Source organism: Monodelphis domestica, chromosome 3 (genome assembly GCF_027887165.1).
Source record: "Monodelphis domestica isolate mMonDom1 chromosome 3, mMonDom1.pri, whole genome shotgun sequence".
In the NCBI taxonomy this organism is placed as follows: domain Eukaryota; kingdom Metazoa; phylum Chordata; class Mammalia; order Didelphimorphia; family Didelphidae; genus Monodelphis; species Monodelphis domestica.
In genome coordinates, this window is record NC_077229.1 from 347,931,328 (window position 1) to 348,003,416 (window position 72,089).

Genomic DNA, 72,089 nt, shown 5'->3' on the forward strand with positions numbered 1-72,089 from the left:
CAAATGCTAAGCATGGTGAGTAGCATATTGTACCAATGCCCTAGTACCACGTGTAATAATCACTGAAAATATTTTAGTTTAATAATCCACCCAAGAAAAACCAACTGGACAACTAATGCTTAATGTCCAGATGATAATATACAGTTGGAATGAGAACCAACAAAATTATTCTGTAATTTCATATATCTTGGATAGTTATTGTACAAGGTTGGTGAATGTAACCTACAATTGACCAGGAGGATAAGAGTGATTTTATCTGTCTTTAAGTCATGTAGTACTGCAATCTGAAAAAAAAAAATTGGACATGAATATGCTGCAATGCATTATCCATGGGTGTTTGTCTAGAAAAGCTGCAAAGGATGTCATCATAAAGATGTCTTATGAGAGTTGGCAGTGGGAAATACTGATTTAAAATCTTAGAAAGGCTTTGAAATCGTTTTTATTTCTTTAATAGTGCTTTTAGATCTTATGCTTGTTACTAGTTGTTATAAATTATGAGACTCAAACTCAGTGGTTTCCCTGTGCCCTTCTCCTACTTGCTGAGCCTGAAGGGAGGGATTGCCCCTGGGATGTGACAACTTTACATCTTTTGATAAGAGTTTGCAAGGCTGGGAAAAGACACTCCAAGCATCCAAAACAACCTTGAATGTCTGACAGACAAGATGTCACCCAGGGTGTACTCAGAATCTTTGCACTCTTTCCCTGTCCCTTTTCCTGGAATGCCCATGAGAAGAATAATCTGAAGGGTGACAGAGAATTCCCAGGATGGGAAGAGGGCAGTACCCCAGACCCATAATGAAATCTAAAAATCTGAAATCCTTGTTATGGCTTTTTCCATTACCCTGGGATTTTCCATTGCCCTATTCCATTGCTACTATTTGTAACATCCTTGAATAAACACTTTCATGCCTTAAGATGAAAGGGTCTGAGATGTAATTCTTTAGGTAAGAACCACAAGCATTCACTCTACCACCACAAAGTTTGCTCACCTACAACACTTCAGTCAAATGTCAGTTCCTTGAGGGAAGGGGCTATTTTTCTTTTCTTTTTTCTTTGAATTCCTAGCAAGAAGAAGTGACATACATATGCTAGGTGATAGATAAGTGATTATTTCATTAATTTCTTTGCAGTAGAGATTGGTTATTTTTTTACCTTGTGCCCTCCACACAGTTCTGAAGGGAAAAATGTCTGTTGCTTGTTTTCTTGGGCATATAACTAGAAAAAGCAATTGGACTATGATTGTGTAGTGAGAATGAGAGAGAAGGGTTGTGAGCTAATGTGTGTTCCATCTGCATGCATATAATACAAAGGGTCTAGAAGCATGCCCCCTGAATTATTATTAGAATATCCATTGAGAATTTATGGGACCACATAGATAAAAGTTGAATAGTGTGAGAAGTCATGGATAGGGAGAATGTGCAGAGATTATCTCATGAACCCTTTGGATCATCAAAGTAAGAGCTAGACAGAACCTCTGGTATCTTCTAGTTTCCATTTTCATCTAATTCTAGTTTCCTTCTTTAATATTTATTTTAGTCCAGTTAGCACCAAGCTAGCTAGCATTCTTAAATATCATAATATTTAAAAAATTGAGATATTTCTTTTATGGACATGCTCCTATGCAGATAGCTCCCCATCTACCCCAAAACACCTTTACCAGAATAAATTCAACAGAAGAGAAAGCTAGAAAACGTATTGTCCATACAAACAGATATAGGTATACAAAAAAGACAGGAAAGTCACCCTCCCATCCCAACCCCAAACAAGCAGCAAAGTATCCATACTAACACAAGGAACAATGCCAAGAAAACAAGGTCAATCGGCATCATAATAAATCACGAAAGGCCTTTACTGTGCTTTAGTCAGTCAGCCCTTCAGGAGACAAGCTGTGATTTGAATAATCACCAAACATCTTGAATCTGTGGAATAATTGCCTTCCCTTCCCTCCTGTGATGAAACAAAGATGTCTTCTACAGCCCTCCTTTGATTTTAGTTCCTACTTCAGTCCTAGCACTGCTGAGATTTAGGTGAGACTTGACCCACTGCTTGTGTAGTTGAAACTGATTTGACTCAAAGACCCCTAAGAACCAATGTATTTACTTCCTTGCTTTATTTCTTCTGGAAGAAAACAGAATAACATATGTTAGCTCTTGTTCTCTGATTTAAATGGTCAAATGCATCTTTTATGTTGACCTGTTCATTCCACTGCTTAGGTATTCCCTTATTGCTTCAGTAAAGTGGTGATAGGGACCATAAAAGGTGATCCAACAGCATAGCTGTGACTCTCGAGATTCCATCACCTAAGTAAGTTTTAACCGACCAGAAGTACCGAACAGATTCTTTCCAGCTTCAGTAGTAAGGTTTTATGTAGAATCATGACAGATGTTTGAGGAGATTATCCTTTTCCATCCCCCTCTCCTCCCCAACTATCACATGTCTGACTCGCTGCTCTAAATGAGTCTCTCTTGTATAAATAGTTTGCAGCTTGGGGCCTTCTACTGCAGAGTCAACATTCTCTTCGTTGAGCATTTTGTTTTCCCAACAGATGGAAGTTCCTTTGTTCTGGACCAGAAATAGGCTGCCCAGGATGTTTCCTACTCCTGCTCACTTGCTAGTGCCAGAAAACTACCTGCAGTTTAACACAATGGCTACTGCCACCAAGGGGTTGTGACTTTGTTGTCTAAGAATGTGACCTGTACAGCATGTTATCTGTAACAATTGTTTATTTAGGAGTATTGAACTTTTTACTATTTATTTAGATTCCTGAAAATCTTGGATGGGGAGCAATTAGAGAGAACATATATTCTTATTTTGAGACTTCTATGGATCATATAATCTTATTTTGGTATTCTCTGCCACCTATAATCATCCAAGTCCATCCTTACCTTCCAGTTTTTTGTAATTCTTGTCTAAGATTTCTAAAAATCCTTTACAGAGGATCTAACTCTCTGGGATGGAGGTTTTCCTTTGATTTTCTTAGGATTATGTAGGGTAGACTTGAGTTACTTTTATTTATTTTTACTTATTGTTTTAATTCTACTTTTAGAATATGATTCTTTACATTTACATTTATTATTTTATTCCTATTTTAAGTACATAATTATCCCATCTCTTTTTTTTGGCCCTGGTCATATTTATTCTTGGGTATTGTTTACGCCCATGACAACTTAAAAAAATCTATTTAGCTACACATGAATAATGAAATTAATGAAAAATGCAAATTATCTAGATTATGACATATCAAATCTATAGCTTGTTTAATTGGTCAATACCTCTACATAAATTTGAGCAGTTACATGGTGGTGGCAGTAGATATAGCACTAGATCTGAAATCAGGAACACCTGAATTCAAATCTGGCCTTAGACCTTTATTAGCTGTGTGACCCTAGGAAATTCATTTAACTCTGTTTGCTCAGTTTCCTACTCTATAAAATGAGGTGGACAAGGAAAAGACAAACTACTCTAGTACCTTTGCCATGAAAACTCCAAATAGGCTCATGATTAGTTGGATATTATGGAAATAACCAAATACCTGTCTGTCTATCTATCTATCTATCTATCTATCTATCTATCTATCTATCTATCTATCTGTCTGTCTGTCTGTCTGTCTGTCTTTTTGTCTATCTATCTAAAATTTATGTATTTATATATTATATATTATTTTAAATATATTATTTACATATATATCATAAACATTTGTGTATATACAAAAACACAGGACTATAACAGCAAGTATACACATGACTAAAAACAGAAAAGGAAATGAGCCAATCATATATTTAGAATAGGAAAAAGTTTAGCCCAAATGGTGTCTTGTTCACCATACAATATTCAAAGAATCAGAGGAAAGCCTTTGAGAAGCTGTGGGGTTTAAAAGAGTGAAAAACCCACTATTTTCTTGTCTCAATGAGACTTCTCTGTTTTAGTTTTGGGAACCAGGAAGTCATCATCATCTTGCTCATCTTACTATATACTTCAATCAACCAACCAAGAAAAAGTAGAAGAAGGGATTGATTATGAAGGTTTTGTGGCCCAGGTACCTGGGGGAGGAGGTGGCTGCATGGGGACAGGGAAGGGTTAATTTCCTTTTAAATGAAATGAAATGCTATACTTGTTTTGTTGGTGTGTATTTATTATACCTTATAGTAGGTTGTAAAGGACCATGAAGGCGGAAGCTTGTCTTATCTAAGCTTTCTATTTCATCTAGGTTTAAACGTTCCATAATAAGTGTTTGCAGAATTGGATGAAACTGAATAATCTCCAGTTTCTCCAAGTGGATGAAACAAGGAGCTGCTATGTGGATTTGGCTTTTTCTCTACCTTAACAAAAGCTCTTGATATGTTAGTAGAAGCAGGTTTTCTAGCTACTATTTTCCACTAAGAGAAACTTTTAGGTTAGATTTATATTTTTTTCCTCTTTGGAATACATTTTTTCCTACTGGCCTCCTGAGAAAGAATTGAATACATGATAGAGAGTGTTAGAATAAAGCCTCTCATAAGCCTTGTTTGTGTTCTTGAGAGAATGCCCTCACTATATCATACTACACACAGGGTATTTATTGTATAGTCATTACTTGACCAGGTTACCTCAGGCTTAAATTCTATTGTCTAGTCAATAGAGAGATTTTTCTGACTATGAAGTGCTCACTGATATTCCTTCTTCCCCCTCCCTCTTCTGTCTCCCTCCTTCTCCCCTTGTGACCTTTCTTTTTGTCCTTTGCTCCTTCCCCTCCCATACTCTTTTCTCATTTCTATTCCTTCTTCTTCCCCTTCTTTTTTCCTCCTTCATTCCCTCCTATCCTTATTTGCTTCCTTCTTTCTTCCCTCTTTCCTTCCTCCCCTCTTTTCCTTTTTCTTCCTTTTTTCTTTCTTCATTTTCTATACTTCCCTACTTCCCTCTTTTCTTTCCCCATCTTTCCCCCTTCCTTCTTTTTATATAAAGCAGAAAAGTAACAAACACATTGGTTTCTACAGGATATCTCTCTAGGAAATACCTCTTTGTAACTGCCTTGATTTCTAAAGTCATCTGAAACCAAGTTACAAGATGAGAGTGAATGAAAGCGACCACAGGAATCTGTTGATTCAAAGGGGAATTGGTTTTGGCAAATAGATTAGAGGAAAGTATTTCAAGAATGTCTATATATTTATTCTCCAATCTGATCGTAAAACTTACTATATCACAATGTAGTGCCTACAACAAGTGAATTTTCCAATCTCCATGTGTCTACCACAATAGAAGAGCATAAATAACTTAGGAATAGAAAAGGGCAGAAGCAATACATATAAAGAAAGGCAAGCTATGGGGTACTGTTTTTATATTTTGTACTTGGAACCACACTATTATGCCCCTAGTTTTAATTATTAGCTATAAAGTTCAATGCTTTCTTTATTGAATCAGTCTCCTATATTTCTTCCATTTCTTCTGCTTAGTTTTTGTTCCTTCTGTAATCTCTAGTCCTTCTCTGTTATCTCAACCCATTCTCCTGCTCTGGCTTAACTTTCATACCTTTGCAGTCTTAATTATGTAGTTTTTCATCGCAATTCTGTGTTACCTTCTAACCTTGACTTTTTTCTTCTCTGTCCTTATAGAGTCCAAACATGCCTACCCCAATTTTCAACTTCGAGTCACCATCAACCCCTTCTCTATTCCTACTCTTAAGTTACTGAGGTTTACTAGAGGGAATCATATCACTGGGTCCCTATTAGTTATGGGTCTAGATTCTAGGGCTCTAGGCTCTAGGAAGACAATAATAATTATCTTCTCCTGAAGGATTTTTAATTCTGTGGTGGGTGGGAACAACATATATAAGTATAAGTACTAGAAAATTTACACAGTAAATATGAAGTCATGGGGATGGCTAAAGGAGGCATAATAGTATCTGAGGAGGACAAGAAAGACCTTATATTGTTAATGGCATGCCAGCTGAGCTTTGAAAGAGAGAAAGATTTTAAGAACCAGTGGTGAGGGCAGAATACATTCCAGACATTGGTGGATAGATTGTGCAAAATCAGTAAATGGAACGCTATGGGAACAATATATAGACTGTTGAGTAGGATATACACTATTAATGATTGAAAGGTAGATTGAGAAAGTCATGGAATAATATAAATAGGAGTTTGTGTTTTATCCTAGACATGATAGAAAGCCATTGGGACTTTTTGAGTAGGGAAATAATCTGGCTATAGCTTCACTTTAGAAATATAACTTTTCCAGCTATTGTAAAAGATGATTTAGGGGGCAAAGAGATTTGAGTCAAGGAGACCATTTAGGAAGCTACAGCAATCAGAAGTGATATATTTGGTAAAGAGACAAATATGACTTAAGGCAAGAAATTGGATGACAACAAGGATGATGTTTTCAAAATTAATAGAGAAATTTGGAAGAAAGTTGACTTTAAGTTGGGAAGATAGTTTTCTTTTAGATACAGTAAATTAGATATAGTAAATTTTAGATATAGTAAATGACTACAAGAGATTCAGCTCAAAATGTCTCTTAGGTAGTTGGTGAATGGAAATGGGAGCTCAAGAGACATTAGGGCTAGATATATAAATCAAGAAATTATTTTCTTAGAGAAGATATTGATCATTGAACTTATGGAAACTAATGAGTGAGTTGAGTGGAGATGAGAGTTTGGGAAAGAGTACTGGTGAACACATATACAGTTAGGGGACAGGACAAATAACTCAGCAAATTAACTTGAGAATAAGCAACTAAAGAGGAGGAGAACAAGGGGAAAGAAGTATCATAAGAACCCTGAGAGAAGAAAGTTTACAGGATTAGAGGGTGATAAACTGCGTCAAATGTTACAGAGGTTAAGGAGGTTGAAGATTGAGAAAATTTCATTGGATGTGGCAATTAAGATATGATTGATAATTTTGGAGAGAGCAATTTCATTTGGTTGATGAGGCCAAAGGCCAAATTAAAAGCAGCGGAGGAGTGAATTTGTAAGAAAAACTGGAAACAATAGGGATAAATAACTTTCTTTCCTCATGAATTTGGTTATTAAAAAGAGAAGAGACATAGGATTAAGCAGACAGTAAAGTCAAATGAAGATTTTATAATGTGGCAAACTGGGTCCTTAGTTAGAAGCAGGAGTTATGTTTTAAAATTGTAGTTAATGAATGACCATTGATGTATTTATCAATGTGTGCCAGAAGGCACAACTGGTTAAAAGTATAGATATTAAATTATATCACCTATTAAGAAAATAGCAGCAAAATATTTCATAACAACAGATATTATCATACAAACTAGGGAATATTCTCTTATAAATATAAACCATGTGAGTAGGAAGAGTGGAGACCCATAGAGAAAATATGGAAGGGCACATATTTAGGCAACATGCCTTGTCATTCTAGAAGGCAAGAGACTTCATGGACAGGATGCTGTATGAAGAAGACAGATTTCCAATCCTACCTAATATACTTAGTATATATGTGAATACGGGCAAGTAATTTAAGTCATCTTAGCCTCAGTTTCATGATCTTTAATTTTGGGAAAACAATATGATCTACCTCTCAGGCTTGTCAGAATCAAATAAGATTATACATATAAAGAACTTTGTAAACTTTATGTTGTCATAGAAATACTGAGGGTTTTATTCTTCTTCCTCCTTATATTACAAACAATGACCTATTATTACTATAATATTTGATGGGCTAGCACATGCCTATAAAACCACAGGGCTGTGGATACATCCTAGTGATGTTTTTACATGGCTCCTGCTGGGCTTAGTCACATCTGGTCTCAGAGTCCAGACTATTTGCAAAACATATTCTTATCTTCTGTAATTTCCTTCCTTTAGGCACTATTCAATGCTGAATGCTATTTTGTTGTATATTCCTCAATGAGCTTGTAGTGTCCCTTAGATGCTGCTTCATTAGACTCCACCGTATCCCCCTTTCTAGATGCTTCTCTTCCTCCAGCTTCTGCATCAGCTGAAATTCTTTGACATATCATTCTCTAAGAATGATCAGGTCATATTCTATTAACTTAAAGCCTATAACATCTTTTCTAGTTTTCATATAAAAGGCATTAAACCTTTGCTCTTAGATTAAAAAAAAAATCTTCCCTCATATTTTCCAATTGTTGAGTCTCTGTAGAACTAAGAAAAGTCATCTCATCTAGTTAGGATCCAAAGACCTAATTTTATTTTGAACTCTTTTTCCTTCACCAAAGACTTGAGTGAGGAGTCTCACTGTAGCTTACAACATCTTTCCCATTTACTTCCTTAATTTTCATTTCTGATGGCTAGAGTCTAAGTGAGGTAACGGCAATTTGCCCGACAATCATCCCTTAGTTTTAAGATTATTGAGAGATGAATAGTTGGTAACTATGTCCACTAAAAATTAAGGTTATCTCATATGACTGGTTCATGACATTCTATCTATTCATCACTGATAGAAAAATCATATTCTTTGAAGTGATTGTTAAACCTTTTCCCTCTCCTGAAGATCCCAATGTGAAAGTCAGATGGGATTTCTCTGAGTGGGCGATCTTGCTTTTAGCTTTACTGAGAAAATAGAAGTCTTTTATCTGAACTTCTTTATGTTACCTTCTCTCTACCATAAAAACAAATAGACAAATTAAAAAAAAAAAACAAATCAACCCCTGCACCCCCAGCAAAACATCTTAGTAAATATAAATAGTATGAAGCAGAACTGCAGTTATTTTAATTTTATGACTATTGTTGTTTTGAAACATTTTTCTAATATGGTTATCAATTGCTTGAATTTCTTTTTTTTCAGTTTCCTGTTCATATCACTAAACCATTTATCCCTTGGGGAATGTCCCTAATTCATAAGATGAATTAATATTTATATATTTAATATATGGCAGTGAATATATATGTGTGTGTATGTATATGCATACATATATATATATATAATGAATCTTGAATATTTTCCAGTGCAATTTATGGCATTATTCCCAGTGGTGTGTTCTAATTCTAACATCATTAATTTTGTTTGTTCAAAATCTTTTCAACTTTTAAATAAAAACTCTAATTTTTATTTCCTGAAATCTATCTCTTTCTGTTTTTCTCTTAAACTTTTTAAACTATCCATAGTTGTGAAATATATCACCTTCTCTGATCCTCTAATTTCTTTATATTAAAACTTTCTTATATCAACCATTTGCATTTGGAGATTATTATGGTAGGTACTGTGAGATCTTGGTCTATACCCAATTTACTAAAGACTTTTCCAGGTTCTCCAATAAATTTTGTAAAATAGTAGGCTTTCATCTTGTATATAGACATCTTGGTTTGTGAAAAATTGTATTATTATTTCCAATTGCTTTGGATTTTTTCTACATAATTTATTTCATTGATTTTTTTGAACTTTAATAACTGATTATACTAGGTCATCTTCTTTCCTACTTTTTCATCATTTGTTTTAAAATTCTTGAACTTTTATTTCTGTAGATTAATTTGATGGATTTTTTTCTAGTTGTGTGAAGTGACTCTTGGTATAGCATTGAAATTATAAATTAATTTACATATTTCATTTTTTATTATACTAGCATGGCTCAACCAAGAACAATTAATTAATATCACTCAAATTATATATGCCTTTGTTTCTATAAAATGTATAATTTTATTCTTATAATTTCTTAATGTATACTACTAAATGTACTGCTATATATTTTATAGATTCTAGTTATTTTGAATAGAATTTGTCTTTTCTTTTTAGCCTGCTTAGTTTTATTAGTAAGATCTGCAGCAAAGTTGATGACTTTGTGGGTTTATTATGTATACTATTACTGTAATGGTTTTCATTTTAATTGAATTTGTTTGTATTTCTTGAATTCTCTAAGTAAAACTATAATGTTATTTGAAAAACCTTATTTTTGTTTATGATTATTTCCTCTATTTTTATTTTAATTATAAAGTTAGCATTTCTAGAATCATATAAAAATGGCACAAACATTTATTCTTTATCCTTGTATTTTTTTAAAGACTCAAGAATTTCTTGATTCAATTGATATGAGGGATTTTTATGATTATTTTTATTAGGTTTTCTATTATGTATTCTTTAGACAATGAATGAAAATGACTAGAATACAACCTTTTCATAGTATATAAACATTTAATATTGTTGTAGTCTCAACTAATATTTTATTCAATACTTCATCTCAATACTCAGTATAAATATCAATTTTCTGTTTTTTGCTTTCTACTTTATCTCTTGATGATTGAAGTATTAGGACAGTGTTTGTTATGTTGAAAACAATAATTTCTTCTTTTATCCAAATATTTCATACAGTATTGGAATTAATCTATCCATTTGATCTGATATCCATTTTATTGGCATATAATTGAGAACAACAATTTGTAAAATTATTTTATTTTTCATATATCATGAATTATTTTCCCTTTTTGTATTGGTATTTTGGTATATCTCCCATGTTATTGAATTAACTAGCAATTTTTCTAATGTGTTAAATTTTTAAACTATCTTCTACCTTTATTAATTTCGCTGGTCTTTCAAAAATGTATCCAACTCTTCTTTAATTTCCACGTTGTTTATTCTTATATTTCCTTAGTTTGGGAGTTTGTAGTTTTTGTCTTTTTTTTTTTAGTTGTATGTCCAATTTTATTGATTTGTTCTTGTTTCCTTTTCTTGATGGTACTGTTGAGCCACACATTTTCAGCTAATGACTGACTGCTTCCCAAGAATTTTATGTGTTATCTTATTTTTGAAGTGTTCTTTAATGAAAGTATCTATTTTCATGTGATTTGGTCTTTGAATCATACATTCTTTAAGATGAAAATATTTACTTTCTACTTCAGTTTGAATCCTTTCTTTAAGGACCATATGAATTATTAATTATATTTATAGCCATTTATAAAGGCTGTAGCTAGTATTTCTAATTTTTGCACTTAACTATGATGCTCTGTGGCCTATACCAATGTTATTTTTTAAGTTACAGTACAGAGCTCTGAAAAGATGGTTTCCTTTATATACCTATTCATTAATCACTAGAGATTTATAAATCTCCAAATCTCCTCCAACATTTACCACTTTACTGTCATTTTGGCCAATCTGATAGGTATGAGGTAGTACCACAGTATTATTTTATTTTTTATTTCTCTCACAAAGAATGAATGAAAAGATTTTTTTAAATGATTGTTGATGGCTTTCATTTCTTCATCTGAAAACTTCTTGTTCATATTCTTTAATGACTTGTCAATTGGAAAATGGCTTTTATTCTTATAAATTTGACTCAGTTCTCTATAAATTTGAGAAATTAGTCCTTTATCAAATAAATTTGTCAATAAAATTATCCTTAGTTAATTATTTCCCTTCTAATCTTAAATTAGTTTTGTTTGTACAAAAGCCTTTTAATTTAATATAATCAAAATCATTCATTTTTTATCTTATTCTAATCTCTATCTCTTGTTTGATCATAATTTTTTTCACCTCTCCAAAGATATGCTAGGTAAACTATTCTGGGTTTCCCTAATTTAATTATGGTATAATGGTATAACTCTTTATATAAAAATCATATAACTATTTTTAACTTATCTTGGTAAAGGGCCATGGTGGTGAACCTATGGCATGCATGCCAGAGGGGGTATTAAGAGCCCTCTTTGTGGGCACATATGGCATTACCCCAGCACAAAGTTCCCCAGAGTTCATTACTAGAAAGCCAGAGGATCATGGGGCCAGGCTGCTCCCCTCCCTATCTTCATGGGTACCTAAGGACATTTCTCACATCATCTACCCCTCTAAAAGGTTCACCATCACTGATATAGGATATGAGATATTGGTCTATACCTAGCTTCTGCCATACTGTTTTCCAATTTTCTCAGCAGTTTTGTTAAATAGTGAGTTCTTGTTTCAAAAACTGTGATCTTTTGGCAGAGGAAAAAATACTATCAAACTCTTTTTGTGAAATAAATATGATACTGTTACTTAATTCAGGAAGAATAAAAACAGAGAAATAAAATTATAGGCCAATTTTATTAATGAATATAGGTGTAAAAATTTAAATAAGATATTAGCAAGGAAACTATATTATATATCACAAGGTTCATTCACTTTGACCAGGTGGGATTTATACCAGGAATTCAGAGCTGTTTTAATATTAAGAAAACTATCAGAACAAGTGACAATGTCAATCACCAAACTAAATCACATTATTGTCTCAATAGATGTATAAAAAAGCCTTCAACAAAATGCAACATCCATTCCTAATAAAAAGACTAGAAATCATCGGAATAAATGGGTCATTCCCTTAAAATGAAAAGTAGTATCTGTCTAAAATCTTAAACAAGTATCATCTGCAATGGGGATAAGTTGATAACCCTCCCAATAAGATCAGGGGTGAAACAAGGATACCTATTATCACCACTGTTATTTAATATTATTTTAGAAATGCTAGATTTAGCATTAATGAAAAAAATGAAATTAAAGGAATTAAAATAGACAATAAGGAATCTAAACTATCACTCTTTGCAGATGATATGGTTGTATACTTAGAGAATTAACTAAAAAAATAGTTGAACTAATTAATATCTTTAGTAAATTTTCAGGATACAAAATAAATCCACATAAATCTTCAGAATTTCTATATATTGCCAATTAGTCTAGCTATACAAGTTAGAAAGAGAAATTCCATTAAAATTGCTCTAAACATTTTAAAATTCCTGAGAAATCTACTTGCCACGACAAAAAAAGGAATTATATGAATACAATTACAAAACACTTTTCACACAAATAATGTGAGATATAAAAAATGGGACAATATTAATTGTTCATGGGTAGGTTGAGGTAATATAATGAAAATTACATTTCTAGGTAAATTAACTTATTAAGTGCCATACCAATCAAACAACCAAATAATTATCTTCTAGAACTAGAAAAAATAAAAACCAATTTCATCTGAAAGGATAAAATATCAAGAATATCAAGGGAATTAATGAAAGAAAAACTTCATGAAGGAAGGTGGCCTATCAATACCATATCCCAAGCTGTATTATAAAGCAATAATGATGAAAACAATCTTGTACTGGTAAAGAAATAGAATGGTGAATGATTGGAGTAGATTAGATATACAATATTCAGGGGTAATTGAACTATTCTATTTTTCAATGCATTTTTGTTCCACAGAATAATACTAAAAAATTGAAGGTAAGTTATTTTTGGTTGTAAGGCATTGACTTTTACAATATCATACAATACTTCGAGATTCTTTTTCTGTTAAAATAATAATTGCCAAACAGTGTTTGATCTTGACTCTTGTTCCATTATACTTGAACTCTTTTCTAGTTGCTTGTTGTATTTTTTTTTCATTTGACTTGGAAGCTCTCCGTTTTGGATATAACATTCCTGAGTGATGACAGTTGGAGGCTTCTCTCAAGAAGTCATGAATAGTTTCAATTTTTACTTGGCTCTCTTGGCTCTCTCTATTTCTAATTGATCCTATTTTCTTTGAAGATTCTTTGTTATAGTGTCCAAATTTTTGTTCAGTTATGGTTTTGAAGAATACTTATGGTTCTTAAATAATCTCCCTATGGCCTGTTTTCCATGTCTGTTTTATCGAGAATAGACATCTTAAATATTCTTTCTTTTAAAAAAAGTTTTACTTATTCTAAGTCATTCTTGAACCATTGAGTTATCTTTGTTACATTGTATTTTCCAGGCTGGAAATTTCATTATTTGGGAAACATTTCTCACCTTCTGTTAAAAGCTTGTTATTCTTGTTTCATTTTTTTCTCTCTCCAGACTATAATTTCTTTAATAATTTTATTTACAATCTGTTGCCTAATTTTTCTAGCCATTCACATAATCTTTGTGAACAAGTGTCATTTCTTTTTCTTTCAAAGCTCTGTTTGTATTTATTGTGCAGTTATTCATGGCTTTAGGAATTACCTTTAAAATGTTTTAGCCCCAAAGTATTTCTTAATTTTGTTGGGTGTTTTATTTTGTTTATTACTACTTTCAGCTCAGTCCTTGGATTGAGATTATGTGCTCTGACCAGTCATTCAAATTTCCTGGATGGATTAGATTGGCCTTTTTTGGTTCTTTCTCCATTTTTTGCTTCTGCTTGTTGGCCTTACTGCTTTTCACATGCTAGTATTACTCCCCAATATCTGCTTCATTCTTCATTTACTGTATTAGTATTCCATTAGCCAGTCAATAATGGGTTTTGGTCTTAACTATTCTCTCTCTTCTTGTCTTTGCATGATCCATTAAAGTGTTGCTTCATTACCTGCTGTGGTTTGACAGACATCCAGTGGGATGACAGAGATCACACTGTACTAATTTCAAATCTCCTGTTCAGTACTCCCCTAGCCTACAGCAAGAAGTCAGGCTCCTCTGACCCTTTCTTCAGGTAAGGATCCCTGTGCTCTGAGGAGTAATGACTGAATTCTATCTCTTTGTACATTAATTCTTATTCTATGGGGGCCAATGCTGACCCCTGCTTTTGTTCTAGAAGTCCAGGACTAGGATTTGGTTTCAGTTCTTTAATTTCAGGAGCTTTCTGTGGTTTGCCAACCACATTCAGAGTACTGCCTGACTTCAGATTCATGCCTGACATTTTTTGCTGATGATTGCTTCTCTTCCAATGTGTTTTGTGTTTTCACTGGTTTTCCCAAAGTGTCTCTTCTCCCTATTTCTTATGATTACTTATTGGGTTGTGTGTGTGTGTGTGTGTGTGTGTGTGTGTGTGTGTGTGTGTGTGTGTATGTTCTGGACTGCAGGGAACAAGGGAATTTGTTTGTTATTTGTCTTATTGGGATTCTTGGACTTTTGTGTGAGCTCTATGATCTTCTACATTTCCTTCTTAATTGCAACTTGCCAAGTCAACTTTCTAAGATTCCAAGACTCTTTACGTTAAGGAAAAGTTGCCAACATAAATTGATAGGAGTGTACATGAAACATTTCCCAAAATGGATTAGATTATAGTCCTGGTATTCTTCATTTCTTCATTGCTTCAACCCCCACTCCAACTTTATTATGAGAAAAAAATTATGAGATCAAAAACAGCAAGCATAGAATAAGACAAATAGATTCTGTGAATATACAGTGAAAAATATATACTGTCTTTCCTGGAGGAATTTAAAATGTTATAAGAGAAACAGAATGTGTTTGTAAATAACTTTAGTACAAATTAGAATATAAGTCAATAGGATGGGGGAAAGATTTTACCTGAGAATTCAAAAGAAGACAAGTTTGATTCTACCTCTTGGAGACAGTAGAAATGTCATCGAAGAACTGGCCAGTGAGGTAAGACTTGAAGGGCAGGAAAATTTGAACTGGGCAAAATTAAGATTATAGAGGATAGTGTGGGAAAAGCCCTGACAGAGGAATCAGTAGGATTTGTCTAGAGAAAAGTATATGATCCAGTCTGGTATATGGAATACAAAAAGAAGATCCTCATAAAATCAAGACTGGAATGTTAGATTGTTTTCAGATTAAGTGCAAAGCTTTGAATGCCAAGAAACGGGATTTTCAAAGTTTTCAACTGGAAATGGGGAAGCATTAAATTCTATCAAATAATGGAGCTATACAACCAGATGTTAGTTTTAAGAGGATTAATCTGTGAGAGGTGTTCATGCTCTATATATTGAAGCAAGGGCAAAAGGTTGTCAGTTAGACCAGTTGGATAAATTCCAGGGCAGAGTTACTGTGGACATGGACTAGTAAGGTGTTAATGGGACCTGCAACATTTTAGTGTGTTTATGTGTGTATGTTTGAATGTGTGAGTGTGTGTGTGTGTGTATGTGTACGAGAGAGAGGGGGGGGGGAGAAAGAGAGAGAGAGAGAGAGAGAGAGAGAGAGAGAGAGAGAGAGGAGAGGGGGGGGAAGAGAATAGGGGATAGGGCATATGTGCAGAGGGCAGAAATACAATCAAAAAGAATGGAATGGGCAAAGAGATAATACAACTTTCTCTTATCACAGATGATGTTATATGTATATATATATACATATATACACACATATATGTATTTTTCTACATATAAGCTTAAAGAGTTCACTAAAATTATTTGAAATCATCAATAATTTAAACAAGGTAGTAGGATATAAAATAAAATCACATAAGTCATCAGTGTTTCTATTTAATACCAGCAATAGCCTGTAAGAAGAGATAGTAAAATATAACTCATTTAAACTTACCATAGATAGAATAAAATGCCTAGGATTATATCTACCAAAATACATACAGAAATTATACAAACATAATTATGTAACACCTTTCATACTAATAAAATCAGATTGAAATAATTGGAGCAATATGAATTGTTCATGGGGCATCAGAGCCAACAAAATTAAAATGACAATCCCACCTAAATTAATCTATTCATTCAATGCATCCCAATTAAATTACCAAAATATATTTTATTAAACTTTTAAAAATTATAATCAACTTATTTGGAGAAATAAGAAATCAAGAATATCAAAGGATATAAATGAAAATAAAGGAAAAAGATTAATCAGTACCAAATTTTGAACTATATTATAAAGAAGTAATGATCAAAACTATCTGGTCCTGGTTAAGAAATAGAAAAATAGATGAGTGGAACAGAACTGATATGCAACAAACAGTTACAAGTGATTATAATAACTCTGTCTTAAAAAAGAAAAGATTCAAGTTTTTGAAGTAAGAATTCAATTTTTGTTAAAAATTGTTGTGAAAACTGGAAAATAGTATGACAGAAATTAGCTATAGAACAATATCTTATATCATTTACCAAGATAAGACAAAAATGGATACATGACCTTGGCATAAAGGGAGATATAAGCAAATTAGAGCACAGAATATATTACCTATCAGATTTATGGGTAGAATAATTTATGAATATACATTAGATGAAGAGCTATTAAATGTGAGATGTGAAATAGATAATTTTTAAATACAGTAAATTATATTTTTGCACAAATTAAGCTAACATAACTAAGATTAGAAGGAAAGCAATTTTTGGGAAAAATTATATAGACAGTTCCTTCAATCAAAGTTTAATGTCTCAAATATGTAGAAAACTTTGTCAAATATTTAAGAATATGAGCCATTCAATTGATAAACAGTCAAAAGATATGAGCAGACTCTTTTTGATAGAAGAAATCAAAGCTATAGGAAAAATGCTCTAAACTGAATGATAAATATTGGAGGGGATGTGGAAAAATACAGACACTAATACACACACCAATACACTAATAAAATAAAATGGAACTGTGAACTGATCATTATAATTGTGAAAAGCAATCTGGAGTTATGATCAGAGTTACAAAAAAGAGGGTTTGCCTTTTGACACATCTATGCCACTATTCGATTTGTTTCCTAAGGTGATCAGGAAAAAAAGGAAAATAATCCATATATTCTAAAATATTCATAGCAGCTCTCTTCGTGTTAGCAAAGAACTAGAAATTGAATTGATGCTTATCAGTTGAAGAAGGAATAAAGATATTGTGACATATGATTGTAATAGAATACTACTGCATTGTAAGAAACTATAAATAGGTTAATGTTGGGGGAAAAACATGGTTAGACTTAAATGAAAGTATAAAAAGTGAAATGAACAGAACCAAGAGTATATTATGTACAGCATCAGAAATAGTATTCAAAGAATGACTTGTGCATATCCACCTCCAGAGGAAAAAAGCTAAGAAATGAATATAAAATAAGAGATAAAAAAGAAATAACTAAGACAGTCATATATGTGTATATATATATATATATATATATATTTGTCAAATGATGCTTTCTCTAATGTGGGTGGGGATGGAGGGAGTTACTTGTATATTTTAACAAAAAAATGTAAAAAAGAAATAACTGGGCAAGACATTAAATGCCTGTTATGAGGAAGAAGGAAGAATCAAATAATATCCTCAAGTATTCAATCAGGTCAATGGGAAAATAGTATGAGAGAGAGAGAGAGAGAGAGAGAGAGAGAGAGAGAGAGAGAGAGAGAGAGAGAGAGAGAGAGAGAGAGAGAGAGAGAGAGAGAGAGAGAGAGAGAGAGAGAGAGAGAGAGGAAATTAGGAAGTTTTGCTACTGTTAGTAAAAATAATGAACTGGAATTGGAATTTTTGGATAATGTAAGACATCTAAGGAGACAGTGAGTCATTTCAGGGAGCATCTAGGCAAACACATTCAACAAGTATTTAAAACTATGAATTTAAGATAGAGGTTAAGAATAGATTTAGAAATTTAGGGATCATCTGCATAGTTGTGAGTGGAGGTGACTAACAGAAAGAACATAGAGACATGAAGAAAAGCTGATCTTAAAACTTGCTGAAGAATTCAGATATAATACAGATGTTACTCAAATCTCTATAGTAAGTCTAACAATCTGAAACATAGTCTATATATATAACATATTTTGTTATGAAACATTTTCTGAATAACATGAGTCTCAGTTGTTAGGTTGATAACAGGTAATTTTATTTTTTATTTTTGTTGTTTTCCCTTTTTTCATTATTATTTTTATTATATTTTTACATATGCATTGTGAAAATTAAATTTAACTCACCTGAATATAACAATGAAAATACTTAACTCTCCCATGATTGTGAAGATTAAATTGTAAACTGTGTCTCTTTTTAGAATACCCTACTTAAAGCTGAGTATGAAGATCTTCCCATTTTAAATTTAATCAGGAAAGGTGTAAACAACCCATTCACACTTGAGTGGGTGAGGTCTGTGACCCACATGTGCAATGATGGATGTTCAATCAAAACTGACTGACTGCCTTCTAGGCAGTCTAAGAGCAGAGTGCCAACTGTGATTGGTAGATGTAAAATTAGGGGAAGACACAGGAAGTGACCCAAAGGAAGTATCTTTAAAAGGAGCTCTTACTTCCTGTGAGAAGAAAAATTCTTCATTCTTTGGAGTACTGACTGGACCTGAGACCCTGTTTCTTGGTGAGGCTGATAAAAAATCTGCTGACTGGACTGACATGTGGTGAGTAAAAGGCTGACTCTTAAATGCTGTTTTTTCTCTGAAAAGAAAGGCCTCAGGACATACCTACTCTTGAGAGAGCCTTCACCAGGTCCTCAGCTTTGCTGAGGTCAGCTGAAACTAACTCTCCCTAACCAGATGGGGGGTGGGGGAGGGCAGAGATAAATTAATTAGGGTTTAGGCTAGATATCTTACCTTATCCTCTCTCTGATTTCTTGCTTCATTCTTTCTACTTTTTAAAAATAAATTGTAAATAAAATCTCCTTGGAATTAATTAAATTTCTGGTGGCCACACTCATAAATTATAAGTCCAACCCTTTTACAAATTAACCCCTTTTCCCCCTTACATTTTGTGGAACACCACAACAATTGTGAAATGCCCTCAATATTCTTAACTTTCCTAAACTTTTTCTTTACTTTTGTGATTATCCCTAAGTTAGCTTTTGAATAGCTTATTTTGAGTCTAAACAAATCACCTGTGGAAGGTAAGTTTAATTTTTTTCTTTGCTTTCTCATTCCCCCCCCTTAAAAATAAATAGAACATAGCCTTGTTTAATCTTAGCTGCTGAACCCTGAGTCCTCACCTGAGAAAACTGTTCCAAACTAACCCCCCTAACAAACAACCCAATTAGCAGACCCTCAAGTTCTTACCTTGAGAAAGATTATATTTTTAGCTATGTTGCCTTGTCTCTTAATTAGCTGTGAGGGCAAAAACCTGTGAGGAAAAGCTTTCATACCCTCTTTAGAATGATGAAAATAGTCCTCCTACTGCCTTAAAAGAAAATCTACTTTTTTCTTTCCAAATCCAGCTAACTCTAAAGTTAAACTTCAGTGAGAAATAAAACCTGGATAGATCAGTGAGGAAGAGTAGTGTAAAAGTAAAACAATATAAAAAAACTGGTCCTCTTTACCTTAAGAAGGTTTCACAGCCAAAATAAAGTAAAATAATAATTTATAAAAACTTTGACCCCACCCATTCTAAAAAGAGGCCCAGAAGCTAATTCCTGGAAGCATGTGATAGAAACACATGGTTCTAGCTTTCCATCCTGAGAGGGAAATCAGCTGCTTCCAGGTGACACTCCTATACTTTGCCTACAACAAAAGGAGTTAATCCTCTCCCACCCTCCAACCAAGGAGTTAATCCAATTAAATTGTAACATCCTTAAAGGAACCATACCCTTACCCTTAATTTTCATACCCTTACTTTAACCCTTAGCCATCAACTAGCCTAGCTCCATCAACTGACTAAAACCAGAATTATAAGCAACTTAACAAATAAAATATACATACTAAATAAATAAATAAAAATGCATGCTACATTACATGAAAGTTTTCTTGCTTTTGAACAATTAGGAACCTTAAAGATTTCAAAATGCTTCCTATTCCTTATGTTTTTAGGTAATTTTATCTTTCTTTTCCTAAATATTATGACAAAAAAGTTACCATATGAAAAATTAAAGCTAAAATGATGGCAGAAATGGAAATCCAATTAGAGAATTTCAGATACTTCTTATATGGTCAAATGGCAAATACTGACCCTAGCCAAAACATATATGACTTTTAGAAACTTGTTCAGGAACCTCAAAATGAGGAAAATTCTTCCCCTTCAATAGAGATCAAAGACCCCTCTTCTATAGCTCAGCTGCAGAACTACCTCTCTAGTGCTCTGTAACTCTTGGTTGACCTTACTTCCCATGATCCTTCTCCTGGAATCCCATATTCTCCTGTTCCTTCTCCCACCCCACTACCAATCCCAGCCCTTTGGAAATATCATCCTTCTAACAAAACTGTTACTACGCAAACTGATTCACTATTACCTGATTCAAATAAAGGTCTTTTCCACTGAAGGGAAGTGCCTGAAATAGGACACAATGGGGATGTGGTGACACTAAGACACCATATACCTTCTTACTCCCAAAGACATAAATGAATAGATATGCAATATACCCACTTTTGAAGCAGATCCCTTTGTGATAACAAAAAAGATGGCTAACATTTTTTCAGTATGATTTATCTTACAAATACATTGAAAATCTTCTCCAGGCTTTCCTAATGGAAAGTAAGAACAATAAACTCTCATGTTAATAAAGTCCAGGGGCAAAATGCAGCACGCTGGTCATGAAGATTATTTACAACTATATCATTGTAGGGAGGCTATTCTAACTTCAATGAGAGAGTACTCTGAAAATGCAAATGGATGGACAGAATTTAAAAACTTAAGCAAAATGATGATGAGACACCCTCCAGATTCATGGATAGGCTCATTGAGTTTGAGGTACCACATCACACATAACAGTTAGGCTAACATGACAGTAAAGGAAATTAATAAATGTTGGAGGAGATGTGGCAAAATTGGGACACTAATGCATTGCTGGTGGAATTGTGAATTGATCCAATCCTTCTGCATGACAATTTGGAACTACGCCCAAAGGATTTTAAAAGACTGCCTACTCTTTTATCCAGCCATACCACTGTTGGGTTTATACCCCAAAGAGATAATAAAGGAAAAGACTTGTACAAAAATATTTATAGCCATGCTCTCTTTGGTCACAAAAAATTAGAAAATGATGGAATGTCCTTCAATTTTTGAATGGCTAAACAAATTGTGGTATCTGTTGGTGATAGAATACTATTGTGCTAAAAGAAATAATGACCTAGAGGAATTCCATATGAACTGGAAAGACCTCCAGGAATTGATGCAGAGTGAGAGGAGCAGAACCAGGAAAACCTTATACACAGAGATAGGTAAACTGTGACACAATCAAATGTAATGGACTTCTCTACTATAAGGAATGCAATGATAATTGTCCTGGGACAATTCTGAGGGACTTATGAAAAAGAATGCTATCTTCATCCAGAGAAAGAACTATGGGAGTGGATACACAGGAAAAAACAACAACAACAACAACAACAACTGCTTGATCACATGAGTTGATGGGGATATGATTGGGCATGTAGGCTCTAAATGATCACCCTAGTGCAAATATAATAATATGGAAATAGGTCTTGTTCAATGACACACATAAAACCCAGTGGAACTGCTGGGAGGGAAGGGAAGGGGAGAAGGAAAATATGAATTATGTATATGTGGAAAAATATTCTAGATCAATTAATTAAATAATTTTTTTCAAATTAAAAAGAAAACCAATATACCTCCATTTGTTCAGCCATTCCTTAATTTGTAGATATATTTTCAGTTTCCAATTCATTGCTACCACAAAAAGAGCTGCTTTAAATATTCTCATACTCCTACCTGTGATCTCTTGGTGATACAGATCTAGTTGTGTTAATCAGTCAGAGTTTGCAGTTTGTTGGCCCTTTGGGCATAGTTCCATATGACCAGTTCACAGCTCAATCAACAGTGTATTAGTTTCCCAATTTTCCCACAGCCTCTTGTGAATCTTGAAATTTCTCAGACTTGTGAATGTTAAAAAAAATTCCCCATTGGGGAATTCTCCATTGGTACAATTCCCTATTGGGACCATTCCCCATTTGGACAGTGAGAACTCTACTTAGATAAAAAATGTGAAGACCTCTACTCCACCCGTACTTAAGCCTGCTTTAGGGGAGAAAACTCCTTGCTGAACAATGAAAAATACTTAAACCCATACTTAAGCCATGCCTATTTTTAGAATTAATACAAAGGGGTGCTAAGTACCTATAAAGGTCAGGCAACTTGTAAACTTACATGGGACAAAAAGGGAAGAAACTTACTCAGAGATTCTAGCCTACTCAGGTGTGGATTACTAAAAGGATTAGTCTACTCAGGTGTGAATTCAGAATGGGCTATCCTTTGGAAAATGTCTACTGTGATTGGTAGATGGAAGAACTTAGGGGAGGTGACATAGGAGAAAACCCCCTACATAAGAAAAGGACAGTCTGTTGAAGAGGACAATCTCTGGAAACACAGTCTCTAAGGAGACTGTTAGAAGGAGAGTGCTCTTGAGGACAGTCAGAAGAATCTCTCTCTGGAGAAGGATGGCTGATTGGATTGGTGTCTATATCCTTGCTTAGACAGATCTTGTGGTGAGTGATAAAAGACTGACTGATCTCTCTCTCTTAAGACTCAGGTCTAGGCCATGTTGGCTTAAGGCCCTTCAAACTTATTCCTTTCTTACTCTTTCTCTCTTTCTTTAATTCCTCATTGTATTATTAATTAAAATCTCTATATAACCCAGATGACTTGGGTATACTTGAATAATTGGGAATATTTCCCTGGTGACCGCCTTATATTTGATTTAAAAACAAGACACTGTAGTGAAAACATATTTCCTGCGGTCAAATTTACTCACCCACTCTTTTAGTGGCCACAAATTAAGTCTTCCACTATTTTAATCACTACAGTTTATGACCTCAACCATTTTAACTATTACAGTTTATGGCTCCACTCTTTTAATTATTACAGTTTATGGCTCCCACTCTTTTAAATATAACACTCTCCAATATTTATCATTATCCATTTTTTGTCATATTAACCAGCCTGATAGATGTGAGATAGTTCAAGTAATTTTATTTCCATTTTATGAAGTAAGAAAGCAAATTAGAACTTTTAAGTGGTTTCACAAGGTCATATATATACAGACACACACACATATGTATATGTATATTTGGAAAATAGCAAAGTTAAATTTATTCTGATACTCTGGAAGACATGTTTTTTTACTCATTTTGGACATATCTGACTCTTCATGACTTCATATGAAATTTTCTTGGCAAAATTTTTGCAGTTCTGCCATTTCCTTCTCCACTTCAATTTTGTAGTTGAAGAAAATGATGCAAAAGAATTAAGAGACTTGTACAGGGTCACACAGGTAATAAGTAACTGAGGACAGATTTAAACTCTTCCTCACTCCAGATTGAGTGCTCTATCCTACCTGCCCAAGGAAGAGATGTGGAGTTAGCTAAAATCCTGAAATATATTCGACTCTGTATCCTGGGGAAAAAAAAAAAACTGCAATACCATTACTGTCCTCTCAGCATGGCCTCTACGCTACCTGGAATTTTACTCAAAAGAAGAGAATGATTTTATTCCTTCCTCTTAACAAAGTAGGCAGGAACAATGGAATTTTCCTCAAGTACTCAAGCACATAACTAGTAACCACCTAGGTAGTTAAGGAAAAAATTGTGTTTCTTGGATTACTATTGTTACCTTTTAGGGAAAATTGAGGGAGCGGGAGATTGTGTTTGGTACATTTGAATCTAGGAGTTTATATGAATTTTCGCTATTGAAGATATCAAGGAAAGTAGCATGCATTCTGAAGATTTTTAGAGTTTCCTTTAAAAGACTATTCTTGAAAGGTTTATAAAAGCAAAAGTCAACTTAGATATGCAGTACTATACCATGATCATATTCAGGTTATAGACATTAAAAACTCTAACAAAAAAATCAAAATAAAAACAAAAAAGAAATCCCCTCAGATTTTGAAATGATATGTCAATGGATTTCTATTTTTTTCTTTTCTTTTTCTTTCCTCTGTGGTCAGATTTATCTCATGAGGATATGAGCATCAAAAAATAAGTGGCATCATTGAAAAAAAATTATCATCTGACTCAAGCTGAAAGAAAGAATTATTTTTTTCTCTATGAAGTCTCTAATGATCAGCAAAGGTGAAATGATCTTCTACATACTATCTTGTGTGAGACCAAGTAAATCATCAGATATAGGGAGTTACTTTAAAATGCTAGCTTTGTCCAATTTTATTTGTGACAAAACTGTAATATTTACAGCATGCTAGCCTGTTTTATGGTGGAGCATGAATTCATTTAAAATACTAGTTCAACCTTTAGTCAAGAAAAGGTGTACAATTCTTCCCTTCTCTGAAACCTTACAATCTGAGCTAGAAAATTCATTTCATTCCCTATGTACCTTTGTGAAGTTGTGGCCTATTATATATCTGTTCCCAAACTCATAATCATCATTGATTCCCCCCTAACTTTCAGAGGTAACAAAAAGAATGCAATTAAATCCAGTCAATTAAACTTAAACATATTTCTCTAAATAAAAATTCCTTATAAGATTATTTTAAATGTTCATTAATACACAACTAGTTTATAGGATAACAATGAATGGACATATTATATTTGAAATTCTGATTCAGAAGCACTACAAAGGCTAATTTAAGTTAGGACTTTAGAGCAGTTTTAGAAGAACAACTTATATTATCACTCATATATAGATTGAATAGGTGTTTTTGAGATCCCTGTAACTTGACTGTGATACAGTTTATATTGAACATTGTGAAGTAACTAACTAGAATTGTCTCTTGATAGTGAGAAAGAGTAACCAACATCTTTGGAGTCATAGAAATTTGAAAAAAAAATGGTGTGATTGCTTGCATAAATATGGGAAGAATCAGAGAAAATCCAAATGTGGACATCATGATGGAGTAGGAGAGCATTAACCTTTTCAGCAAGACATTTATTTGGGTCGGGAAGTAAATCTATGAATCTGTCAAATGGAAAAAAGACACCAAACCTTGACTGCTCTATTGAAGAACTGTCCAAGATGATACATGTTCTATATATGTGTCTAATAATACATAATAGTAAGAGATAGCATTTTATATAGTTTTAGAATTTCCAAAGTCCTTTAAAAATATCTCATTTAATCCTCAAAACAAGCAAGTGAGGAAGGGGCTATTATTACCTCCATTTTAGATATGAAGAAAGTGAAATAGATAGAGTTAAGAGGTTTGCCTGAGGTGACACAACTACAAAGTATATGAGGCAGGATTTTAACTTGGATCATCCTGACTACAAATACAATACTCTATCCATTGAGCAACTTAACTATAATACACAAAGAAATGTAGGTCTCATATAAATAATTATTTATTATATATATACACACAAATCTACATATACATACACAAATAAACATACATATATACATATGCATATGCATACATAACATTAAGAATAAATGGTTAGAAATGACCAGAAAGAAAACAGAAATTTGGAGTCAGAATATCTGGGTCCTAATTCTGACTTAGTTAAATAGTATTAACATGTATGATCTTAGGCAAGTCACAAATTCACTCACAGTGTAACCTCCTCCCTCCTTCATAGCTGAAGACCTCATCTGGTGATTTACTGTGAAAATAAAAATTATTTCCTATGAACTCCCTTTTCTACCATTTTCTATATATTTCATAAATCCTTAACATCATCCATACTCCATATGGTTGCACAATGTACTTCTTACATTGACAATTTAACAAACGTTTATTAAGTGCCTACTATATGCCAAGCACTGTGTTATATTTTGGATATACAAAATAGAGGGAAATGACAATCTCTGCTCTCAAGGAAATTGCAATCCAGTAGAGGAGACTACATGGAAACCAATAACTCCAAGGCAAGCTAGATACAGGATAATTAGAAAAGAATCAAAACAGGGAAAGTGCTTGGATTAAGAGAAGGCTTCCTGTATAAGATTAAAAAAAAAAACATACTTTTTGTCTTAAAATCAACACAAAGTATTGGTTTCAAGGCATTAGAGGAATAATAATTCTGTGCAGGGTCACAAGCTAGGTAGAGTCTGAGGCTAAATTTGAACCCGGTACCTCCTATATCCATGTCTGGCTCTTGATATTGGTCCACCTAGCTGCCCCAGAAGATAAGATTTTAGTAGAGACTTAAAGAAAAAAGTTAATAATCAGAATGGAGAAGGACAGTATTCCAGGCATGCAGGACAGGCAGAGAGAATGTCCAGAGCTGAGAGATAGAGTGTCTGGTTCCTGGAAGTGTAGGAGGTCAGTGTCACTGAATTGAAGAGTGTGTGTCAGGGAGGAAGGCATAGGAATGGAAAAATAGGAGACAGTTGAATAATCTCCAGTGATTCCTCTTACCTTTAAATTGAATATAAATTCCTCAGGCATTTAAAGCTCTTCAGAACGTGCCCTCATTCTGACATTCCAGCTCACATATATACTCTAAACCAAACAAATTCTCCTCTACACTTGCTTACACATGGCTCTCTATTTGTATCTCCTTTGAATTGTATTGGTTAGCTCCCTTGCCTGGAAAGCACTCTCTTCTCACCTTCACCTTTTAGAACTTCTAGTTTCCTTCACAGTTTAGCACAAGTACCAGTTTTTACACAAAGGCTATCCTTATTCCCCAGCTACTAGAGTCTCCTAGTAAGTATCTGATACCTCCTTCCAAGATAAGCTGATAACCTGAACTCTCATCATGTCCCAGGTTTTGATATAATTTAATTTTTTAACTTCTCCTCAGTTTCCTCTCCACTTTGAATGGAGGCCTACAAGATGTTGCACTAAATTCCTCTCAAGGCCTTGTGACTCCTCAACACCCCAAAACTTTCCAGCTTTCCTTTGTGTGTTGTCTCCCCTCATTATATTATAGGATGATCGAAGCCAAGAATTGTCTCTCTCTCATTTTTTTTAACTTCCAGTACTTAGCATAATGTCTGACATTTAGCAAGCACTTAATAAATATTTATTGAATTGGTCTGGATTACAGAGTCAGGATAAAAAAATCTGAATATCTCAGAGAATTAGGCTGAATCTAATACACTGAAATTCAAAGTCTTATACTTGGGTTCAAAAATCAACTTCACAAGTTTTTAATGAGAAGTGGAATTGTTAGGTAGCAGTTTGTAAAATAAGAAATAATAATTTGAGGAGTTAAAGAGGACTGCAAGTTCAACACAAGTTAGTAGGGGCAAACAGAAAAAAAACCCACAAAAGCAATAAATTCTAAAATCCAAAACTAAATGTGATCTTTGTGTTTATTAAGAGAAGAATAAGACAGTGGTTGCCCTCTGTATTCTGCCTACTTAAAGCACATATAAAATAAGATACCACAGTTTAAGAAAGATATTGATATGGTCAAGAAAGCTGAAGAAGGTAACCAAGACAGTAATGAGCTTTGAATTTATATCATATAAAAGTTGTTTGAAGAACCAGGAATTACACTGTTTGGAGAAGAGAACCCACACATGACATCATAAATTCAAGTATTTAAAAATCCAATCAGATGAAAAAGAAGTTGAATTGTTTTGCCATAGAGAAAAAAATCAGGAGAAATAGGTAAAAGTTATGAAGAGAAAAACCTAACTCTGATGTGAATAAAAAATTCCCAACTATTAGAGATGTCTAAAAATGAAATAGATGGCTTCATGAAGTAGTTTGTTCTCACCCATTGAAGGTCTTCAAGTAGAGACTGACTGATCACTCATTGGGTATGTTGTTTCTCAGATTATTTTCATGCTTAAATTAGACTGAGGTGTTTACCACCATTGATATACTCTTTTTCTATGACCTTTTCCCCCTGACTCAGTGGAAAATTATAGAAATTTCTAAGATTCATATGTAAATCAAACCAACAAAAATCACACCATTATCTCAATAGATACCGAAAAAGCCTTTGACAAAATATAACACCCATTCCTACTAAAAAGATTGGAAAGATGGAAAGATTAGGAATAGAATGGCCATTCCTCAAAATAATGAACAGTATATATTTAAAACCATCAGATCCAGGATTTCCAGGTAAAGATGGCAGCAGTCTAAATGCAAGAATCTTCCTCTCCTCAGCACCCACTGATAGAGACTACCTAAAAAGATAAAAAAAAAAAAAACAAATTCATATGAATGAATGGACTCTACAGTAGGGTGCAGCATTGAATGGACATGGGATTTGGGCATTTCCACACTTTAAGGGGTTGAAAAAGCTACCATCAAAACGTGAGCTGATCTACCCTCACCCACACCAGCTACGGAGCCAGAGTCAGAACCAGCATGCATCGGAATCAGCAAGTGAGTTAGGGGAATCTCTAGAGTAACTAAGGGGCACCTCTAGGTCCGTGGGAGTTGACTAAGACCATCAAAGACCTACCCCTGAGAGGAACTACACCTGAAACCCCAGCAGGCTGAAGAGGGTAGACTATGGGCAATCGCAGGAAGATAGCACAGAGAAGGGCAGCAAAAGCAGAAAATGTGAAGATTCAAGAGCTTTCCTCCGGCAAAATCCTTGCTCCTTAGCTCCATTCATAGAGATCTTGCCCATTTCATTCAGATTTCTGACTAAAAAGTGAAGGTAAAACCTCCTCAGTGATAGCAAATTGTGCTCCAGAACAACCACCTCCCTCCACTAAAAAGAACAAATAGAGGGGGTTGACTCTGGAAAACTTTTATAGAAGAAAAACCCAGGCTGCAGAGGAAATAGAGGAGGAAATTCAAATAAACTCAAAACCTTCCAAAAAAATGGAAATTGTCCAAAAGCTCTTGAAGAATTTAAATTTGAGCTTATCAAAAAGATGGAAGCCTTCTGGCAAGAAAAGTGGGAAATAGTTCAAAGAGAAGATAACAGTTTAAAGGACAAGAACTCCCAATTGGAGAAACAGCTAGAAGCCACGAAAAGCAGGATAGACCAAATGGAAAAGGAAAACCAATCTTTAAAGACCAGAATTAGGCAACTGGAAGACAATGATCTTGCAAAACAGCAAGAACTAATAAAGCAAAGTCAAAATACTGACAAAATAGAAGAAAACATAAAATATCTCAATGACAAGATGACAGATTAAAAAAAAAAACAGATCACAATGAGACAATTTGAGAATCAATGGTCTACCTGAAAACCCAGAAATAAACAGAAATCTTGAAATCATACTACAAGAAATCATCCAAGAAAACTGCCCTGATGTTCTAGAACAAGAGGGCAAAATAGACATTGAAAGAGATCATAGAACATCCTCTACACTAAATTCTCAAAAGACAAATCCCAGGAATATAATTGCCAAATTCAAGAGCTCTCAAGCTAAGAAGAAAATTCTACAAGAAGCCAAAAAAGAGACAATTCAGTTACCAAGGAGCACAAATCAGGATCACACAAGACCTGGCAGCTTCCACATTAAAGGACCGCAAGGCTTGGGACATGATATTCAGAAAGGCAAGAGAATTGGGTCTTCAACCAAGGATCACCTATCCACCAAAACTGACTATATACTGTCAGGGGAAAGCATGGACATTCAACAAAATAGAAGATTGCCATGTTTTGTAAAGAAAAGACCAGAACTAAGTGGAACATTTGATATCTAAACACAAAGATCAAGAGAAACATGAAAAAGTAAATAAGAAAGAGAGGGAAAGGAGGAAAATTTTTTTTTCAAACTTTCTTCTTTAAGGGCTACAATTAGATCAAATTATAAATATATATATATATATATATATATATATATATATTTGTACATGGGGTAAATGTTATTTGTAACTCTCAAGAATTATATTCACTATTATAGTAGTTAGAAGAATCATTCACAGGAAGAGATTGGGGTATTAAGTGTTATAAGATGATATGCAAAAAAAGAAAAAGGGAGGGGGGAATTGAAGATGTCACCAAATGATACTTGAAGAAATGAAGAAAATAGGATAGTCTTTATCACACAAAGATATGCATGGGAAAGGGAGGGGAAGAATACTCTTATGAGAAGGAGAAGAAGAGAGTGCTAATAGGTAACACTTAAACCTTACTCTCATTGATATCAATTCTGAGAGGGAAGAGCATCTAGATCCATTGGAGTCTTGAATTCTATCTTATCCTACAGGGAAAGTGAAAAGGGAAAACCAAAGGGGGTTAGAGTGGAGGGAGTACAAAAAGGGAAGAAAGAGAAGGGGGAGGGAACTTGGGAACTTAACAGACCCTAAAAAAACAAGAAGGAACCAAAAAGGGAGGGGCCAGAAAGGGAAGCATATTAAGGGAGGGGATTAGGAGGAATGATTAAAAGTAAACCACTTGTTTAAAAGGATGTAGCAAAAGAAGAAAGGACAGGACTAGGAGAGTATATAAAAATGCTGGGGAATACACAACTGGCAATCATAACTTTAAACATGAATGGTATGAACTCACCCATAAAATGAAAACAAATAGGAGAGTGGATTAGAAAACAAAATCCTACCATATGTTATCTACAAGAAACACAACTGAGGTGGGAGGATATTCACAAGGTTAGAATTAAAGTTTAGAGCAAAACCTATTGGGTCTCAACTGTATAAAGTTTAAATTATATCTCTACTAATAAAAATATTGTATTTTATGAGGTTTATAAAGGATTATTAGAAATCAAGGAATAAAGAATATAAAAAATAAAACCTACCTGCCCATGGCTGATTAGCCCATTTAAATCCCCATGCTTAGCTTACTTGCTACACTTGCTACATCAATGCAATGGAAGAGAGGCGTGGGAAGCTTTACTGCTAGATAAATACCAATTGTGATCATGACAACTTGAGGTGTGATTATAGGGAATTCTGGGAAATATCAAGGACTTCTGGGGATTAAAATCTAGTGTTCAAAATTTCCATTTTTCATTTGATAGCAAGAAGGCAGGAGTTTCAATCATGATATCTGACAAGTCAAAGTAAAAATAGATCTCATTAAAATGGATAGGGAAGGTAAATACATCCTGATAAAAGGGAGTATAGCCAATGAGGAAATATCAGTAATCAACACATATGCACTAAATGGTATAGTATCCAAATTTTAAAGGAGAAATTAGTGGAATTGAAGGAGGAAAGAGAGAGTAAAACTATGCTAGTGGGAGACCTGAATGTATCACTATCAAATTTAGATAAGTCAAATAAAAAATAAATGAGAAAGAGGTAAAAGATGTGAATGAAATCTTAGGAAAAATAGAGTTAATAGATATATGGAGAAAAATATATAGGGGAAAAAAGGAATACATCTTCTTTTCAGCAGCACAAGGTACATTAAAAAAGATTGACCATATTCTAGGTCAAAAAACATGGCAAACAAATGCATAAAAGCAGAAAAAATAAATGCAACATTTTCAGATCATAACTCAATAAAAACAATGATCAGTTAAGGGTACATGGAGAGCCAAATCAAAAATTAATTGGAAATTAAATAATGTGATTCTCCAAAATTGGTTACTTAGAGAACAAATCATAGAAACAATTAATTTCATTGAAGAAAATGACAATGATGAAACATTCTTTCAAATTCTATGGGAGGCAGCCAAAGCAGTACTCCAGGGAAAATTTATATCCTTAAGTTCAGATATTACAAATTAGGGAGTGAAGAAGTCAATGAATTGGAAATGCAAATAAAAATCTTGAAAGCAAACAAATTAAAAATCCCCAGAAGAAAACTAAATTAGAGAACGTAAAAATTAAAGGAGAAATTAATAAAATAGAAAGTGAAAGAACTATTGAACTAATAAATGAGACCAGAAGCTGATATTTTGAAAATACAAACAAAATAGATAAAGTACTGGTCAATCAAATAAGAAAAAAGGAAAGAAGAAAACAAAATTAACAGTATCATAAATGAAAATGGAGACCACATCTCCAATGAAGAGGAAATTAAGGCAATCATTAAAAACTATTTTTCCCAATTATATGGCAATAAATTTGCCAATCTAGGTGATATGGATGAATTTTTAGAAAAATATAAATTGCCTAGATTAACAGAAGAAGAAATAGAATTCTTAAATAATCCCATATCAGAAAAAGAAATTGAAAAAGCCAGCAAAGAATTCCCTAAGAAAAAATCCCCAGGGCCTGATGGATTCACAAGTGAATTCTATCAAACATTCAAAGGACAGCTAATCCCAATATTATACAAACTATCTGACATGATAAGCAAAAAAGGAGTTCTAACAAATTCCTTTGTTGACACAAATACGGTACTGATTCCAAAGCTATGCAGGTCAAAAATGGAGAAAGAAAACTATGAACCAATCTCCTTATTGAACATAGATGCAAAATTCTTAAATAGGATACTAGCAAAAAGAATCCAGCAAGTGATTCCGAGGGTTATTCACTATGATCAGTTGGGATTTATACCAGGAATGCAAGGATGGTTCAATATTAGAAAAATCATCCATATATAATTGGCCATAACAACAAGAAAACCAACAAAAATCACATGAATTATCTCTATAGGCATAGAAAAAGCCTTTAACACAATACAACACTCATTCCTATTGAAAACACCAAAAAGTATAGGAATAGAAGGGTTTTTCCTAAAAATAATGAATAGTATTTATCTAAAACCATGAGTCAACATCATCTGCAATGAGCATAAACTAGATACATTACCAATAAGATCAGGAGTGAAAAAAGGATGCCCATTATCACCAATATTATATAACATTGTACTAGAAACTCTAGCTGTAGCAATTAGAGAAGAAAAAGAAATTGCAGGTATTAAAATTCGCAATGAGGAAACCAAGCTATCATTCTTTGCAAATGATATGATGGTCTACTTAAAGAATCCTAGAGAATCAACTAAAATGCTTGTGGAAATGATCAACAACTTTAGCAAAGTTGCAGGATACAAAATAAACCCGCATGAATCATTAGCATTTGTATATCTATTTCTAACTCATCTCAGCAACAAGAATTAGAAAGAGAAATTCCATTTAAAATCATCCTAGACAATATAAAATACTTAGGAATTTATCTGCCAAGAGAAACACAGGAATTATATGAATACAACTACAAAACACTCTCCACACAGAACTAGATTTAAACAATTGGAAAAACATTAATTGCTCATGGGTAAGATGAGCTAACATAATAAAAATGACCATCCTACCCAAACTTATTTATTTATTTAGTTCCACACCCATCAAAATACCAAAACACTTTTTTACTGAATTAGAAAAAAGCTATAACAAAGTTCTTTTGGAAGAACAAAAGATCAAGGATATCCAGGGAAATGATGAAAAAAAATGCAAAGGAAGGTGGTCTTTCAGTTACAGATCTCAATGTATACTATAAAGCAGTGATCATCAAAACAATTTGGTACTGGCTAAGAGACAGAAAGGAGGATCAGTGCAATAGACTTGGGGTAATGTGAATTTTAAAATTACTCCACCCTACACAGGGTGTACTTTAGAAGATCTGATTTAGCTATTTCCTGATTAGTAACAATGGAGATACTTGGTTTAATAGAATCAAGTCTTGGGAACTCTACATTTCTCCAGCCTATGTAGTTTAACAAGGTCAGGATGCCTGCACCATTCTCAAAGATTTAATTATCTGAGGAAATGGCCTTCAACAGACATATGCAGAAAAAGCAGACAGACCCCTGGGCTGTCAAAAGTCAAGCTAAGCTATTATTGGTACAGAGGAATCGCAGGAAAGTGACATAAAGCTGTCTATATACAGTATGCCACTTGCTCTCTCTCCTTCTTTCCCCAGAGAGGTGATTCTGGCTGGCATTGTGCTAAGTATTCCGACATCTTGGCACGGTGGCAGCTATTGTCTGGGTTTGGCAGTGAGTTTGCCCTTGAATGGATTCAGGTTCAGGTATCTTGGCTGAGCCCTTTGGAGTTTTGGCTGATTCTTTCCTCCTTACTCTTCAAAACCTTATCTTCCTATAGCTTCTGTTATTCCTCCTGGCACTAGCCAGGTGGAAGAAATCCTACACTCTTTTCCTTCTTCCTGCTTCTTAATTTCTTTCCAATATATAAATTAAATCACCATAGATTTCCAGTTGACTTGGTTATATTTCTTTTATATTTGGGGTATCCATGGCAACCAAATAATTAACATAGTTTAGGTTACAATGCTAAATCATCCTTTACAGTAAGTGACCTCAGCAAGACAGTCTATGCCAAGCCCAAAGATCCCAGCTTTTGGGACAAAAATCGACTATTTGTTGAAAACTGTTGGGAAAATTGGAAGACAGTTTGGGAGAGATTAGGTTTGGATCAACACCTCACACCATACACCAATATAAACTCAGAAAGGGTGAATGACTTGAACATAAAGAAGGAAAGTATAAGTAAATTATGTGAACACAGAATAGCATACATGTCAGACCTTTGGGAAAGGAAAGATTTTAAAACCAAGCAAGACTTAGAAAAAGGATCAAAATGTAAAAAAAAAATAATTTTGATTATATCTAATCAAAATTTTTTGTACAAACAAAAACCAATATATCCAAAATTAGAAGGGAAGTAAATAATTGGTGTGAACGTTAAATTATTCCACCCTACTTAGTCTAACAAAACCAGGAATGTCTACACCCATATTTAAGGATTAAGTATTTAGAAGGATGGCCTATGACAGATATGTGCTAACAAATGACAAATCATAAATAACTGACAGACCCCTAGGCTGTCCTAAGTAAAGCTTAAGCTACCATTGGTACATGTGAGGCACAGGAAAGTGATGTAAAAATTGTCTATATATTTCACAATACTTCCTTTCTCTGTCCTCTTTTGGTGGAGAGATGGCTCTGGCGGCAGCGTGCTTAGCTTTTGGCAACTTGGCATGGCAGCAGCTATTGTCCATTTTGGTGGTGAGCTTTCCTTGATACTATACTGGAAGAAACTGAATAGTCTAGTTCAGGTGAGGCATCTTAACTGAGCTCTCTTGGAGTTTAGGTTGATTCTTTTCTCCTTTTTCCTGGAACCAGGTAGTCAGGAGGGCATGTAGTCTGGCTCTAGGTTGGCTCAGACTGCACACAGAGGAGGTGGCCAGCCACAAAGCCCATAGGTTTCATTCTCTTTCTTTCTCTAGCCCACATCTGACCATTTAGTAAATAATTATAAAATTAAAATATAGTCTCCAGAGAATTTTAATCATAATAACTTCACTCTATACATTTCCAGAAAACCATCTCCCAGGCTCATTAAATAAGCATGCAGAAATTATCTGCTACTAATTAGATCAAGGATTCTTGGAAATAGTGGTTGATTATACCTTCTTCCTGGACATAAACCTGGCTGAAGGAAAGAATCTGGAAGGAAGCCATGAAAGTTCATTTTAAATTATTCTCTAAATCCAAACAGAAGAGATAAGTTGAATATCACTAAACAAAGCAAACCCTGATATGTTTTTCACCACTTATAGACTTATAATCTGGTTGGGTCTGTCATCTACCATCTACTAAGCTCAGTGGAGTTTCAGTGACTTGCCTCAAGGACTCATGTAGAGTAGAGAATAAAATGTACATCTCCTTTTTTAGTATTGCTCCACAAAGCCATAACCAGTTCCCCTCATAATAGCATTTTCAAAATTGTCCTAAGTTGCCCTCTGGACCATCTACATACAGATATTTTTAAAATCTTTTTTAAAATTAATTAATTTATTTAGAATGTTTACATGGTTACACGATTCATGATTTTTCCCACCCCCATTCCCTCCCCCCCCTCCTGGAAGCTTCCAAGCAATTCCACTGGGTTATACATGTATCATTGTTCAAAATCTATTTCTATTTTATTCATATTTGTAAAAGAGTGATCCTTTAAAGTCAAAACCCCAATCATATCCCTAACCATGTGATTGATCAGATGATTTTCTTTTTGTGTTTCTATTCCCACATTTCTTTCTCTGGATGCAAAGAGTGTTCTTTCTCATAAGTCCCTCAGAATTATCCTTGATTGTTGCATTGCTTCTAGTAGAGAAGTCCATTACATTTGATTGTGTCTGTCTCTGTGTATAAGGTTCTCTTGGTTCTTCCCCTTTCACTCTGTATCAATCCCTGCTTAGAGATAAAACAAAGAACTTTTCTCTAGCCTACTTGTCCTTAGCAAAGATAAAAGATGCAGACAAAAGAAGGCAAGTCTTTACCCCTGACCTCAACTCCAGGGGAAGGGGATTGGGGGAAGAAGACAGTTTGTAGTTTTAGTCTAAAACCAAACCATTTGAACCAAAATTTGTTTTGTGAGTTAAAAAAGGGTACAAATTAATATTAACCTTCCACAAAATGAATGCCACTGAGGACTTCCAAGTAGCTGTGTCCTGGATGTGTTTTTCTCCATTTTCCCCTACAGAGATGCCATCTTAATTTCAATGGGACAGATGGATTCACTTTGAACAACAAAGTGAAAGTAGCTTCAAATAAACATAAATTTGGATACTCCAATTTTCTTTAAAAAATTACCAGGCTTTTGTTTTACATCACTTTCATTTCGAAATTTGTTTCTTCCTAAGCTCTTGCCCCAAAACCTGAAACCAAGTTCCTTGACATAAGAATTTACCAAAGAAATGAAAAAAGCAGCTCAGCAAAATAAATTATGATCCAATCTGACAAAATATATGGTATTCTGATCCTATATTTCTCCATATGTTTAAAAAAACAGTTAAGGTATATTTTCTGGTGTCTTCTTTAGTACCAGCATTAGTTATAATAATACCAATGAACACTTTTTTCTTAATTGCATTTTTGTTTTCTTTGTGTATTATCATCAGTGTATTACATCACTTTGCATCTATTTCTGAAAGTATCGAATGCTTCTCCAAGTTACTCATATTCATCATTTTTAAGGAGCAAATATATTTCACTACACTTGGTACAATTTTTTTTAACCATTCCTTGATTGATGGGCATTTGCATTGTATCCTGTTGTTGTTGTTGTTGTTTTTGACAAAGCCCATTTTTCAAGTTTAAAATACTAAAAAAGAAAATGGTTTTCAGACAAAAAGATTCATTTGCTCAAATATCAGAAACCAAGAGACATGGCATGGTATCAATTTTACAAATGAAATTCATCATGTATGCTTGCCAATATGATGAATATAAATGGAAATTTATCTTTTCTTTCCTTAAAAAGTATTCCACATAAATAGAAGAGATATATGTTTTGATACCTTACAAAACAGACAAAAGACAATATAATTCATTGAACTTAAAGATTAAGTAGTTTTTTGTCACTCTCAAAATGAGTGACTCTTTTGTGTTTTCCTATAAAAAAGCACTAACAGACAACTCTCGTGTTTTTTGTTTCATTTTGTTGTTGTTGTTGTTGTTGTTGTTGTTGTTTTTAAACCCTTACCTTCAGTCTTGGAGTCAATACTGTGTATTGGCTCCAAGGCAGAAGAGTGGTAAGGGCTAGGCAATGGGGGTCAAGTGACTTGCCCAGGGTCACACAGCTGGGAAATGTCTGAGACCAGATTTGAACCTAGGATCTCCCATCTGTAGGCCTGGCTCTCAATCCACTGAGCCACCCAGCTGCCCCCTTGTTTTGTTTTTTAAATTTACTTTCCCTCAGGTTGGATGGGCACAATAAAATGCATTGAAGTGGACTTATGTCATGGAGTGAAGAAAGATTTCTCATCTGTTTGTGTAGGAAGTTTTTGCATAATCTTTCTTTCTGGTCTCTATTAATAGTTTTCTAGGAGCAGAATCAAATGGAAGCTGTATGAACCCAAGAGGAGGATTTTCTGGAGTGCAATTTTCTGGCTTAAATGATGACAGTAGTTACATTGATGGAAGGCTGTCCTATAGAAGCTCATGGCAAAGGAAGGCATGTGATTGCTCAGGTGGCCCAAGAGGCAAGTTTGTGGATAATGTTGCTGAACTTCAAAAACCCCTCTTTGGTATAAAGTTAAACTTGGTTTCCTAGGAAATATGATGATGGAATTTGGTTTTCTAAAGAGGTGAGTTACTAAATTAATTACTTAATTAAATAGATTTAAAAAAATAAAAAAAAATTAGAGATTTATTGGGAAATGTCAATGTTAAATATTTATTGGATAGGTATCCCAAATTTGATATCGCCTAAGTAAGATCACTCTCATTGCACCCATTGATGAAGGCAGAGTATGAGAATAATGCTTTAAAAGGTGAACCAATCTTGGGATGTCATATCCCTCACTATTACAGTAAACTAGTTCCAAAGTATGTTTTACTTTTAAGAAAAGTTCAAATCACATGATCATACTATGAGTCTGGGAGGGATTATGTAGAAAACTATGGGAGAAATTTTATTAGAATTCCAGAATGATGCTTTTCTAGCAAAGTATTTTTTGGTGAAATAATGTTCAAATCAACAAGCATTTATTAAGCATGTACTATACTCAAAATATCATGCTTAGTATTTGAAATGTAAATACAAAAATGAAATGCTTCCTATTATCAATTAGCTTATATTCTAATGTGAGAAAGGGAAAGCAACATGTACACTGATACAACGTATTTGCAAAGTAAATGAACTATGCTAAAAGTTCATCAAACTATGCATATTCTTTAACTCAACAAAATCACTAACAGGTATTGTAAAATGGAGATTTGAACCCTAGACTTCAATCCCCAGAAGTCCTTTATATTTCTCAGAATTTCCTATAATCTCAACTGAGTCTCCACCTGGGTGAGATCACAATGAGTATTTAACTGGCTCTCTGCCTCACACATGCTCTTTCGGCCATTGCAATGATGTAGTAAGTAAGCTAAGCGCGGGTACTCTGAATGGACTAGTCAGCCTCGGCACGTGGTTTTCTTATTTTGTATTTCTTGATTTCTTGATTTCCAATAATCTTTAATAAACCTCATAAAATATAATATTTCTATTAATAGAGACTAATTAAATTTTACAGTATATATACCAAATAAATCAAAGATAGGAGAAAGAACCTACTTGTAGTATATATATATATATATATATATATATATATATATATATATATATATATATATATATATATAATTTATATATTTAGCAGCTCTTTTTGTGGCAAAAATTGGAAATGGAAGGGATGCCCACCAGTTGGGAAATGGTTGAATGAGTTGTGGGATATGATTATACTGGAATACTATTATGCCATAAGAAATTACAAACCAGATCTTCACCAAAAATAAACCTGAAAAGACTCATATGAAGTGATGCAAAACAAAGTGAGCAGAACAGGAAAACACTGTACACAGTAACAAAAATAATACATGATGGTCAGTTTTGAATGACAACTATTATCAGCAATGCAAGGATCCAAGACACCAAGGGCCCAAGATACACTAAAAATCAATCCACCACCCTAGAAGGAATTGAAGGAGGGTGAATGCAAATTGAAAAATACCATTCTTCACTTTATTTTCTCCATAAATTTTTCTCTAGAGTAAGCAATATTTGTCTTTTTTCACTACATGATCAACATGGAAATATGTGTTGTATGATAACATGTACAACCTCTCTCATATTACCTGAAATCTTAAGGAAACTGTATAACTGGAATGACAGAGAACATAGGTCTCAAAATGTCAGAAAAAATTGTTAAAATTTCTGTTGACAAGTACTCTGGAAAAAATAAAGATAAATAAATGGTTGATGAGAAGAATATCATGTAAGGCAAGGGAGGAAGAAAATTTGGCTCAAAGAAAATGGTCAAAATTTTTTTTCATGTAATTGAGCTCAATATATAATATTAGTAAAGTTATATAAAAAAGAACAACATGTAGGAGGTAGCTCATGCAGGAAGATTTGAAATGAATTAATGTTACCAAGAGAAATAGGTGGGTAAGAAAAATGCTCTAGGAATTATGTATGTCTATAGGAGGAAAACAAGTGAGGGAATAGGAGATTAAAGATTGAGTTCAGAAAATACCAAGTAGCCCATTTTTTTGGCTGGAAAATAGAACATATAGGAAGAGTAATATGAAATTAATCTAACAAGATAGGTTAGTGTCCCACTGTGAAAGGCTTTAAGTATCAAGCTGAGGAATATGCATTTTATCCTAGAAATAAGAGGAACCATCGAAGCATTATGAAAAGAAAAAAAAATGTAATCAGATCTGTTCTTTAGTTCTTTAGGATTTTTAATTTGGCAGTTGTGTGGAGGATGGATTTGAAAAATAGGAAGTAGTGTGATCCATTTAGAAAGGTACTGTAATAATTCAGTGATTGGACCTTGAAGTAGGGTATTGGCTGGGCAAGAGGAAAGGAATGGATAGATGACAAAGCTGTTGTGGAAGTAGAATTGACAAGATGTGACATTGACATAGAGAGGGTGAGTTGTAAAGGAATAGAGAAGACAAATTAGAAGAACTTTTTGAGACTGTGATCACAATTGACTGAAAAGATAGTGGTGACCTCAATAGAGAAAATTTATAAAATGGAGTGGATATATTTGGAAAGATAAGGAATTCATATGAGACTTCCAGTTCAGCAGTAATGGGTACTATCATTATTCATGAGGTAGAAGAGACCTATAAATGTAGATTTTCCACTAACCTGCATAAAGGAAAAGACCCCTGGAATTTGTCTAGAGTCTACTTTTCATGATAAAAATAAACCATATATTTAAACCCAAACATCTTTGCTAGATAAAATGGTTACGATACTTCAGATGGAATAGGCTATGTGATTCGAAGTGCTGTTTTATGTGGCACAACTTTATGCTGACAGGAAACAAACTGTGGAATATTTGACAATAACTATCAATGTGAATAGACATCATGGGAACATGCAGTGCCTTACAGCAACAAAAAAAGGGTCTACTATGGTCTCCAGATTGTTCACAGCAATAATGACTAAAACAGGTTCAAATACATTTCATTGTGATTCATTTCTAATTTATTAGGGGATCCATTTTGTCATAGTTTGCAGCTTCTTTATGTCGTGTATCAATCATATTTTCCCTTAAAATAAGTACTGAGATGTCATTTGTAAAGTGTTAGCTTCATCACTTCAAATGACACAAAGCCTTTCTTGGCCTCTCTGCAGTAAATCCTTATGATTAATAATCAGGTCCTCAAAATCAAGTGTCAGGAATACTACATATTTTGAGAGGTTCATGCAGTCTGAGCGTACTCCAGAACAGGGAAATTATTTTTCTTGTTATATTAGCAGTCATTTGTACATGAGGGTGATAAAACTAATCCTCCAACAGTAGGACATGTGCCATTAAAATATTTTCTTATGAGCAGTGTTATTTTTTTTTCCTTGAACCAAAAGTTCAATTCTACCCAGTTATTGTTAGAAAAAGTGGCTACCATAAATATTAACTCCAGGGACACATTCTGTAGCAAGTAGAGGAAATAAGAAAACACATAATCTTGGTTTTTATTAAAATCATGTGTTAATGAATGAAGCTGTAATAGCCAAGACAATGGTTGGTTTTTCTAATATTTATTCCATGTGAAAATAAAGCAGTCAAAATGATTTATTCCAAATCTAAGATGTGCCATTGTTCTAGGTACTAGATATATATATATATAAAAGAAAAGTTAAACAGTTCTTATCCTGAGGAAGCTAAATTCTAAAAGGAATATAATCCTACACACATATAAGAACATATAAAACCTGTAAAATTTTATACAATATAACCCTGGGCAAGAGGAGGAGCTAACATTTGGGATATCAAAGAAAGGATTTATGTGTAAGATAAAGTTTGAGTTCTCTTGAAGGAATCTGTGGATTTAAGATGTGCAGATAAGGAGGATACAATATTTTCCAACCATAGAAATCAGCTAGTAAAAAGGGAGAGATCCAATAAGGAGTTGTTTCTATTCCATGTGGAGAGAGTGATGTTTAATAAAGGTTTTAAGGTAAAATAAGGCTAGAATGTGGTGTTATTATTTTTAATTTAATTTAATTTTCAGTATTAAATTCTTTCTTTCTCAGCTCACTCTCCCTTTCTGCTGAGAAGAAAAGAAAAACAAAATTCATTTCAAATGAGTATAGTCATGCAAAACAAATTTCCACATTAGCTATATCCAAAAAGTACATAAAGAAAAAGAAAGAAAAGGAAATAAGTATTGATTTGTACTCTGAATCCATTAGTACTCTATTTAAAGGTGGATAACAATTTTCATTATAACTTTTTTTTTGGTGTTGTTTCTGGTTATTGTATCAATCAGTTACCAAGTCTTTCAAAGTTCATTATCTTTATTATTTATTCATTTATTATTGTGTAAATTACTCCCTTGTTCTGCTCATTTCACTTTACTTCAGTTCATAAAAGTGTTTCTAGGTTTTCCCAAAATAATTCCATTCATTATTTCTTACAGCGCAGTATTTTTTATCTCATTCATACACAATAATTTGTTTTTCCATTTTCTAATTGATTGTCATACCGTTAGTTTCCAGTTGTTTGTTTGTTTTTGCCACTACAGGAATTGCTATAAATATTTTTGTAATATAAGTCTTTTCCTCTTTCTTTCATCTCTTTATGGTATAGCCTATTAGACGTTGCTTAGGCAAAGGGTCTGCACAGTTTAATTTGTTCAGAATTCCAATTGCTTTTCTGAATGGTTGAATTACTTCATAGCTCTACCAATATTACATTAATATATCTAGTTTCCCATATCTCCTAAGGCATTTTAAATTTTCCTTTCTTTTCCATGTTACTCAATAATATAAATGTAAAATAGTACCTTAGATATTTTATTTTGCATTTTCTTAATTATTAGTGATTTGGAGAATTTTTATTTTTATATGGCCATTGAAAACTTGGATTTCTTACACTGAAAACTGTCTATTCATATCTCATGACTATAAATTGGGAAATGGCCCTTATTCTTAGAAATTTGTCTCTGATCTCTATATAATTTCAAATGAGATCTTTAAAAGAAAAAAATGTTGCAAAGATTTTTCTCTCTAGGTTCCTGCTTTTATTCCAATTTTAATTATTTGGATTTTATTTATGAAAACTTTTTAAATTTTATATAAAAATCATTCATTTTACTTCCTGAGAATTCTTTTATTGGGTAATGAGCTCTTCTCCATGAGTAATATTTTCTAATTTTTTAGGCCTGTCTTTATTTGTATGAAGAATGTTTTGTAAGTGTACTTATATGGTTTCTTTGAGTCTTGGTAGGTAGACTTCTAAGTATTATAGACAGCCTGTGGTTATTTCAAATGAATTTTCTCTGTTTCTTCTTGCTAGGTCTTGTTGGTAATGTGTACATGAATACTGATAATTTGTGTGGGTTGATTTTACACACTGTGACTTTGCTGAAATTGTTTTTCCAGAAATTTTTTTATTTTTTTTCATGTTCTCCATGTAAACCATCATGTCTTCTGTAAAAGTGATAGTTTTTTCTCTGTCTATGCAGAGAATAATTGCTCCTTATTGCTATAGCTAACATTTCTAGCAAAATATTGAGTAATAATGGTGATAACAAACATTGTTGCTTCTTTCTTAATGTTACTGGAAAAGTGTCTATCATTTTGCCACTCTAAATCATGCTTGCTCTTGGCTTTAGATAGATACTACTTATCATTTTATGCAAAATTTAATTTACTCCTATGCCTTTTGGTGTGTTACTATTTTTTTTTAAAGAAGAATTAGTGTTTTATTTTCACAAAATATTTTTTTGCATTTATTGAAGCAATGGTATGATTTTTATTGGTTTTGTAATATATGGCCAGTTAGAGGGTCACACACACATACACCAGGGAACTGGAGAGAAGGAAAGAAAGAGTTGAGAGAAATGAAGAGAGAGAAGAGATTCATCTTCCCCTCTCTTCCCCTTGGGGAAGGTAACATGGCTTTGTCTCCTTGAGGGACAGAATATGACTCCTCCAAGAGTGGTTTGGGAGGTAGAATTTAAAACTAGAGGCAAGAGCTTTAGTGAAATGGTCCACTGCTTCCCTTCTTGGTCTTAGCTATGGTTGAGAGCCCAAATGAACTGAACATAAAGAAGGAAACTATAAGTAAATTAGGTGAACACAGAATAATATACATGTCAGACCTTTGGGAAGGGAAAGATTTTAAAACCAAGCAAGACTTAGAAAGAGTCACAAAATGTAAAATGAATAATTTTGACTACATCAAATTAAAAAGTTTCTGTACAAACAAAACCAATGTAACTAAAATTAGAAGGAAGGCAACAAATTGGGAAACAATCTTCATAACAAAAACCTCTGGACAAAGGTGTAATTACTCAAATTTATAAAGAGTTAAACCAGTTGTACAAAAAAATCAAGCCATTCTCCATTTGATAAATGGGCAAGGGACATGAATAGGCAATTTTCAGTTAAAGAAATCAAAGCTATTAATAACCACATGAAAAAGTGTTCTAAATCTCTTATAATCAGAGAGATGCAAATCAAAACAACTTTGAGGTATCACCTCACACCTAGCAGATTGGCCAACATGACAGCAAAAGAAAAATAATGAATGCTGGAGGGAATGTGGCAAAGTGGGAACACTAATTCATTGCTGGTGGAGTTGTGAATTGATCCAACCATTCTGAAGGGCAATTTGGAATTATGCCCAAAGGATGATAAGAGACTGTCTGCCCTTTGATCCAGCTATAGTACTGCTGGGTTTGTACCCCAAAGAGATAATAAGGAAAAAGACTTGTACAAGAATATTCATAGCTGAACTCTTTGTGGTGGCAAAAAATTAGAAAATGAGGGGATGCCCCTTAATTGGGGAGTGGCTGAACAAACTATGGTATATGTTGGTGATGGAATACTACTGAGCTAAAAGGAATAATAAAGTGGAGAAATTCCATGGAGACTGGAACAACCTCCAGGAAGTGATGCAGAGTGAAAGGAGCAGAACCAGGAGAACATTGTACACAGAGACTGATACACTGTGTTTCAATCAAATGTAATGGACTTTTCCATTAATGGCTTTACAATGTCCCAGAACAATCTGCAGGGGTCTAGGAGAAAAAAAAAACTATCTTCAAGCAGAGGACAAACTGTGGGAGTAAAAACACCAAGGAAAAGCAACTGTTTGACTACAGGGGTGGAGGGGATATGATTGAGGAGAGATGCTAAATGAGCACCATAATGCAAATACCAACAACAAGGAAATGGGTTGGGAGCAAGGACACATGTGATACTCAGTGGAATTGCACATGTATTGGCTAGGGGAGGGGTGGCCAGAGGAGGGGGGGGAGGAAAAGAAAATGATCTTTGTTTCCAATGAATAAGGTATGAAAATGACCAAATAAAATAATGCTAAAAAAATGAACTTTCCTGTTAGATAAGGAAAGTGGGTAGCAGGAATCCCTATTGACTGGCAGAATGAACCTCCCCCCTTAATCTCAGGGGCCCAGGCTTTCAGCCTTGACCCCTTTTCCTGTCACCTGCTGGTTTGGTCCTTACTCCTGAGCTAATCTATTTAGAGTAATGGAGTTCAGGACAAGTTGGAGAGAGAGAGGTAGAAAATAATCTTTGCAGGGTAGATTTTTCAGTAGATTGCTTTCTTCATAGTCCCAGTCTATTATGTCTCAAGCTGAATAAGTGATTTCATGGGTTCACTGGAAAGCAGTTGATATCCAGAGTGACCCCCAGCCTCAGAGGTCCTCTTCTCAGGTTCCCAACTGGAGGAGGAGTCCTGTGACCTGGCAGTCTTCAGTTCTCTTAGCTTCTGTTCTCTCCCTGAAATCTTGAGTTTTTTTTTTCCTTTGCCCTTTTAGTATGTTCTTGGCAGCTGATACCTGCCAAAGATTTTCTCTCTTATAGTTTTATTATTAATACAATTAATTGTGCATATGATTTTCCCCATATTGAATCTACATTGAATTCTGTGTAGAAAGTCAGGTTGATTATAGTATGATCTTTGTGATATATTGCTATAGACTCATTGTTAATGTTTTATTTAAAATTTTTATGTCAATATTGATTAGAGAAATTGGCCGTCACTTTTCTTTTTCTGTTTCTACTTTCCCTCTTTTGGTCATTAAGGCAATATTTGCATATTAGAAGGAATTTGGTAGGGTCCTCTATTTTTTAAACCATTCATTTAGTATTTGAAATGAGGCATAGACTAACATCTTAAACAATACACTAAGATAAGCTTAAAGTGAATACATTATTTAGACATAATGGGTGATATAAACAAACTGGTGAAATGATCTGTCATGTCTATTTTTGTTTGAGTATTTCATAGAATTCACTTGTAAAATTCATTGCGTCTTGGGGCTTTTTTCTTTAGGAGTACATTTATAGGTTGTCAAATTTCTTTTTCTAAGATAGTTATTAAAATATTTCATCCTCTGTTCTGTTAAATTGGACAGTTTTCTTTTTGCAAATACTCATTTCATTTAGATTATTACTTTCATTGGTATGTAGTTAGTGAAATATCTTCTAATAATTGCTTTTATTTCTTCTTCATTGGTTTTAAATTTATTCTTTAAATTTATTTTACACTGTTAATTCATTTTATTGAAGAATTCCTAGTGCCAAATAAATTAGTTTATATTTGACACTTGATATAATAAAAATTTACTAGAGTTTATTGAGTAAGGAAGTGTCATGGCCAGTTCTCTTCCCTTAGGAAAATCATTTGGCATTTGTTCATAAGAAAGATTGGCAAGAGAAGAAATGAGTCAAGGAGACTGAATGCTATAAGCCAGTGATGGCAAACCTTTTAGATCATAGAGACTGAGTGCCCAAACTGCAACCCTCACATCACATATGAACCCTGCCACCTTACCCCAGAAGGGAGGTAGGAAGCACTCTCTTTGGGCTGCTGGGCAGAGGGACAGGTCATGTGAAAATGCCCTCAGGTGCAGAGAGGCAGAAGGGAGCAGGCCCTTCTGGCATGCTCTGGCAGGCTTTCCCTAGGTTTGCCAACATGACTATAAGATATAGCCATACTTCATAAGAGAGTTAATAAGTTTCTAAACTAGGATTGTAGCTATTTGAATTATTGTAAGTGACATATGCAAGATGTTGTAGAAATATAGACTACATTTGACAACATAATGTGTTCATGATAAAATATAATCAAGGGATCCTTATATCCAACAATTGAGGATAAGCTAATAAAGTCCATTGGAAGGATGGTGGTGTTCTTGGTAGGTAAAAAACTTTCAAAAAAGGGAAATTCAAAAAAGGAATAGGTGTGGGGAGAATTATAATAAATTGATTTCTGAATATGTTGCACTAGAAATGTTTATCAGAGAAGCATTTCAAAGTATTTAGTTGCAGTTGGTAATGTTTGGTAAGAGCTCAGGACACAGACCATGGGTAGATATATAGAACTGATCATTAATGATCAGCATAGAGATGAATATTAAAACCCATATGAATTGAGAAGGTCAATAAATGAGAGAACTGAACAAGAAAAGAGCATCCAGAGGAGACATTTAGGGCACACTCACTCTTAGTGGGTGTAACAAGGCAAAAAAAAAAAAGATGTTTTTTCTCAAATCTATTTCTTTTTTTCTCATTTCACCAGTTCTACTTTAATAACACCTTACATTATCATCTCCTAAACCTCTAGCACAGTCTTCAAATTGTTCTCCCTGTTTCTAGACCTTTTCCCTAGTCCTTATTCTAATTGATATTAGTTTATTTATTTATTTTTTTATTATGCACAGGTCTGATCAAATCACTCCATTGTTCAAAATCCCTTAATGACTCCCTATTGCCAAACTGTTGGAGTTCCTACTCCTTACTGATATCTGGGATTCTTCACAATCTTTTTTTATTATTTCCCATCACTATAATGTACCATGTTCTTGTCAAACTTTGTATACATCCAGTGCTTTATTGACTCTAGGCCTTTATTCACACCATTTAACTTTTTTATGGAATATTTTCCTCTTCTTCATCCTTACCTTTTGAAATTCTACCCATCCATCAAGCACCAGCATGAATAAAGTTCTTTATGGGAAATTATCCTTGATATCACTGGTCAGTGATAAACTTTACTGCCACTGAACAAATGATGATAATGATGATTTAAACTTCTCTAAATTTTAATATTTAAAATAGTTAAATGTGCAGGGTCTTTTATTTATTTATCTGATCATCTATTTGTTTGTTTATTGTTAAAGGCAACATGGCTTTGTGAAATAGAAATCAAGAAGATCAAGGTTTAAGTCATGTTTCTTGTACTACATAACTATGGGTCCCTAAGAAAACCACTTAATATCTCAATGACCCAGGAAATATGATTAAATTTTGAAGTGGATACAGATCTGCATGATAGAAGAGTTTTTTTTTCAAAATCAAATAGCTATTTTTGAATGCTAAATATTTGTCATATCTATGCTGAGAGTATAAGTTTAGTTGAATGAGTATATCTTAATTAAGCTTATAAATTGAATCTCATACATAAAAGGTGGAAGTGTGGAAGGGACCTCAAAAAACATTTAGACAATTCATATATGCCCAAGAGTCCCTGCTCTTGGATTCTCAAATTGCTATCATCTCAGTGCTTTACACATAGTAGATGTACTTAATGGATATAGAAAATTCAGGTCTGCATGAGAAGTTCAAAGTGATTAGTATTTCTGTTGAGTACAAGACCATGGTAAATGATATAAGCATATGGCCAAATGTGTCTTTTCTGCCAGATTCTACTTACAAGTTTTTACTTCTCAGAGTCAATAATGAAATCAATTCTGTCAAAAAGAAAATTCAATAAGAAAATCCTTTACCATATAACTGTAATTATAGACACATAATTTCTTATTTAAAAAAAGCAGGAATCTAAATATCAGCCCCTTTTATAGATCATTCAACAGAACATGAAATAGCTAAGCAAACAAAAATGGATATAATTTTATTATTCTTCACATAAAATCTCCTAAGGGAGGGCTTTGAAAACCTTTTGTTCCTGACTAAATCATTGCAATATGTCATCATGGTAGTGCATGCAGAAGAGGAAAAGCACTGTAAATTAACTTTGATAAAGCAATATTTTAAAAACAGGATGCTTTTCTTCCAACACATTGATTTGGTCATTAAAGTTCCCATCTGTGCTCTGACTTAGAAAATATCGAACTGAGCTGCCCCCAAAGTCTTCAGCTCTGTAGAAGTTTCATTCTCACTGTTCAGGATACTCATTTAATGACTTAATTATCAATATACTGCTTCATGTGAATTCTACTAGAACACATTGCTGATATTGTTGAATACATGAAAAATAGTTGATGTTAACCTAGAGGGTAGGACTAGTACCCTTTACTCCACTTCATAAGCTCTTCCTTCAGGGATATTTTGACTTTTAAAAGAAGATACAGTTTCAAATATTTACAGTTCTTTACTTCAGTGATTTTCTAACTATGATAAGAAAATGAATTGACTTTTAAAAATTCAATGATGAATTACAGGGATTTCCACTATTAAATAAAGAGTTGTTTTTGCACTATAGAGAAACCTTATTCAACTAAGAAAAAAAAATAGTTGCTTGCTGTGGCCACTGCTCTCATTGAGCCTTCCATATATAGATATTCCATTGACTTTCAAAGTTCTTTTTGGCTGGAAGAGTTGTATTGAAGAAGGGCTCCTTGGGGTTCAACTTAAGTGTCACCCTGTTTGAGAGACTTTCTTTGATTTTCTCCAACTGAAAGTGTTTTCTCAAGTGTTCTTCTAGTATTTTGTCTTTGATCACCTCTCAGAATATACATAGCAACAGAATACAAAGGGTTTGAGATGAAGTGATTAAGGGTTTCAATGATGGGATAGGGCCTTCAAACTCTTCTTTTTTCAGATAAGTTGACACAGAGAGATTCCATTACTTATAGGTAAAAAAAAAAATAGATGCATTGTGAATTGAACTCAGTTCTCTCACCCTCAATACACTACTTTTCCTTATCTAATCATGATGAAGACCATTTTGACTCTTGCTGTTACTAATATCACAAGAAATAAGACTGAAATCTGACTATTTCCAAGATATTACCAATGACTCTTCATTCACTTTTAAAGTGTAAACAAAGTTGTAGAATATTTTTAAAATTTTAGTCATGGCAAATTAGATATTTCTAAAGGCTGAACACATCAGTTTTCTCCCTAAATTTTCAGATGACAATTTCACTGGGTCTACAAATGGCATCACCATTCTTCCAGTTACTCGGGTTTATAAAAAGAGTCTTCTTAAAAACGTTTCTTTCTCCTTCTAGTTCCACATGTGATTAGTTTTCAAGCCCTGTGATTTTGCATCTATGACTAACCTTTCTTAACCATCTTCAGTATCACATCCTTTAACTGGAGTACTCCACAGCTCTGTCTTGATTACTTTTTAATTCTATTTCTGACTTTCTCATTTGTTGTTTTCATCTAGTTTGATGGGCTTAATTGTGATCCTTATGCATGTCTCCCAAATCTATATCTATGCTGTGTCTTTCTTCTGAACACAAATCTTTAATATAAAATAGCCTATTGGATATTTCAAACTATATTCCTCAGAGGCATCTCAAACTCAATGTTTCCAAAATGGAACTCATCTTTTCATCCCAAAATCTCTTCACTTCTGATTTTCCCTATTTTTGTAAACAGTACTACTATTCTTCTGGTTATGACTGTTTGCCATTTTCCTTGACTCCATACCTCCAACAATTTGCTGCTGTTCACTACATACTTTTTCTTTCATCTTCCCTTAGACTTAATTATATCCTAGTTCAGGTTCTCTTCTCCTCCAGATGATTTCAATAATCTCTTAATTGATTACCTCTCCTTAAGGTTCTTATTTCTCTAAATCTATAATCCAAAGAGATTTTATTTTTTCTAAAGTGTAGATATCAACATGTACCTCCACTCCTAAATATACTTCATTAATTGGTTTCTGAACAAGAGGTCCAACTTCTTTAAACTCTTCCTTTGCTTCATTTAGCTTTGATTCTAATTCCATACTTTCATGGTCCTAGCCAACGCCGGCGTTGAAGTCTCCCAGTAGTATCAGCTTGTTATTTGTGGGCACTGAGTGCAGGACAGCACTCAGGTCAGAGTAGAACTGCTCGATGGTCTCCTCTGTGCTGGTCAGTGTTGGGGCATATGCGCTGATGATTGTGGCATACCGGTCTTTGCTGAGAGGTAAACGGATCTTCATGAGCCTCTCGCTGATGCCCACAAGCAAGTCTGGCAGCTGTGTGAGCAAACTGGTCTTGATAGCCAGGCCAACACCGAGGATTCTGTCTTCATTTGAGGCTCTACCTTTCCAGAAGAAGGTGTATCCAGTGATGGGTTCGCTGAGTGATCCCTCTTCTGGTAAGCATGTTTCTCTTAGGGCTGCGATGTCGATGTTATATCGCGCCAGTTCTTTACCGATTAGAGCTGTTCTTCTCTCAGGTCTTGGAGTATTCTCTCCATCAAGTAATGTTCTGATGTTCCATGCTCCTAGTAGGAGTTTCTTTGTATTTTTTCTTTTATTTCGACCTCTTATAGGGGATGACCCGCCAGCCGCGGTGTGCTGACCGGGTGTTTGTAGGGCAGGCAATGTTTGGGACACCTTTTCTAGTCCCCTCCCTTGATTAGGGTGAGCAGTGCTGTCCTAGAGAGGGCTGCTCAGTTGCCCAGGTTGCTGCCAAATGTCCCTGCTGCCCACAGGGCCGAGTGACCACTTGTCTGTGGGCCTCCTACGTGCAGGATCGTGACTACAACTGCCAGTGGTCACCTCCACCTGTTGTGTCGCCACTCCCCCATCGCCGCAGGTCTTGAAGAGGGTGGACGGGGTTAGGATAGATGAGTGTGCACAAAGACACGTGTGTGAAAGAGATTTAAGTGGAAAAGCCGATGCACAGAGACAGTCCCACTCTCTCGGCTTTGGAAGCCTGGGTCCAGTGGCTTGAAAAGTCGTTACACCTGGAGACTTCCTCAGCTGCATTGGATGGCCATGTTGTCTTTTGTGCTCCAACATGCCCTAAGCACTCCACAGTGCTTTGCTGCGTCGCCATCTCAGCTGTTGAAACTTCCTATTACTTTCTTCTGCCTGTTCCAACGAAGCAGTCTTCACATGCTGGGTGAGCAAAGTCCTAGTTCACCAGGGGTCGATGACCCGATGGCTACCCTCACAAGGTTTAACCGGCCTGTCGAAGCCGTTGCCTGGGGTGTGGCCGCTGCCGCATGCTAGCAGCTACTGGGAGCCACAAGTGAGAGCTGGGTGTCAGGTGGGGGTCAGAGGCTGGAGAGCTGCCCTAGGAGGGCACGACAAGCCCTCCATACCAGAGATACTACCCCTCCCTGAGCACCCCATACATTCCATGAAAGATGGAAAGGAGTGCTCGGCAAACACGGCGTGGGCAAAATGAACAACAACGGCCTACTGCTACTCAGCAAATGCTTAGAGTTAGAACTCACCATCACAAACACTGTGTTCAGAATGGCGAACAAATATAAAACAACGTGGATGCACCCAAGATCAAAACAGTGGCATCTCATTGACTACATCATTTTATGCCAGTGAGACATCCAGGATGTAAAGATAACCAGAGCCATGAGAGGAGCTGAATGCTGGACAGACCACCGATTGGTTAGAGCGACTCTTCAAATGCTCATTGGGCCTCGCCATCCAAAACGTGCCCAGACAGTTCACGCATTTTACAATGTGAGTCGTCTTAGAGATCCATCTTATTTGCAAACATTCCAGTCCTGCCTAGACAATAAGCTGTCTTCCAAGGGACCACTCATTGGAAGCTCAACCGAGAAATGGAACCAGTTCAGAGACTCAGTGAAGGAAACATCAAAGGCAGTCCTAGGCCCGAAACAACGCAACCACCAGGACTGGTTCAATGAGAACAACACTGCTATTGAAGACCTATTGAGCAAAAAGAACAAAGCCTTTATGGAGTGGCAAAATAACCCAAACTCTGCTCCTAAAAAGGACAGATTCAAGTCTCTCCAAGCCATGGCATAGCGTGAGATCAGGAAGATGCAAGACCGATGGTGGGAAAAAAAGGCAGAAGAAATCCAGCATTTTGCTGATATGAAAAACTACAAACAATGGCAGCTTAGCAAGCAGCAAAAGTTCAGACCTCGTGGAAGACCCTTCCTTACCAATACAGACTGAATGCTCCTAGGGCACCAAAATTCAATCTGAACAACAGGACAGAAGCAGGGAACCCTCTTTCTGGACTCAAATCAAAAGGTATGACCCCCCCCCCCAAAAGCCAGAATCCAAGAATACTCAGGGCTAAGGGGAATGCAGAGCGAAGGTCCCAGGACCCCTCCCCCACAACCCAGAGGGCTGAACCCCCAGCAGCAGCGGGAACCTCTGAGCAGGCAAAGGTGCTGGTTTGCAGGGTCTACCTTGGGAGCAGCAGGGAGCTGGGCTCAGAGAATCCAGCTTGGACAGCGGGGAGGAAGCCAGGGAGAAATGGGCAGTGGCTGGGTCCCTCCATCTGGCTCCAGTCTCACCCTTGCCTTGGGCACATCCAGACCAATCCAGTTGAACTAATCCCATCAGAACTCCTCAGAGTTTAGGGAGGAGGGCAAAGGCACTTGAGGACAGCTGAGAAGAGCTGGAGAGAACTGGAGAGAGCCTGGGCGGCCCAGCCTTCCAGAAGTCTTCAGAGCCTAAGTGCTTCATATCACATACAGCCCAACCCAATTAAACTCAATCCAATCAAAAGCCTCCAGAGGACAGGGAAGCTAACATTCCTCCCCTAGAGACTGTACCAAGAGATCTGACAAAGCTCCAAGAGGGGAGACTGACAGCCCCAAAACCAAAACAAAATGAGAGGAGCAAGAGCACAGCCAAATATGGGGAGCAAAGAAGGGGTAAACTCGAGCAAACAACAGAAAAAGAAGAAAGAAATTACAATAGACAGCTTCTGCACAGGTAATGAGCAAAGAGCGAATGAAACAGAGGGGGAGGACCCAGCAAAGAAAAAATCAGAAATCCCAGTGAATTGGATACAGGCTTTGGAAGAACTCAAAATGCAATTCAAAACACAATTAAGAGAGGCTGAAGCCAATTGGGAAAAGAACTTAAAAACTAAGATACATCATCTGGAAACAGAAAATAGTGTCTTGAAAGCCAAAATCAACCAGCTGGAAAATGAGGCAAAGGAGATGAAAGATGAGGCAAAGCAGATGAAAGATGAGGTGAAGAAGATGAAAGATGATCTCTAAAGAAAATCCGACCAAAAGGAAAAGGACGACCAAAAAACTAAGAATGAAATCCAGTCTTTAAGAACCAGAATACAACAACGTGAATCGAGCGACCTCACAAGGCAGCAAGACACTATAAAACAAAACCAAAAGAATGAAAAAAAATGAGGAAAATATGAAGCATCTCATTCACAAAACAGAGGATTTAGAAAATCGTTCAAGGAGAGACAATTTAAGAATTATTGGCCTACCAGAAGATCATGACAAAAGAAAAAGCCTGGACATTATATTACAGGAAATTATTAAAGAAAACTGCCCCAAAATCCTTAAACAAGAGGGAAAAGTGGAGATTGATAGAATTCACAGATCACCTCCTGTACTTAATCCCCAACTGACAACACCCAGGAATGTTATAGCCAAATTCAAGAACTATAAGACCAAAGAAAAGATATTACAAGATGCCAAGAAGAAGTCATTCAGATACCAAGGAACCACAGTGAGGATAACTCAGGATCTGGCTGCATCCACACTGAAAAAAAGAAAGGAATGGAATATGATATTCCAGAAAGCAAGGGAACTAGGTGTTACAAGGAAATCACTTTAAAAGACTGATATATATTAATTTAAGGTCACCAAGGAATTCAGCTATGTAATTCCTAAATGAAAACTCAAGTCAGCAGTCAACCTTTTATGGAGTTTAATTACAAACAGGATGAAGAAAGGTATTAGAGATAGAGAGAGAGAGAGGGAGAGAGAAAGGGGAGAGAAGGGAATAGGGCTTAAATACCCCTTCTGTTTAGGCTGGGCCAAAAGGACCAAGCCCTTAGATAGCTGGGGCAAAGAAAGGAGATCAGTCCCTATTACTCACGTGACCAAAATGGAGAAACAGTCTCAGGGGCCTCCACCTCCAGCTTCCTTCAGAGCCAATCCTCAAAGCACCACCTCTCAGACCAAAAACCTCTCCAACCAACCCTCCTAGTCCTCAGACCCCGCTATCTTTAAGGAAACCATTCAAGTTCCCTCCCCTCAGTTCTCACATCTACCAATCACTGTCCATGTCTTCCCTGTGCCAATGGTGGCTCTACCTTAACCCAGGACCACCCAGAGGTCTGTGGCTTTGCACATGTATGTTGAAAGTCATATTCTCAAATAATTAAATCTTGATCCTTTGCTGCAGCCCTTCCTAAATCCTGTTAGGACTGAGTGGGGTGGAAATTGTATTTTCCAAGACCTGGTTCTGTCATTCCAAGTAACTCTATTGTATCAATTCTAAAATCAATCACGACTCAAAGAAATTCTTGTTCTATGCTTAAGCATAGGTCAAAGCCCTTTCCATTGTTCAGCAAAAGGTTTCTGTCCTAAAGTAATCTTAAGAAGGGAGGAGGAGGAACCTCCCATGCCAATGGGATTCACATTCCAATAGAGTTCCCACTATCAATAGGAAATTTTTCAAGTATGAAATTTCCCAATGGTGAAATTTCCAACATTTATAAGTCTAAGAAATTTTAAGGTTTACATAGGTCTACAACCAAGAATCAACTACCCACTAAAACTGACTATATTCTTACAGGGGAAAGTATGGTCATTCAACAAAATAGAAGAATTTCAAGAATTCATAAAGAAAAGACCAGACCTGAACAGAAAATTTGATGTCCAACACAGAACTAAAGAGAATCATCAAAAGGTAATTAAAAAAGAGGGGAAAAAAGAAAAACAAAAAAAATTTTAAGAGACTCAATAAGTTAAAATGATATGTATCCCTATAAGAAAAGAGGTCATTGGTTAACTCTTACAAACTGTTGTTATTAGCTGGGCAGCAAAAAGAAGTACACTTAGAGGGAACAGCAACAAACTGTATAGGATGAAAGGACAAGACATAAATAGGTATATAGATATATGGATGCAAAAATACATACGCATGAGTATGCATATATATATATATATATATATATATATATATATATAAAACTAGAGCTTAAAAATAGGTTAATATTAAAAGAAATGGGAAAAGAAACAAATGGGGGTAAATTTATATGTCATAAAGAAGCTCATGGTGGGAGAGGGGAGAGCACCAATACACTGGAAGGGTAAAGAGGTCAGAGACAGGAAATACTCAACTTTTACGTGCTTTGAAAGTGACTCAAAGAGGGAAAAACAATCCAATCCATTGGGGGCAGAGAATAGATTTGCACCCTATAGGGGAGTACAAGGGTAAAAAACAGACTGGTGGGGAGGGAAGCAGTACAAGAGAGGGAGGGAGCGGGGGGTTAATTTTAGAAAGACTACAGGGAAAATAAGAGGGGAATAAGAAAGGAGGGGGGTAAAAAGGGAAGTAAAATAAGGGTGGGAACAAGGGGGACTGTTCAAAAGCAAACATTGGTGTAGAAGGAAATAGTGAAAGAAGAAAAGGCAGGTAAAGGAGCAGAAATCAAAATGCTGGGAAATACACAGCTAGTAATCATAACTCTGAATGTGAATGGAATGAATTCACTCATAAAACGCAACCGAATAGCAGAGTGGATTAGAATCCCAAACCCTACCATATGTTGTCTACAAGAAACACATATGAGAAAGGTAGATACACATAGGGTGAAAGTAAGAGGGTGGAGCCAAATCTATTGGGCATCAACTGACAAAAAGAAGGAAAAAATGCAAAGAAAGGAGGACTTGCAGTCCCAGATCTCAAACTATACTATAAAGCAGTGGTTATCAAAACAATTTGGTACTAAGAGACAGAAAGGAGGATCAGTGGAATAGACTTGGCGTAAATGATCTCAGCAAGACAGTTTATGACAAACCCAAAGACCCCAGCTTTTGGGACAAAAATCCACTATTTGATAAAAACTGCTGGGAAAACTGGAAGACAGTGTGGGAGAGATTAGATTTGGATCAACACCTCACACCCTACACCAAGATAAATTCAAAATGGGTGAATGACTGAAACATAAAGAAGGAAACCATAAGTAAATTGGGTAAACACAGAATAGTATACATGTCAGACCTTTGGGAGGGGAAAGACTTTAAAACCAAGCAAGACATAGAAAGAATCACAAAATGTAAAATAAATAATTTTGACTACATCAAATTAAAAAGTTTTACTATAAACAAAACCAATGTAACTAAAATCAGAAGGGTAGCAACAAATTGGGAAACAATCTTCATAAAAACCTCTGACAAAGGTTTAGTTACTCAAATTTACAAAGAGCTAAATCAATTGTACAAAAAATCAAGCCATTCTCTAATTGATAAATGGGCAAGGGAGATGAACAGGCAGTTCTCAGCCAAAGAAATCAAAACTATTAATAAGCACATGAAAAAGTGTTCTAAATCTCTTATAATCAGAGAGATGCAAATCAAAACAACTCTGAGGTATCACCTCACACCTAGCAGATTGGCTAACATAACAGCTATGAAAAGTAATGAATGCTGGAGGGGATGTGGCAAAGTAGGGACACTAATTCATTGCTGGTGGAGTTGTGAATTAATCCAACCATTCTGGAGGGCAATTTGGAACTATGCCCAAAGGGCAGTAAAAGACTGTCTGCCCTTTGATCCAGTCACAGCACTGCTGGGTTTGTACCCCAAAGAGATAGTAAGGAAAAAGACTTGTACAAAAATATTCATAGCTGAACTCTTTGTGGTGGCCAAAAATTGGAAAACGAGGGGATGCCCATCAATTGGGGAATGGCTGAACAAATTGTGGTATATGTTGGTGATGGAATACTATTGTGCTAAAAGGAATAATAAAGTGGAGGAATTCCATGGAGACTGGAACAACCTCCAGGAAGTGATGCACAGTGAAAGGAGCAGAACCAGGAAAATATTGTACACAGAGATTGATACATTGTGGTACAATCGAAGGTAATGGACTTCTCCATTAGTCGCAATGCAGTGTCCCTGAACAATCTGCAGGGATCTAAAAAACACTATCCACAAGGAGAAAATAAACTGTGGGAGTAAAAATACCGATGAAAAGCAACTGGTTGACTACAGGGGTGGATGGGATATGACTGAGGAGAGACTCTAAATGAACACTCTAATGCAAATACCAACAACATGGAAATGGGTTTGAATCAAGAACACATGTGATACCCAGTGGAATTGCACATGGGCTATGGGAGAGGTGGTGGGAGGGAGGGGAGGGAAGAAAAGAAAATGATCTTTGTTTCCAATGAATAATGTTTGGAAATGACCAAATACAAAGAAAAAAAATGGAAAACTACAAACAATTTTTCAGTGCCCTCAAGACTGTCTATGGGCCATTAAAACCCACCACCACTCCCTTGCTATCCTCTGATGGTGACACTCTCATAAAAGATAAAATAGGCATCAGCAACAGGTGGAAAGAACACTTCAGTCAGCTTCTCAACCGACCCTCTTCAGTTGACCGAAGCGCCCTTGAATAGATCCTCCAAAACCACACCATTGAACAACTTGATGTCCCTCCTTCAGTAGAGGAAGTCCAAAAAGCCATTAAACAAATGAGTGCAGGCAAGGCATCTGGTAAAGATGGGATCCCAACCGAGGTGTACAAGGCCTTAAGTGGAAAGGAGCTCCAGGCATTCCACATAGTACTGACCAGCATATGGGAAGAGGAAGACATGCCCCCAGAACTCAGAGATGCCTCCATCATAGCCCTATACAAGAACAAAGGCACATGAGCAACCTGTGACAACTACAGAGGCATCTCACTACTCTCCACTGCTAGAAAGATCCTTGCCCGTGTAATACTCAACAGACTCCTGTCATCTGTTTCAGAGCAGAACCTGCCTGAATCACAATGTGGCTTCCGACCAGATCGCAGCACCATCGACATGGTCTTCACGGTGAGGCAAATGCAGGAAAAATGCCTTGAGCAGAACCTGAGTCTCTACATTGTCTTCATAGACCTGACAAAGGCGTTCGACACAGTGAACAGGGAGGCATTGTGGGTGATCCTCAGCAAACTCAGTTGCCCAGCAAAATTCGTCAAACTGATCTAGCTCTTTCATATCGACATGACAGGTGAAGTCCTATCTGGTGTAGAGACTTCTGATCGCTTCAACATCTCCAATGGTGTGAAACAAGGCTGTGTCCTTGCTCTGGTACTATTCAACCTATTTTTCACCTAAGTATTACGACATGCTGTGATGGATCTAGACCTGGGTGTCTACATCAAATACCGACTGAAAGGGCGACACAGCAAAGCACTGTGGAGTGCTTAGGGCATGTTGGAGCACAAAAGACAACACGGCCATCCAATGCAGCTGAGGAAGTCTCCAGGTGTAACGATTTTTCGTGCCAATGGACCCAGACTTCCAACACCAAAAGCGTGGGACTGTGTCTGTATATCGATTTTTCCATTTAAATCTCCTTCAAGCAGAAGTGTTTTTGTGCACACTCATCTACATCACAGATGAAAGCTCACAAAGACAATCGTCATCCTTCTCCTTCTGATCTTTCATCTCCTGTGCCTCATTTTCAATCTGATTAATTTTGTCTTTCGACACTATTTTCTCATTTTAGATCAAGTACCTCTGTTTCCAGATGACTTATCTTGCTTTTCAAGTTCTCAGTTGTTTTTAGCCTCTCTTAATTGTGTTTTGAATTGTATTTTGAGTTCTTCCAAAGCCTGTATCCAATTTGCTCAAATTTCTGTGTTTTTGCTTGGTCTTCCTTGGTCTTCCTCTGCTACATTTGCTCTTTGTTCATTGCCTGGATAGAATCTGTCTATTGCAGTTTCTTTTTCTTTTTTCTGTTGTTTGCTCATATTTGCCCTGTTTTCCCCCTGTAGTTGTCTATAGTCTTTCTCCTCTCATTATGTGCTAGATCTATGGGTTTGGGCTTTTCTGTCAGCTTTCACCCTTTATGCTTAGTCAGCAAAGCTCTCAGAGCAGTTTGTGGGGGAGGGGTGTTGGAGCTTGAGTTTCCCTGCTCTCTGAAGGCTTGATAACATTAAGTCCAATGGATTTGATCTTGCAGAGCTGGATGTGCACTGAGGCTAAAACCTTGGGAAGGTGTAGGTGCAGGTGGCAATATGAAGTGTCTCAGTTGTGATTGGCCTGCCTTTTCTGAGGTTCTCCTCCAGCTGCCTTCAGGCCACCTGTGTTCAAAGTCTTGAGCCTGACACAACTTTGTCCTCAAGATATTCCCTCTAGACTAGAGCCCTTGCCCACCCAGAGATTCCAGCCACTACTGTGGGTCAGTACTATAGGTGGGGGAGGGGTCCTGGGACCTTTCTTCTTCCTTCCCCTTAAACCTGAGTATTCTCAAATTCAGGATTTTTGGAAGCATATCTTTTAAGTTGAGTCCAGCAGGAGGTTTCCTTACCTCTGTCCTATTGTTACATTTGTTTTCAATCTCTTGGGAGCATTTTGTTTTTAATTTGTGATGAAAGGTTTTCAGAAGTCTGAACATTCGCTGCCTCTATGCCACTATCTTGACTCTACCTCTCACAGAGTCACCCTAATTAACTATTTCTTAAAAAATAACAAGATCAATAAAGAAAGAATTATATATCACATTCCATTCAGAATTCATCAGTTTTCTCTCTGAAGGCAGAGTGATTTTTATCATGAGTTCTGAATTGTCCTGGATCATTGCATCATTGCATTGATAAGTCTAGATCTTTTACAGAAAATCAACATTACCATAGTGTTTTTACTGTGCATAATGAACCTCTGGTTCTGTTCAGTCCACTTTGCATCAGTTCATATAAATCTTCTTGTTTTTTTTTTTTCTGAAACCGTTCCGCCCATTATACAGCAAATGGTATTCAAAATGATATATTATGACTTTTTCAGTCATTTCCTTTGTAAGAATATAAAATTTAGGTTTTTATGTTAATATGACAGTTCTAAAGTAATATTGTGGTCACTGATTTAAAAAAAATTAGTAGAGCTTAGTAGCTTTATTTACAAAAAATTGGAAATAGTGAAAGTGGAAACATTTAAGAAGTAGAAAAATTTCTCGCCTACCACCCTAAGTGCTACTCCAGTGTCTGGCTCAGCCCTGGCAGGGCTCAGTAATTTTCAGCCAGACAACCCAATGGTGTCTTAAGAAATGGTTCAGCCAATGCAGCCTCCTCCAGGAAAGGAAGGCCTCTCTGGAACCAATCTCTCTAGAATCAGGAAAGGTAGGCCAGCTACTCACCCAGCTCACCAATGCAGAGTCTTCGAAGAAGCGGTTCAAAGAAGAAGTCCAAAAGGCAAAGTCCAAAGGAGAAGGCCCAAAAGACAAATCCTTTAGGCAGGAAGTTCAGGACTTTTTATAGTCCTTTTTTATATCACTTCCTGTCCCTTCCCCACTTTTTGGGAACCAGTCACAGTCTTTCAATTTGCCTAGCATTGCCCAAGGGGAGGGGGGGGGGTTGGCAGTAGCCTTTGGAGGTTTGAGCTTACTCTAAGCATCCCTTCAATTTCAACTTATTTGCCACAATTAAAAGAGTTGTTATATTTTTGTATATAGGTACTTTTCCTTTCTTCTGATTTCTTTCAGCTATAAATCTAGAAGTGGTATTGCAACATCAAATAGTATGTATTATTACATAGCCCTTTGGGAATAGAGCCAAAAATGCATTAATGTACCTATTTTCCGCATCCTTAATTGCATTTGTCTTTTTTGATAAATATGATGTGGTATCACATAGTTCTCTAATTAAGAATTATTTAGAGATGCCCTTGACTTCTTTTTCTGAAAATTTCTACTTCAAATCTTTGACCATTAATTGATTGTGAAATGGCTCTTATTTTTATAAATTTGACCAAATTCCCCACAAATATGAGAAAGAGTTTTTTCTCAGAGAAATTTGCTATAGTTTTTTTTTTTTAATATTACATTATTATTTTGGTACATTTTACCAAACCATAACTTCCCTCATATTCTCTTTAAATTTGTTCTATTTTTACTTTTACTTTGTTTGAAATAATGATTGCTTCCCCTCCCCTTTTTTTTACTTTAGCTGAAGCACAATAGATTCTGTAGCAGTATCATATTTTTAGTTTTGTTTGTCTTTTTGTTTCAATCCTAAACACCATTTTGTTGAATTTGGGTCTAATTCATTTTGTTACTTGCTTCTGTTTTATGATTTAGTTCATTCCATCCACATTCATAGTTATGATTACTAAATGTATATTTCCCTCAATCTTATTTTCTATGTTTTTTTTTTCTCTCTCTCCCTCTTTTCACTCTCTCTTCAAAAGTCTGTTTTGATTCTGACCTCTGCCTCTCTTAATCTGTCCTCCTTTTTATTACCCTGTTTGGTAAGTTAAATTTCTCTATTCAGCTTAATGCATATGTGTGTGTGTGTGTGTGTGTGTGTGTGTGTGTGTGTATTCTTCACTATTTGAGCCAGTTTAAATAAGAGCAAAATTCAAGTATTGCCCATCTTCATTGCCATTTCCCCCTTAATTATTAAAGATCTTCCCTAAATGCTTCTTTTCTGTGAGATATTTATCTTCATTTCTTGGGTTCCTTCTGCCATCTCTCATTGCATTCTACTTTCTCACTTCTTCATTATTTTGGAGATTATTCCAACATAATTGACTCACACCCATGTCCCTTGTCTATGTAGACTCCTTTTCATTGCCCTAATACTGAGAGTTCTATGGAGTTATATGTATAATCTTTCCATATAGTGGTATAAATAGTTTAAATACAGTGAGTGGACTATGATTTCCCATTCATGTTTACCTTTTTATTATTCTATTAAATCTTACATCTGTCAAATTTTAAAATTCAACTTTAGACTTTTCATCATAAAAGCTTGAGAGTCTTCTATTTCATTAAATTTCCATTTTTCTTCCTTTCAGAATTAGATTCAATTTTGCTGGATGGATGCTTCCTAGTTGTAATCCTAGCTTCTTTGCCTTTTGGATGTCATATTCCTGTTCTACTTTTTTAATATAGAAGCTGTTAAATCTTGTGTGGTCCTGTGGCTCCATGATAACTGAATTATTTGTTTCTAGGTGCAACAATATTTGCTCCTTGATATAGAAGCCCAGGGATTTGGTTCTTTAATTCCTTGGAATTTTCATTTTGGGGACTCTTTTAAGAGGTGATCAGTGAATCTTTCATTTTCTATTTTAACCCCTGCATTTAAGGTATGGGGGAAATTGTTATTTTTTAAAAAATAATTTCTTGAAGTATGATGTCTAGACTCTTTTTTTGTTATAATTTTCAGGTAATCAAATAATTCTTCAATTATGTTTCTTTAATCTATTTTCCAAGTTAGTTGTTTTTTCACTGAGATATTCCATGTTATCTTTATTCATTGAATTTATTATATTGTTTCTTATATCTCATGGAGTCATTGGATTCCACTTATTGATTTCTACTTTTTAAGGAATTATTTTTTGAACTTTTGTACCTGTTTTTTTTTCCATTTGGTCAATTTTGCTTTGGAAGGAGTTCTTTTCTTCAAAGAATATTTGTTCCTCCTTTTCCATTTGGTCTGTTCTGCTTTTTAAAGAGTTTTATTCTTCACTATTTTTTGTGTCTCTTTTACCAAAATATTAATTCTCTTTTCATAATTTTCTTTCATCACTTTCATTTCTTTCTCCAACTTTTCCCCTGCCACTATTCTATTAAAAACAAAACAAAACAAACAAATAAACAAAAACTCTCAGGAATTCTTGTTGGACTCTTTTCTAATTATCATTTTTCTCTGAGGCTTTGATTTTAGCTATTTTCATGACATTATCTTCTTCTGTGTTTGTTTTTTTATTTTTCTTGCCACCATTTTAGGTTGATTTTTTAAAAAAATGATTAAGTTCTTTTTTCTGTTGCTTGCTAATCTTCTAACCTATTTATTGTCTGAATTTTATGATTTAGGTGAGTTTTGCTCACCTCGGAGTGGGGAGGCACTGTTTCAAGGTTCAAGTTTTTTCACATCACTGTTAGTAGAGTTAATTCTGGGGTTCTGTAAGTTTTTGTTACTCCTAAGGTGGCATGATACCTGAAAAGGCACAGTCACTACTCTCCTGCTCTGTGTTGTAATCTTTACCTTGTAATGGTTGAAATGGGTGGTCACCAAAAATTGTAATTAACCCTTAAGTTAATAGCTAGATTTATTAGTAAGAAAAAGAAAATATGAGAGAAATACAGAAAGGAGGTGACAAATTTCCTAGTCTAATAATACAGAGCCTAACACTTCAGCCTGTGTCTCCAAATCTTAGCCTCAGAAAATAATCCCCCAAATTCCTGCTGGGTCTCATTTTATAAATCTTTACTACACTCACTAGCTCTCTTACATCACTCCCCAGGAACCAATCACAATTCCTCAATTTGCCTGACACCACCCTGGGGGCTGTGCCTGTGGGGTCAATTCCCTGGTTTCTGATTGACCCAAATTCAAAACAAATTAAAGGGAAGTCTAAATCTCTGATTAATCAAATTAAAATACAAATTCCCTTCTCACAAATTGTTCCCCTGCAAGCACAAGTTTTAGTGCTTCTCTCTTACTTTGAACTTTAGCCAAAGCCCCTGATACTTGTCTTAGATCTGAGACTCAGAATTTTGCATGGGCAATAGGGTTGCCATAGCACCTAGACCTACACTTGGTGTCAGCAAAGGTTCCCCATAAACCTTTCTGTCTAATTGTTCAACTGCCTTACACTTTCTGAGTAAGAGCTCCTGAAATTGTACTATTTTTATTGCAGTCATCATTGAGGCCCGGTGCTGGTGCCACAGTTAGTTTTTTTCCAGGCTGACCTGTACACTGGTGTCACACATCTCTCCTGCTGAACTCCTAAAATTGCCTGGGGAAAATTTCTCACCCTGACCTTTTGTTGCCTCTGCCACTCCAAAATTCAATTTGAGGTGTTATTATAAAGTTATTTGCAGGGGAATGTTGGAAAAAACTTTGCTGGTTATCTTCCCTCCTAATTCCTACTACTGGTCTTAAAACACTTATAATGCAATAGAATAAATTATTGCTGGAGATATCTCCAGAAATCACAGGTCTAATTGTGTCACTTGATCTCTTCATATGTTAAAAAATTATAATGGGGGGGGAGATTAATCAACAGGAGGTTGCATTTCTATTTATTTACTTATGTGGAAAGTTAATATTAATCTGTACCCCTTTTTGGCATCCCAAGACTACCTTGGGTTTTTAAAGGAGGAAAAAAGTTGTTTTTTTTAAGTCTTAAATCTTAAGACTTAAAGCAAGGAACTTGCTTCTCTTCTCCCTTGCTGAAGCAGGATGAAGACAAATTCTTTGTGTATTTGTAAATAAGCCTCTTGAGTAGTGAAACAATTAAATGAACTAGGAAGAGCCAGGGGGAAAAAAGTACATGTCAATTGTGTGACCATTCTAAATGTTGAGTGGTGATTCCTGGTGTCTGGAAGAAGTGTCTCTGGTCACAGTCTTCTAATAAAGCTTGAAGCATCCCAAACTTGGGGATGCAACATCTCCAAGAGTAAACATTGGAGTAAGAGGAAGAAGTAGCTTTCTCTTTCTTTGGAATCACAGACAAGGGGGTCTACAGTCTGGTTTGGGGCGGGCCAGTCAGCTTACAGTGAGAGGTGTCTAAGAGAGTGACTGATGACATGTGGCTAGTGCCTTTTCTTTCTCTGGTCCACTTATTATTATTTAGCAAATAATAATAAATTAAGATATTTCCACCAGAGAATTTTAATCGTAACAGTTTGATTAATGATTTGTACTTTTTCATGGACTGAGAAGATGACAGAGTTCTTCAAAGTCACTCTCTCATGTCTCACTCTATTGGCAGCAACTAGTGAGGTAATGAGGTTAATTAAGTTTAACGTTGCCTCTTGACAACACAGAGCCACTAAAGATAGTCAAGGAAAATCTTATTTTTAGAAAATGCCATTTTGGCAGAAATTATAACTTTATGATAAGAAAGGGGCCAGTACTTTTAATTCTTCATTCTATAAATTTTGCAATGATTTAAAAGAATAAGTTTTAAACACATTAAAAGTTCCATTGTACACTGGTCATTTTGTGTTCCAAAAAATTTCATATTAATTTAATATTTTTTCCTCCCAGAAAAAGAAAAATTTAGAGGTTTAAGTTTGAAGTGGAAATATGAACATAAGCATCTTTGATTTCTTTCCAATCAAAGTGAAAAAGGACAATTTCTATTTTTAGATGATATTTTAAAAAGAAACAAGTGGAATATTGATTTTGTTCAAACCATTTTAAGAATTTGTATAAGTGAATTTGAAAATTATGGTTTTATTCGTGCTAAGTAGGACATTTTAAAGCCAGCAACAAAATTAGAGGAGTAATATTGTGCTGATGGAGAACTGAAGTGTCAGATTGAGTGTAGACATGAAGTCAATACCACTAGTTGAAACCCATTCTGTAAAAATATGATTTTGTTATTTCATTTTTTGATAGAGGAACATGTTGAATTCTTATACTCTTGTAACTTTTAAAAAAATTTTATAATATTTTATTTGATCATTTCCAAGTAATATTCATTAAAGACAAAGATCATTTTCTTTTCCTCCCCCCACCCCCCATAGCCGACGCGTAAATCCACTGGGCATTACATGTGTTCTTGATTCAAACCCATTGCTATGTTGTTAATATTTGCATTAGGGTTTCCTTTAGAGTCTCTCCTCTGTCATATCCCCTCAACCGCTGTATTCAGGCAGTTGCTTTTCCTCGGTGTTTCTACTCCCACAGTTTATCCTCTGCTTATGAATGGTGTTTTTTCTGCAGATTGTTCAGGGACATTACACTGCCACTAATGGAGAAGTCCATTACATTCGATTGTACCACAATGTATCAATCTCTGTGTACAATGTTATCCTGGTTCTGCTCCTCTTGCTCTGCATCACTTCCTGGAGGTGGTTCCAGTCTCCATGGAACTCCTCCACTTTATTATTCCTTTTAGCACAATAGTATTCCATCACCAACATATACCACAATTTGCTCAGCCATTCCCCAATTGATGGGCATCCCCTCGTTTTCCAGTTTTTGGCCACAACAAAGCGCAGCTATGAATATTTTTGTACCAGTCTTTTTGTCCATTATCTCTTTGGGGTACAGACCCAGCAGTGCTATGGCTGTATCAAAGGGAAGACATTCTTTTACCGTCCTTTGGGCATAGTTCCAAATTGCCCTCCAGAATGGTTGGATCAGTTCACAACTCCACCAGCAATGAATTAATGTCCCTACTTTGCCACATCCCCTCCAGCATTCATTACTTTCCTTTGCTATCATGTTAGCCAATCTGCTAGGTGTGAGGTGATACCTCAGAGTTGTTTTGATTTGCATCTCTCTGATTATAAGAGATTTAGAACACTTCTTCATGTGCTTATTAATAGTTTTGATTTCTTTATCTGAGAACTGCCTATCCATGTCCTTTGCCCATTTATCAATTGGAGAATGGCTTGATTTTTTGTACAATTGATTTAGCTCTTTGTAAATTTGAGTAATTAAACCTTTGTCAGAGGTTTCTATGAAGATTTTTTCCCAATTTGTTGTTTCCCTTCTGATTTTAGTTATATTGGTTTTGTTTGTACAAAAGCTTTTTAGTTTGATGTAGTCAAAATTATTTATTTTACATTTTGTGATTCTTTCTATATCTTGCTTGGTTTTAAAGCCTTTCCCCTCCCAAAGGTCTGACATGTATACTATTCTGTGTTTACCCAATTTACTTATGGTTTCCTTCTTTATGTTTAAGTCACTCACCCATTTTGAATTTATCTTGGTGTAGGGTGTGAGGTGTTGATCTATTCCTAGTCTCTCCCACACTGTCTTCCAATTTTCCCAGCAGTTTTTATCGAATAGTGGATTTTTGTCCCAAAAGCTGGGATCTTTGGGTTTATCATATACTGTCTTGCTGAGGTCTTTTTCCCCCAGTCTATTCCACTGATCTTCCTTTCTGTTTCTTATCCAGTACCAAATTGTTTTGATGACTGCTGCTTTGTAATATAGTTTGAGGTCTGGGACTGCAAGGCCCCCATCATATGTGTTTTTTTTCATTATTTCCCTGGATATCCTTGATCTTTTGTTCTTCCAAATGAACTTTGTTATGGTTTTTTCTAAATCAGTGAAGAAGTATTTTGGTAGTTCAATGGGTATGGCACTAAATAGATAAATAAGTTTGGGTAGGATGGTCATTTTTATTATATTGGCTCGTCCTATCCATGAGCAGTTAATGTTTTTCCAATTGTTCAAGTCTAGTTTTAGTTGTGTGGCGAGTGTTTTGTAGTTGTGTTCATATAGTTCCTGTGTTTGTCTCGGGAGATAGATTCCTAGGTATTTTATTTTGTCTAAGGTGATTTTGAATGGGATTTCTCTTTCTAGTTCTTGCTGCTGAGCTGTGTTGGAGATATATAGAAAAGCTGATGATTTATGTGGGTTTATTTTGTATCCTGCAACTTTGCTAAAGTTGTTGATTATTTCAATTAGCTTTTTGGTTGAATCTCTAGGATTCTTTAAGTAGACCATCATGTCATCCACAAAGAGTGATAACTTGGTCTCCTCCTTGCCTATTCTGATACCTTCAATTTCTTTATCTTCTCTAATTGCTACTGCTAGTGTTTCTAGTACAATGTCAAATAGTAGAGGTGATAATGGGCATCCTTGTTTCACTCCTGATCTTATTGGGAATGCATCTAGTTTATCCCCATTGCAGATGATATTAGCTGTTGGTTTTAGATATATACTGTTTATTATTTTTAGGAATGACCCTTCTATTCCTATGCTTTCTAGTGTTTTTAATAGGAATGGGTGTTGTATTTTATCAAAGGCTTTTTCTGCATCTATTGAGATAATCATGTGGTTCTTGCTAGTTTGCTTGTTGATGTGGTCAATTATGTGGATAGTTTTCCTAATGTTGAACCAGCCCTGCATCCCTGGTACAAATCCTACTTGATCATGGTGAATGAGCCTTCTGATCACTTTCTGGAGTCTTTTTGCTAGTATCCTATTTAAGATTTTTGCATTTATATTTATTAGGGAGATTGGTCTATAGTTTTCTTTCTCTGTTTTTGACCTGCCTGGTTTTGGAATCAGTACCATGTTTGTGTCATAAAAGGAGTTTGGTAGAACTCCCTCTTTGCTTATTATGTCAAATAGTTTGTATAGTATTGGGATTAACTGTTCTCTGAATGTTTGATAGAATTCACTGGTGAATCCATCAGGCCCTGGGGATTTTTTCTTAGGAAGTTCTTTGATGGCCGGTTGGATTTCAATTTCTGATATGGGATTATTTAAGAATTCTATTTCTTCTTCTGTTAGTCTAGGCAGTTTGTATTTTTGTATATATTCATCCATATCACTTAAATTGGTGTATTTATAGCCATATAATTGGGCAAAGTAATTTTTAATGATTGCCTTAATTTCCTCTTCATCGGAGGTGATGTCCACCTTTTCATCTTTGATGCTGTTAATTTGCTTTTCTTCCTTCCTTTTTTTAATTAGATTGAGCAGTACTTTGTCTATTTTGTTTGTTTTTTCAAAGTACCAGCTTCTTGTCCAATTTATTAAATCAATAGTTCTATCACTTTCAATTTTATTAATTTCTCCCTTAATTTTTTACGATTTCTAGTTTGGTTTTCTGCTGGGGGTTTTTAATTTGATCGTTTTTGAGTTTTTTTTATTTGTATTTCCAATTGATTGATCTCTGCTCTCCCTAGTTAGTTGATTTCTGCACTCAGGGATATGAATTTACCTCTGATTACCACTTTGGCTGCATCCCAAAAGGTTTGAATGATGTCTCGCCATTGTCATTTTTCTCAATAAAATTATTAATTGTTTTTATGATTTCTTCTCTAACTAAATGATTTTGGAGTATCTTATTGTTTAATTTCTAATTAGTTTTTGATTTGGTTTTCCATGTACCATTACTGAACGTTATTTTTATTGCCTTGTGATCTGAAAAGGCTGCATTTGTTATTTCTGCTTTTCTGCATTTATGTGCTATGTTTCTGTGACCTAATGTATGGTCAATCTTTGTGAATGTGCCATGTGGTGCTGAGAAGAAGGTGTATTCCTTTTTATCTCTATTTATTTTTCTCCATATGTCTATTAATTCTAATTTTTCTAAGATTTCATTCACTTCTTTTACCTCTTTCTTATTTATTTTTTATTTGATTTATCTAAATTTGATAATGGTTTGTTTAAGTCTCCCACTTATATGGTTTTACTGTCTATTTCTTCCTTCAATTCTCCTAGTTTCTCCATTAGAAATTTGGGTGCTCTATTATTTGGTGCATATATGTTGATTAGTGATATTTCCTCATTATCTAAAGTCCCTTTTAACAAAATATCATTACCTTCCCTGTCCCTTTTGATCAGGTCTATGCTTGCTTTGGCTTTATCAGATATCATGATTACCACTCCTGACTTCTTTCTGTCAGTTGAGGCCCAGAAGGTCTTACTCCATCCTTTAATTCTGACCTTGTGGGTATTAACCTTCTCAAGTGTGTTTCTTGAAGACAACATATTGTAGGGTTTTGGATTCTAATCCATTCTGCTATTCGTCTATGTTTTATGGGTGAGTTCATCCCATTCACGTTCAAAGTTATGACTGGCATTTGTGGATTCCCTGGCATTATGATATCCTTTCCTAATTCTAACCTTTTCTTCTTCAGCTCTACCTTTTAGTCCAGTGATTTACTTTAAATCAGTCCCCCTTGTCCCCTCCCTTGATATGTTTCCTTTTTTAGTCCCTCCATTTTTGTTCCCTCCCCCTCCCCCCTCTCTTTCTCTCCCCTTTTGTTTTACCTCCCCCCTCCCCCTTGGTTTTCCCTTCTCCCTACCCTTGTTGGGTATGATAGAATTCAAGATCCCTATGGATCTGGGTGTTTTTCCCTCTCAGAGTTGATTTCCCTGAGATTAAGGTTGAAGTAAAAACTCTCTTCCTCTCCTTCTTATAGGAGTTTCCTTCCCCTCCCCTTCCCATGTAATCTTTGTGTGAGAAAGATTATTCTATTTGGTCTTTCCTTCCCCCTATTTACACATTACATTTTCCCCACATGTTAGTATACATATATTGATATAAATGTAGTCCTTATAAAAGAGAGTTTGAGTAAAAGAAGATAACATTTTTCTCCTTTTCCCATTCCTTCATATTTACCTTTTCAGGTATTCCATGCTCTTTGTTTTTCGGTGTCGAACTTTCCACAGAGCTCTGGTCTTTTCTTTGCAAAAACTTGGAAATCTTCTATTTTGTTGAATGCCCATACTTTCCCTTGGAAGTATATAGTCAGTTTTGCTGGATAGCTGATTCTTGGTTGAAGACCCAGCTCTCTTGCCTTTCTGAAGATCATGTTCCATGCCTTACGATCATTCAGAGTAGAAATTGCAAGGTCCTGTGTGACCCTGATTGGCATTCCATTATATCTAAATTGTCTTTTTCTGGCTTCTTGTAGGATTTTTTCTTTTGTTTGAGAGCTTTGGAATTTGGCAATTACATTCCTGGGAGTTGTCTTTTGGGGGTTTAGTGTAGAGGGTGTTCTGTGAGCTCTGTCAGTGGCTGTATTGCCCCCTTGTTCTGGAATCTCTGGGCAATTTTCTTTGATTATATCTTGTATCACGATGTCGAGTTTGCTGTTTATTTCTGGCTTTTCTGGAAGTCCAATTATTCTTAAATTATCTCTTCTCCTTCTATTTTCCAAGTCTGTCACCTTGTCAGTGAGATATTTTATGTTCTCTTCTAATTTCTTGGTCTTTTGGCTTTGCTTTATTAGTTCTTGCTTTAAAGTCTGGTTTACCTTTTCAGTTTGGTCAAATTGGTTTTGTAGATGCGTGAATTTCTTT